Consider the following 72,089-nt stretch of genomic DNA (forward strand, 5'->3'; position numbering starts at 1 on the left):
GAGAATAAGCAGCCACTTTTCAATATTCAACCCAACAGGTCTCAGAGGTCAGTGTGAGTCACGTGGTTCCGAGGGACTGTCGGTCTAGGAATCATTAGGACACCTCACTCACCCACCTGCAGTGCCCCCATCTCCCCCACACTGGCCTTGGCCATCCCGTCTGCGCGCCTGGGATATTTGCACTGGTCTAGCCTACTCCAGGCCAGACTCATTAGGAACTCAAGATTCTCATAAAGTTGTTTCCAAAGATGTCTTCTCTCTGTTCCATTTGGGGGGTGGGGGTGGGGAGATCCTCATGGGGCAGGGTTGGTGAATAAGGGAAAAAGGGAGAATACTGGGGAAACTGGACCCATAAGAGCTTAAAGACACTATAAGAATCTAAAGAAAACATCCGTGGTAAGTAACATCAGTGATTGTGATTTGTGGCCTGACAAGTCCATTCATCAGATAGAAAAGAGAGGGCCAAACGGCTGGGCCTACAGTAGACAGAGCCCAGAAATAGCTCCTGGGAAGGCCCTTTGCAAAGAAGGGGCCCTGGAGGACAGGGCAGAGGTGAGGCCCCGTCTCCTGGAGGCACGGTCGGAGGGGGCCTCCTCTCACAGCCCCTGTGCTCTGGAAGTCAGGGCTGTCTGTGTGCAAGGCACACCTGCTCCTGGAACACGGGTGTGACCCGGGCCCACATCCTGGCAGCAGTATTAAATGGTGGGCCCCTGAGATGAAATGCTGAGCTGGAGGAAAGCCCTCTTGTGCTCCCGTGGGACGGTCCTGCTTCCCAGCGCACCCGGAGCTAGGTGGTGGGGGGCGTCTTATGTCATGCACTCACCTTAGGTATGGACGGAACAGTCCATTTTCTAAAAGGCCTGGATACGACGTTTCCCTCCAGGTGGGACCAGATGCCTGAGGACGGAGAGGACAGAGGTGCTCGAAGCTCTGGTACCTCACGGCACAGTCCTTCACTGTCTGTAAGAACGACTCAGCTTGCCCCGCATTTCACCAGATTGTGAGCGACACCCATGCAGGGTCCTGGCCTTTATTGAATGTCCCCCCAAACATGTTGCTGGCCCTCCTGGCCTCAGTTGTTCCATCTGTAGAGTGGATGAGGAGGGATGTTTCACTGTGACTTGGGAAGCCTCACTGTCAGGTATTTCATGTCCTCTGGTATGGTATTTTTACAAGGTCACGAAGCGTCTTGTAGAAATCCTGCACTAAACTGTCATGTGGGAAGTGGTGCATTCTCTTTGAAATCAAGGTGGAGAAATATTCTGGATGCCATCTATGAAGTAAAAAGCAAATGGCCTGTCTCCTAAGACTGCGGCCAAGCCAGTTCTGGTCCAGTCTGCAACTTGCACCTCCCTGCAGTTAGAACAGCTGGCGGTGGAGGTCTGTAGAAACCACTCAAGGAGAGCTAGAGTTGCATGTGCCACTTGTGATGTTGTCTCAAGGGATGCTTTCCTACTCTGGGCCTTGAAATCTTACACAGCAAGTCTCTGGGGACAAGATATTTGATGGTGGGCTCTGATGGGGATGGTGGGGTGTGGAGCTGGGGAAGTAATTAAAGGTTGTCTGATGTACCCCAACACACCAGACGCACGCTCACCTCCCAGGCAGGCCCTTTGAAATGGCTCCTCTCTGCTTGGCTAAGGGAGACCCTCTCCCCAGGTTCTGTGTCAGGTGCATCTGGTGCTATTTGCCAGAAATCCCAGGACGACGACTCCCTCTGTTCCCACTTTCTTGTCCCCCAAGAAAGCAAGACTTGAGGCTTCCTAACAATTCAGATTCTTCTTCTTCTTTTTTTTTATTTATGAGGAATGTATATTGTTAGCCACTTTTACCAAGGGACACATTAAAGCGGAATCATAAAACTGACTGCAGCCATCGTGGCCCCCAAGTCCACGCTTGGGCTCTTCCCCACTCTGCTCTTGGAGTCACTACTAAGACCCCAGAAACCAGCAAAGTCTCTCCAACGTGAGTAAAGGAAATAGCTTGAAGCAGCGACAGTTTTTACAAGTGATTATTCAAAGAACACACAGTAGCCACAGTTCAGACAAATCAACTACAAAGATCATTTGAAAAAAAAAAAAGCAGGGGAGAAGAAGGTCTTGCTTATTAAAAACAAAGATTGGACAAAAAAGTGAAGAGAACACTCTAGGTGGGAGTTCTGCCTCCTCTGTCCCGTGTGACTTAGAGGGGCGGGGAGTGGGGGCTTGGCCGTGCAGGGCCGGACACAGGCTTGTTTCCAGCAGACACGTGGGTACAGGGAAGGCTTGCTCTCTTCCTACAGCAGAAACTGAATACTGTAAGTTTGCTAGACAAGATCATGGGGCAAGCGGGGGCTCTGACCTTCTGAGAGCGCCCGTGCTCCTGGTTAAAGAAGAGGCAGCCGGGCCTGAGCTCTGCAGGAGATTCTAATGCCCAAGATGGACCGGAGGGGCCGAACATGCCGAGGAATCAGTAGGTGAAACCCTCCAGCCTGAAAAACCAGGGAGAAGAGCCGCCTCCTGGGGCAGGACTAATTTCATGTGCCTTCAGCAGATTCACAGGACTGGGGGTAGGCCTCTTCCACCCCAGAAGATAGGCGCTGCTTCCCTCCTAGTTCCTTGGGACACTTTGCTGTTCCACAAAGATATCCTTAGTGTATTTAAAAGACTTACACTTTCTCACTTTGGTCAAAAGTACAGAGGGAAGAGTAGCCACAAGAATGAATGTGTGGCCTGGATGTAACCGCTGTTGAAGAGGGGGGACAGACGGGGTTAACTACTCAGTAGTTTGCGGGGTGTCGGGGAGGATGGAGAATCGTCTGAGGGCACTGGCTTGGCAGGTAGCGACAGAGGAATCATCCAGAGGAAAGAGGCAGGCTCAGGTCTGGAGGTGGCAGGGCCTCTGTACTTTTCTTGAGCATGTCTGGCTGGCTTAGGCCCAGAGCCAGACTCCACGGAGAGACAAAGGCTCTGACCACAAGAGTCCACATTAGCTTGCGGTGTAGACCAAGGGTCCCACCTCACAGTTAGGACAACCTGTCCTTTCACCTAGAATTACTGTTGAATGTCAACCCTATAAAGATTCCCTAGCAGGCAGGGAGACCTCAGGTCTGTGACCCGCCCATAAACAACCTTCTGAAGCTATTAGGCAAAACAAAAGCACTTGGTTCATCAATGGGAAATGATGTCTGAATTTTAAATCTGTAATTACAGGTTATCTGTAGCTGTCAAGAATCAACATTTATGGCATTCTTTTTAAAACTCCCAGTTTACCATGAATTAGTCCCCTTCCCTTGGTGTCACTGTCATGAGAAGTATGCTGGGTGGAACAGTGACCTGACCCAACATGGTTTTTTGCCCTTTACCTGCTAAGTCCTGATTATCTGAGCAGAGAAGATTTACCCTCTAGGATTTATCCTGGGTTTTTCCCTACCAGTTGGCTGGGGTCTGTGGTGCTCCTCCCCCCATTGGTAGGACAAATTCCTAGGAATGCTTTAGGAGGAGGGACAGCTGGGAGCTTGGCAACATTCCAAGACATGCCTGCCTCCCTGGGAAGTGGTCTGTGTCACCCCCGCAGGGCAGACCTCCTCTGTTGCTTGGGCAATTCCTTTAGCCCCGTCTGGCCGGTCCCAGCCTTCCCCGCTGCCTGGGGAGGGGACGCACTTCCCGAGCAGCAGCCTTCCCTGCCTCTCGGCCCCTCCCAAGCCGGCTAAAGTGCAAGATCCGAAGATCACTGAGCATTATCTGCAGATTCTGGTCAGGCTTGGCACCGGGAACAAGCTTGACTCCAGTTTTACACTCCTGCCCTTATAAATGTTTCACCAGATTCTTTAAGTTCACCCCTTTACCCTCTTGGAGGAAAAGGAAAAACTTAACGATCAAGTGGAAGGAATCTCAGAAGAGGAGGAGGGGAAGCAGAGGGGCCTCAGAATCCACACATGAAAAACCATCAGTCCCTGGCATGATTCACATGGTTGACTGGAGCCTAATCGAGACCACAAGAGGTCAGTGTAGCAAACACAAAGGGTGAGGAACAGGGAAAACCGAGGAAGAACGGAAGAGGAAGTGGGAGGAAAGAAGGAACCACCCCCTCTCTCTGCCCTTAGGTCTCCACCTCTCTGCTTGGGAAAAGAGAAGGGGGATGGCTAGACCTGGCCTAGTAATCCCAAAGAAAGCAGGATAAACAGGAACCCAAAGTTCTCAGGGTCACCAATTGTGGTTCCATAAAACAAAACAAAACAAAACAAAACAAACCCCCAAACCCTTGACCAGTGTGATAAGGAATGCTACGACCTCTCTCTCTCACCCCAGTGTGAAACACCCCGGCCCATCTGTTACCGGATGATACTACACTGGGCAGAGGTAAAAATTCTTCTCCTCCTGGGGCTTGCTTATCCAGTTGCCATAGCCCATGTCCTTCAGACTTTTTTTGAAGTAGTTCTTGGCTATCTCGTATTCACGGGCAGCTTTCTTGGCCTCACCATAGGAGAGTCTAAGTAGATCCCTGCGGTACCGGAAGGAGCAGAGCTTCTTAAACAGAAGGAAAATGTTCTTTTTGGAGACCCGGGACAATTCATTCCGTGGCCTGGAGAAATGAAAGCCCTCATTGTTCACCTGAGAGGAGCAGCTGGGGGCCCCGGGTGGAGACACCACGCGGGGCCGGCGGCTTTGAAGCGCTGGCGTTTGGCCACGTGACGCCCCTTGGGGGTCAGGCCAGGATGCCTGCCTCTGCTTTCGCTGTGCTCCCCCCGCTCCTTACCCATCCACGGTGCCTCTGGTCCCATCCAGGATCTCTAGGTCGTAGCCGTCAGCCAAACACCAGTTGACGCTTGTCTCCTTGGTCTTCCCGGACTGCCTTTTGGAATCGTATACACTGACTCGGCCAACCTAGGAATTTCGGGAGCCACGGGAAAGATGGAAACCTTTCAGGGAGAAGCTTCTGAAGCAGGGACTCAAGACTCACAGGAAAGAGGGAGTGTGGGGTCGTGATCTTTCCCCCTTTTCTAGGATTCTGTTTGCTAAGATGCAGATGTACTGACCCCATCTCAATTCAAATGAATTCCAGACTACAGGAAGGAAGGCCCTTAGCATTCACGAGGACGGAAGGATAAGTTCTGGGAAAACCAACTAAGCTCCCTTTGCCCACACGGTACATTTTTGCTCTGCTGAGAGGATTACTTGAGGAGGAGAAAACATCAAGGGGAAAGGGGATGGGGTTATAGCACCTTGGGGTGGTTGACAATAAAGGGATGTCGCAGTCCATCCTCAAACGCACTCCCATCTCTCGTCACGCGACAGCAAATGGCACGGCTCAGATGCCCTTGGCTGAAAAGGTAACCTGGATACAAAAAACAAACGCACACGCCTCTGTTTGCACCAAATGCTGTGAAGCGACACAGGCGCGTGGGGAGTGTGAGGGCACAGGCAGAGGCGTCAAGACAGAGAATCAGCTCCCTAGTTCGGAAGCACCTTCTGACTGTGGCTGCCCAGGATATACAGGGATCATCAAACATTTAAGCACAATATATAAGGTTCCAGGTAAGACCAAAGGCTGAGGAGAGCAGGAAACTCAGACGACGCAGTGTTAAGCTACTGTGTTTCTTTAACTCATCTTAAAAAGACTTGGCTGGCATGTTGTTACCTAGGCTCACTGCCTGAACCAATCTCCCATCACAGCAGACCGGACACTCAGAATCAATTCCTAAGCACTGAATCGAGCACACTTTGAAAAGGGTAGACATCATGTCAACACCTGGTAACGAAGCATGCAGTTTGCAGGGATCTGGGCACCAAAATGACAGTCTAGTTCCAGCTCCCAAGACGAGTCCTTACCCAGTGTGACGGATTTGAGATACACAGGCTGCAGGAAGTGGGTCAACAGCGCCCCCTGCAGGCCCAGCACATTCCAGCGCAGGATTTTGTCGCTACAGGACATGGTGCGGAGTCTCTCCCCCAGCCGAATACCGTCCCACGTGGGCACAATGTCACTGGACTCCACTGGGATCGTGCCTTCTCCTGGATGAAAGACTTGGGTCAGACCCACAGGGGCCTCTGGACCAAGCCCCTCCTCAGCGTGGTGTTTCTGCGCCTTAGCCTCGGGCCAGAGGCTACTCACTCATTCGTTCTTCATCTATTTCACAGCACCTACTCTGTGCTGGGCACCATGCTTGGTGCTGGGAAACAATGGTGAGAAAAACCAAGTAAGACCCTTGCCTTCCTAGAACGTCTACGGAGGTGAGGGGATAGACAGGGAACAGAACAGACACTAAACAAGTAAGCCAACACACACAAGAATTCTAGATGGTTTTGAGGGAGCTCTGATGGAGGACAGCCGGTGGAACCTCCTGGGATAGGACTGTCAGCGGGGCTGAGACACGAAGGAGGATTAGGACTGATGCGAAAGAGTGTTTCAGACAGAGAAAAGGAAAAGCAAAGGCCCTGAGGCAGCAGAGGGTTTAGCTGTTGAGGGAGCTGACAAAGAACCAGTGTGGCGGGTCTTGCTTTTATGTGACGTGCAGTGGGAAACCGCTGCAGCATGGTGTGCTTTTTGTTTTCAGTGACCTTTACTGAGATTTAATTCACCCATTTAAGGCATATAATTCAATACTTTTTCATATATTCACGTTGTGCAACCATCACCACAATTGATTTTAGAACATTTCATCGCCCTCAGAAGAAACCGCCTGTCCATTAGCAATCACTCCCCATTTCCCCCCAGCCCCTCCCACCACCAGCCCCAGCCGGCCCCTAATTTACTTTCTGTTTCTATGGGTTTGCCTATTCTAGACATTTCATGAAAATGGAATCATATCATATGCAATCTCTCGTGACAGGCTTCTTTCCCTTCTTATCCAGTTTCCCAGGTTCGTCTGTGTTGCAGCATACATCAGTACTTCATTCCTTCTTATGGACAAGTAACAGCCCACTGTATGGACACATCTCATTTTGTGTGTCCATTCATCAGTGGCTGGACACTTTGGGGCTGTGATGAACAACGCTGCTATGAACATTCCTACGTTCGTTTTCGTGTGGGTGTGAGTTTTCACTTCTCTTGGGGATGCTCCTAGGAGTGAACTGCTGGGTCATATGGCAGCTCTGTGTTTACACTTTAGGGTTTTGAGCAGGGAAGTGACATGATCTGTATTTGAGGGTCACTCTGATGACTCCAGAAGGATGGCCTGAAGGGAACAGGAGTGGACGTGAGGAGACAGTAAGGAGACAGTAGAGGACAGTGGAGCAGGGGGAGCTGGCAGACGAGGTGGAGAATCAGCAGCCGACTAGGCAGGAGGGGAACCGGGCACTTGGCGTCCTCTTGTCAGCGCCTCAGGCTTGGTTCTGCATCATCTTCTTTCCATCTTCTCCAACCTTCCCATCCATTTCCATGGCTATAAGGGTCAACCATAGGAGGATGACTCCCAGACTTTTATTTCCAGCCACTTCTCTCCTCTGAGCTCTAGATGGGTACTTCTGCCTCCTATTTGATTTGGAGATCTCCCTAGCTACCTAACTCAGAATGGAGTCTTGATCTTCCTACAGATCTTCCCTGACCTACATCTTCCCTCTTCCTAGAAACAAGACCCTGGTACCCCAGCAACTAATGGCAAAAACCTGGCAGCTGTGCCCTGGCTCTGTGACGGGCCTGGGGCACTGCAGAGCCTTTTTGTGGAAGAGGGAGGACGTGTCACTCACCGTTCTCTACCTTGGTGCGGAGCTTGCCTTGTTTGGGATTCTCAAAGACAGGGTAGTGGCGGGAGTCTGTGCTCTCCACAGCACGGTCGCTGCAGGACTTGTCAAAGAGGGCACCATCCCCACATGGGGCCGTGCTGCAATACAGGGGCATCTGTTAAAACCCACCTGTGCAGATATATCTCCAATCTCCTGGGGCTCAAGAACAGCTCAATGTGGGAGAAACAAGGGTTTTTCTCTGAAGCCTACCACGGGCTAATGGGGTGGGTAGAAGTGTATGTGAGTCACTCCACACTGAGGCGCGGACCTCAAACACAGAGTCGAGTGTGGCCCATCGAACAAGCTCTGATTTGTGACCAGGAGAATATTCAGACACCCAACTCTGGAAGCCTGGCAGGGCCGGCTTTGGTGGCAACGAAGTCTGTACAGACCTGATATAGAGATGGAACGACACGGTCTTTTTTATTTGGAGCTTTTCTCCTCCCTTAGCAGGCTCAAAGATACTATCCTTCGCAGTCTGGGGGTTGTATTTCATTAACTCACTGTAGAGAAACCTACAAGAAGAAAGTCTGGTTAAGAATGATTCTGGGAATAGCAGTTGCTTCTATATCTAATCCCAAGTAAGGAAAAGCCTTGACGGTGCAGACCTTTCATGGTTTCTCAGGTTGAAAGAGTTGGTGGGAAATTCTCCATGGGAGACCTCAGCATTTCTTAAAGCTAAGTTAGCCTTTCAGGTCAGTTCCATTTCTGCCAAGAGCTTCTTGCTCTGGCAGCTACAGGGATTCCAGGGCAGAACAAATTGATTCAAGGACTATACGAGGCTGCTGCTTCTCTCCCTTCATAAATTAAAGGTGAACTGGAGGGGCAAGCTGGCAGGGCAACGGGTTTGTTTATAGGTCCTCAAATGGAGATGGAAGGCTTCCTCATCCCTGTAGCCCCGAAGATCAAGAGGTCATTGTGTGTTTTTTAGAAAGGGCTTGAAGGGAGTTAGCAGAAAAACAGAGAGCTCTTAAACAGCAGGCTGAGTAGGGGGATGCAGCCGGGTCACAGAAGGGACTGTTGATTCCCTCCTGTAAGACAGGTTCAAATGGACGGGTGAGGCAAAGGCTGACACTGCAGGGCTGGGGACCTGCCTGTCAGGTGGGTGTCAGAGCCAACAAGCCCCGCGATCTTGCTCACCTGATGAAGCCTCTCCGAGAGATGATCTCTGCGTGGCAGTCATTGACGGTTTCTCCCTTTAGGCTTAGAGAATCTCCTTTCACACAGCGATTCCCTGGGAAGGCATTTAAAGCAAATGTGACATTCCCCAAGAAAAACGATGAGGAAACAGGTAGAGGCTGTTTGTTCTTAAAGCCTGAAGGCAGAAACAGCCTCGATTTATCAGACCCTGACTGCTGTATTCCTTTCCCTAGGAAATGCGAAGTCATTCCCTGCTCTGAATTCGTTGTAGCTAAAATGAAATATATGAAGAGTCTTCTCTCTGCCTTAAATTCACCCACGCAGGACCCCAGGAGAGAATGAGGAGGTGCTTCCGGCCACTGTGGGGGGTGGGGAGCCCGTGGGGACACATAGCGGAGCCCACTGACCTGTCCCCAAGCTGACCACAACACCTAGGTCTTCAGAGTCTTTCTTCATGATGATGGCGGCCAGGATCTTGCGGCCAAGCAAGGAGGGCTGGAAACTGTTGGTGAGAGCATTGAAGCACCGGTGGCTCAGCATGGCTATCTGGTCATGGAAGGTGCTGCCCGTGAGAGGAAGCTGTGGGGACAGGAGACCGTGTCAGGGCCACAGCGTCTCGTCTGCGTCCACCACGTTTCAGAGTGGGCAGGGAGGTCGCGTTCTTCTCGACGTGTGGATCATCTTTCCCCCTCTCACGTCTCGTGTCCCAGGTCTAGGTTCTGTGGAGGCGAACATTAAAGCCTAGGAATAGTTCGCGCAAGAGCACGTTAAGAGCTGACTCCACCCAGACAGGAGTTAGCAGGACCCCCAAAAAAGATAGCACCAGAAGTAGACGTCTTAACTGTCTTTGGCTGTGCTTCTGGGGACCTGGAGAGGAGGAGCACAGTTCTTCTGAGTCTGGCCCCTGTCACTGGGGTTACCTCTGTGAAACCCATGCGCTCTGCCTTCTCGTCCTCCCCAATCAAGACGCGGAGGGCCGCATCGGCTGCTTCCTGCTTGCCTTGCTTCTTGCTGTGCGCGCAGACGGCTGGGAACCAGCGACCCCCAACTTTCGCTTGGTAGACGAACCTTGAGGACGAGAAGCAGGGAATAAAGACAAGCACCTGACCCCGACAGCTGCCCCGGAAAGGGGCTGGTTTTGCTCAAATGCAGCCAGTCTTGCCATCCCTCTGGACAGCTCCGTTCCTAAGGCAGCATTTCCCAGACTTTAGATATTCGTGAATCACACTGCGATTTCCGATAGACCCAGATATCACCTGGAGTACTACTATTTTCCTCTAAATGGACGCCTTATATCACGACTCTTCATATCACTACTGTAAGTGGAAAATGAGTATCACTTGCCATAAAGTGAAGGTGGCTGTAAAACTCAATGATAAAATCATGTTATTAAATTCTAACAAGGCACTATTGCTTGTAAAGGCTCTAGGCCTGTCTTTATCATAGTTTAGCAAGTATTAGAGAGGGTTTAAAGAAATACCAGCACCACATGTGGACTTTCTTTTTAACGAAAGCAGAAATGAGAAGGGAGTGACTTTCTCCCTTCTTTAATCACTATTTTTTAATGCTCTGTCTGGTTTTTTAAGTACCTGACTCCATTTCCTCATTCATTTTCTAATTAGCTCAAGAGGACTTAATCTGGAAAGGTCAAAGTGTTAAGGTTGGCCTTAGCTCAGGAAGCCACACCCTTAGGAGTTGTTTTTCGATTCCTGGAGGCCTTGAGACGGCTAAGGGGGAGGGGAGTGTACCTCGGGCACAGGTAGAGCAGGGAGGCAGGCAGTGCTGTTGGGGGCCCTGCAGTTCCCCTCCCTTCCTGGCTGGGGATCTCCACAAACACTGAGGGAAGAATATAATGGAGCAAAACAGCCTGGGCAGCTACCAGACAAGGTTTCAAGAATCCCAGCTTTTAACCAGATCGTAATCTGCTTTGGCGAACCCAGCTTTGGATAATTCAACTGCATATAACAAAGGCTGCAGCATCAAGATTTATCAATCAGCTCAGGCAGTGAAAGGAATCAATCTTTACGTTCAACTATATCAAGCTTCTCACTATTTCTTGCTTATCCTAAGCAGCTGAATGCCTTTGCCCCTTTCTTTGATGATGCCAACTGGTTTGTGCAGGCCAGTGGGTTAAGGAAAAGGACAGTGGCATGAAAAGATATTGAAGAGAGGGAATGGGGGAAAATTTCATGAGTGTTCTACATGTTTGAGAAGAACAGGGGGACTACCCTGGTGGCACAGTGGTTAAGAATCCACCCGCCAATGCAGGGGACACAGGTTCGATCCCTGGTCTGGGAAGATCCCACCTGCTGCAGAGCAACTAAGCCCATGTGCCATAACTACTGAGCCTGCACTCTAGAGCCCATGAGCCACAACTACTGAGCCCAGGAGTCACGACTACTGAGCCCATGAGCTGCAACTACTGAAGCCACCGCAATGAGAAGCCCGCGTACCACAACGAAGACCTCAATGCAGACAAAAAAAAAAAAAAAAATATGAATGCTTATGCACAAAGATATACACGTACATCCATCCATACAAATATATGTGTATATGTATCGATAAAGCTTGTTAATTGTGCAACTAGAATTCATTGGAGCTGCACTGTGCAATATGATAGCCGCCGGCCACGTGAGGTTAACTTTAATTAAAATTCAATACAACTAATAATTCAGTTCCTCAGTTACGCAGCCACATTTGAAGTGCTCAGTAACCACACGCGGCTAGTGGTTAGCCTTTTTAGTGGGATGCTGGGGACCAAAGCCCAACTGGAATGAGTTAAGGAAGTAAAGACAATGAAGACACTGAGTATAAGCAATTCTTCTGAGAGGTCTGGCTGTGAGGGGAGCAGAGAGATAAGGTGGTACCTGCAGGGAGATATGGGGTCAAGGGAAGGCTTTTAGAAGATGGGCACGGGCATGTCTGCAGGCTGATGGGAATGATCCAACATAGGGAGCAACTGATGATGAGAGAGGGAGGTAACTGAAGGAGAGGATGAGAGGGAAGGGATCCAGGGCACAGGGATGGGAGGAAGGATGCTTCCTGCATACCTGTACAGAGGTAATGTACAGACGCAGGTAGGAAGGTGGATTTGGTGATGGAAAGGTAAGGTATTTGTCATTTGGCTATTGCTAATTTCTCGATTAAGTGTGAAGTAAGGTCATCAGTTTAAAATGAGAAAGAGGGGTTTTGGTGGAAATTTGAAGACAGAGGCAAAGGTCTGACATGATTTTCTTAGAGTAGGAAAGAAAATGTAGTACAAAAATATAGTAGGAAAAATGCCGGAGACTTCCCTGGCGGTCCAGTGGTTAAGACTCTGTGTTTCCAATGCAGGGGGCACGGGTTCGATCCCTGGCTGGGGAACTAAGATCCCACATGCTGCACAGGTGCGGCCAAAAAAAAAAAAGGTGCTGGGAGGAGGGCAAAAAAAAAAAAAGTGGGGGAGCAAGTGACACTTCCTTACTTAAAACCCTTCAATGGCTCTCCACTGCTTGGGTGGCAGGAGCATAGCATGACTCACAGGGTCGACCTTCCAGTCTCATCTGGTATCAGGCCTCCCCTGCGCTCTCTGTTCCACCCACACTGGCCTTCCTGTAGCCCTTCACCAGCTCTGCAGACTTGGGGGTACTATCTCCTTTGCCTAGAACCACCCTCTTTCTCTCTTGATCATCCTCAAGGTCTCAGCTTAGGCATCACTTCTCAGGGAAGCCCTCTCCCCTCTCCTCACTGAGTCAAGTCAAGCCCTGTAGATTCTCATCGCACCAAGCAACTCGAGCTCTTTATGATACCTATCAGAGACCTTACATTTCTTTACATGATTATTGACTGATTCTAACCCTTGTTCCAAAAAACACAATGTCCTCTATAAATATCTGTTGAATGAAGAAATAAAGTAGGGAGATGAGGAGACTACTGCCTGGTTTCGGTGAGAGAAGACAGTGGCTTAGCCAAGAGTGCTGACTGCTGACACTGGAGGCCGAAAGAGGAAGGGGTTTGGGATAGAAATTTTAGGTACAATAAACAGAACTTAAGGATGGATTGGCTGAAGGGGGTGAAGGGGATAGGGGAGACAGTCCCCAGGTTTTTGGCGTTTTACTTAATGTGGAGCCTACATATTCCCTACTAGGAATATGCCTGGGTCACTCATCTTTTTAGTTGATGTTGCAAACGGTATTCTCTACTACATTTTCTAACTGCTTATTACTGTATACAGACAAGTTCTTGACTCTTATACATCAATTTATAGTTCCCTGCTCTCCTAAATTCTCCTTTGTCTCTAATATTTCTTCAGTTTTCTCATGAATATTCCAGGTATACTATCATACCATCTGCAAATGATAATTTTACCTCCCCTTTCCTCTCTTTACACTTACTTCTTTCTCTAAACTGACTGCATTATCTAGTAATTCCAGAGTGATATTAAATAATGATGACAGTGGCATCCACATCTTCCTCCTGACTTTAATGGGAACAATTCTAGGTTCAATATTAAGTACGCTGCTGGCTTTTGACTTCAGAAAATATGATATCACTTATATGTGGAATCTAAAAATAACATAAATGAACTTATTCACAAAACAGAAACAGAACATAGAGAACAAATTTATGGTTACCAAAGGGGAAAGGGAGGGAAGGGATAATTTAGGAGTATGGAGTTAACAGCTACACATCATTATATATAACAGATGAACAACAGTGATTTACTGTACAGCACGGGGAACTATATTCAATAACTTGTAATAACCTATAATAGAAAAGAACCTGAAAAATAATACATATATCTACATATATCTGAATCACTTTGCTGTATACCTGAAACTAACACAATATTGTAAATCAACCATAGTTCAATTAAAGAAAAAAAAAAAAAGAAGGGCAGGGGAGCAGTTCTTAGCAAAACCTCTTAGACCACTTCCTAGTAGTGGACCCTTCCCCTTCTTAGTCCTCTCAACTTTTGCTTAATAAGTCATTCAAGAATTCTGCCAGGAGCTATCACATCAAATTAATACATATATATTTTTTTTAATGTTTTGGCAAACAATTTTTCTAATGGTTATTTGTCTACATTTAATATATGTGTTTATTTTTTACTTTTTTTTTTCAGATCTTTATTGGAGTATAATTGCTTTACACTGTTGTGCCAGTTTCCGCTGTACAACAGAGTGAATCCGCTGTATTTATACATAGATCCCCATATTGCCTCCCTCCCGCGACTCCCTCCCACCCTCCCTATCCCACAGCTCTAGGTCATCACCAATCACCGAGTAGATCTCCCTGTGTTATGCAGCAGCTTCCCAGTAGCCATCCATCTTACATTTGGTAGTGTATACGTGTCAATGCTACACTCTCATTTTGTCCTGGCTTCCCCTTCCCCCGCCCCATGTCCTCAAGTCTGTTCTCTACATCTGCGTCTTTATTCTTGCCCTGCCACTGGGTCAGACGCTGGGTCAGACATGTACTTTTATCAAGCGAAGGATGCATTCAATAATTTCTATTTTCTTAACAGCTTGGTTTCTTAATCTGAATGGATGCTGAATTTTACTACATGCCTTTTCGGAATCTCTGGAGATAATCATGCGGAGCTTCTCCTTTGACCGATCAATGTGGTAAATAATAATAATAATAAATATCCTGATGTAGACTAGTCCTTGTACTGCACTGAGTGGATTTTAGAGCACATTTTTTGCATTTTAGAATGCTCAGACTGTAGAGGAAGAGACATTCTTTACATATCATTGGTGGAAGCATAAACTGGTATAATTTCATTGGAGGAAAGTTTGGCAAAATTTACCAAAATTTTAAATGCACATATACATGTTATTCACAATACCAAAAGTCTGGAAACAATCCAAGTATTCATTAATAGGGGCTGGTTAAATAAATCATGATAAACCCATATACTGGAACACTATACTTTGCAGTTATATAGAAAGAATATAAAGTTATATGAAAAGTTTTCTAAGATAATACTTTTATGTGTAAAAAGCAAGCTAGAAATCAACGCATATATGTATTTCTGTGTAACAAAAGCAGGGAATTTAATTGCTTGTATTTATGTAAAGATACTCTGGAAGGATGTATGAGGGTGACTCAAAAATTATCTGCCCTCCGATTATTATTAAAACTTCTGTTGGCCGCACTGTCTTATCAGCACTTTCTGTTCAAGGCTACTGTCTCCCCAGTCACTGCTGTGCAGGTGTGAATGTGTTACATCAGTTCATTTGTAACTGTGATGCGAGCAAAAATGGATGTGCCACTTGTGATTTGCACGGAAGAAGAGCAGCGTGCAGTGATTCGTTTTTTGTGGTCTGAGGGTGTGCAAGTCCACACACTTCTGCCCACACTGTCGACACTCTGTAAAAACTTCGTTTTGAGGTGTTAAAACATCCTCCTTGTAGTCCTGATTTTGCTTCATTGGACTTTCACCTGTTTGGTCCCCTGAAAGCAGCCCTATGAGGACAAAGATTCACTTTTGATGAAGAAGTGAAGACAGCGGTGCATTCGTGGCTTGCAGCTCAGCCTACAACATTTTTTAATGAGGGAACACGAAAGCTTGTTGACAGATGGACAAAGTATATTGAAAAGCAAGGAGATTATGTCAAAAAATGATGTTATTTATCTTCTCTAAAAGTTAATTAAATTCTACAGCCAGAGTGTGGATAATTTTTGAGTCACTCTCATGTAATAATGTAAAGTTATTACATGTTGGGGGGAGGGGTGTGTGTGGGGGTAAGAACTGGGTCAAAGTGAGAGTGAGCTTTTACATTTTTATTTTTGAATAATATTTTCTATTTTGCATAATCTATTACCTATTAAAAAAAACCCTTAAAAAACAAGGTACATGACTCATGGCCCAGAAATTCCACTCCTGAGAATTTATACTACAGACAAGTTTGTACATGTCAGCGAAGACATACAGTACAAGCATGTTCACCGGAGTGCTCCTAAGAGTAAGACCAAAACCAGCCTGAATGTCACTGAAGTTGGTTAAATAAATTACACAAGGTGGGGCTTCAAATAGTAATAACAACATTTGCCTTCTTAAACTAGGTGGTAGGTAGTTGGGTGTCCATTTTAAGAAGACCTTTTATATCTCTTGTTTGATAAAGCAATTTAAAAATTGTAAGTATCTATTTAGTGAAGCATTATGTATAGACCTATATCTGCTTATTTGTAATGACCTCTAAGACACACTGGTAAGTAAAGGAGTCAAGGTGTAGAAGAGAAGATTCTGATACATACTTACTTTAAAAAAATAAAGAGAAAGGAAAATGTGCTAGTATGTGCATGGAAATTTCTAGAAGGACTCAAGAAACTGGTAACAGTGTTTGAGTCTGGGGAGGGACACTAGAAGCCTGAGATTGAAATGAGACTTTTCAGTGCACGTTTTTTCAATCAGCTTGATTTTCTATGTACATATACATATTCCTTTAAAAATTACAATCAGCTTAAAAAAATTAAAAAGGCTCATGCTTACTGGGAGACTGGCTGTCTTCTCAAGGTGGCTGAGCTAGTGTGGTCTCAGAGGCCTTGGGGACAGGGCTCCCTCATCGTGCCCCTCCGGTCTTTCCCTGGGTTAGAGGCCGTCCCTGCCCTGTGACACACGGCTGTAGCCAGGACTGGAACACTCACTTGGGCTCGTGAGGGGGTCCGGACTGGTCGACCAGCTTGAACTCAGCAGCAAAGCCGTGGGAGCGGGCGTACTCTAACAGGCCGCCCACAGGGTTGGTGTTCAGGTATCTGACGAGCTCGCTAATCCTCCTGACCTTGTTGGGCACCGCCGATTCCAAGTTATCAAAAGATTCCGTGTTCGTACTTCCGGGCTGAAGGAGAATCAGCCAGACAGAGAGGAACCGTAAGTACTTCACGGCAACTCTGAGGGACTCACGGACAGTCCTAAGCCACTCAGGTGCTAAAAATAACCTGTATCTTTTGAGTAGAAAAGGGCCCCACCTGGTCATCAGAAGACGTGGAGCTGGTCACCTCCCCTTGCAGGGCCTTCATGGCTTCCTCTGCAGCCATCTGCTTTGCTGCCTTCTTGCTGGGGGCACTGGCGGTGGGGAACGTGTGGGTTCCCATTGCAACGCAGTACTGGAACCTGACAGGAGATGAAAGGAGAGGATTAAACTGGTTTTGATGGAAGAGCTTTACCTAGCCTTTGTCACGTTGTCATCCTTTACGACTTGCAATTTCCTCGCACACATCACCTCTGTGCCTTGGCTCACGCAGTCACTTCTGCCTTGAAGAGCCGGAGCCTCTCACCCTCCTCCTGCCCCCAGTCTCTCTCAGCCTGGCTGACCCCTATTCTACACTTTTAAACATCAACCTAATGTCACCTCCTCCAGGAACCCTTCTCTTCAACACGTAAGTCTGCAGAGCCTCAGAGCAGAGAGCTTCTCAGGTACGCCTTTTAGTCCCACCACCTGTAACCTCCAAGCCGTGTATCTCCCTCGCGCTTGGTCCCTGCTTTGCCCTTGGAACTCCTACTCCCAGATTCTCTGCTCCACAAGCAGCAACCATGCTCTCAAGGCCCCCCATTTTCCATACTGAAAACAGGAGTGATTGCTCAGTGACATAACCTGCCATCTCTGAGGAGGCAGGAAGAAAATGTATCTCTCTCTCTTTTGAGAAAACCTCAGCAGAGATACATGATACGAGAGATGTACTTGGGGTCATGGGCAGGGCCTTCTCTGGATAGGAGGCGGAATTCACAGGAGCTCCCCAACTTGTGCACACACTCAAGCAAGGTAGTGACGGGGTTCTTCCCAGAAAGGAAGGATGTTGCTGAAGGGGTGGTAGTCTGGGACTCTGCAGTCTGGAGAGAATGAGAGACAAAAAAACAAAAACAAAAACAAACACAAACACAAACTGAGAAAACACTGGCTATTCCATCACGGCACAGGGAATGGGGATGGGAGAATTGCTTTCGGTCAACTGCATGTTTGGGGCTGGCTTTCTCAAGGAAGAGGGCTGTGGGGATTTTCTGGGCCTTGCAGGAGAGGGTCAGTTATTTAAATGTGCTTCGTCTTATTTCATATCTGCCGAGAGAGAAAGACTGGATTCAATAATCTTTAACGTCTCTTTCAACTCTGAAATTCTGCAATTCCAGTGAGGTCGGGAGGGGGCGCTAGAAGGGGAGCTGGGTATGAGAAGAGGAAAGGGGGGCTGGTGAGGCGGGGTTAGAGGGGCGAGTGGGAAGCTGCCTCTGAGACAGAGAGTGGGCTGGGCAGGTGGAGACGGTTTCAAGAGGGTCCGATGAAGTTCTGATGCCTCACAGACGCGGAGAGAGACCTGCTGTCCTCCCAGAGGGCAGGGCACCTACCTTCTCTGATTCTTTCTCCGAGGGGCAGTCGTACGATTCTTCTGGTCTTCCACTGTCCTTGGCTTTAGCTTCCTCAAGCAGAATTGTCATGGCTTTCATAGCTGCGTCCTGCTTGGCCACTTTCTTGCTGCCAGCTTCCGCTGGGGGAAACTCGCGGCCACTGATGACAACTTGGAATTTAAATCTTGATGGAAAGTGATTAGATGTGTGAACACTAGTCTGGGCCATCCCTTCTGCCCTCTCCAAAGAGGTCTTCACCCTGGAATTTCCTGCTACGCTAAGGGGCTTGCTGACTGCGGAGGAGATGGAGGGTAGGCCAAGGGCTCCTGTCCCTCTGGAGGCTCAGCCTGCTCCTATTTTTTGGAAACAAAGCAGCCAGTGACGCTCTCTCCAAGCTCATTAGAGCAAACACAGCCACGGGTGATAGGAAACTAGCTCAAGGGAGACCCACCATCTTTTAGCAATGAATTAAGATCAAGTGTGTACAAAAAATGATGAACTAAAACCACCACGAGTCTTGTCAGCAACCAAAGAGCCTTTACCCTCAAGCAACGGTGGTACACTTGGCCACCTCAAGGGCAGGTCCTTCTTACAGCGCCGTCTCCTCACTCCCCAGACACCTACAGGGATCCGATACCTGCCACTCTGGGGGGCCTGTTTTCGTCCCCAACCTACCCTCAGAGATACACCACTCTCACGGTTTCTTTTGCGTCATCCTACAGCTCTACTTGACTGACGCCTGAGATGAAAGGAATTTCCCCTTGTCATGCAGAGAACCAAAACACATTTGTTCCAGGCCTCTGGACTTAGCTTAGACCGCCTTTGTTCAATCTTTCAGATTCGTTCAGCTCTTTGCTCAATCTGGGATTTCATTTACAAAAGTAGGTCAGATCTCTTATTTCCTGGGTCTTCTGAAATATCTGAACATGGCATCAACGTTTCTTACAGCTGGAGTCCAAAGAAAGGTTAACCCCCAACCCACTGCTGTCCCGCACCTCTGGGAAGGGGATGGAGGGAGAAGAAAGAGAACGACGGCCATGCACTCTCTACCCCAGACAGAAGCATACCCGTCCTGGCCCTGCCAGCCTTTGGACAGATGCACCCCCTCTTCTCAACAGCTCTCCTGCAATGCCATCTCAGGGTCATGAAGACGGTCAGGATAAGCAGGAAGTGACACTGGCCTACAGTTAACGTAAAGGTTAGTGGGATCCTCTGCCGGCCTCACTGGCAGGCTCTCTAGCTATGGCGTGCGGCCACTCAGCGTCAGCGGTTTCAGCTCTCCGCTAGGCCCTGCAGCAGCTCCTTCTGGGCCCACCTGTCTTCCTCAATCTGTCCGCTGGCTTGGAAGAGCCTACAGTGCAGGGCCGGGCCAGCTGTCTGAGTGAGGTAATTTCTGATTTCACAGCTTAGGAGCCGCAACAAGTGCTAGCCCACCCATCTGTGCAGAGGCGGTGTGTAAAATTAGAACCACCACCTTCAACAGGCAGGCAGCCGTGCACGCTCTACAGCATCCTTTCCCTGCGGGAGCGGCAGCGGAGCAGGAGTGGGGTGGGGAGGTATGGTGTGGACCTGCTGCTACCCAGCAGCACAACCCACCCTTACTCTCCCCGTGCAGCCTGCCCCTATCCACCTGTTCCTGCACCCCCTGGGGATCTCAGTTCGGGGGGAGGGAGGCTGGCAATGGAAGGGGGAGGGAAGGGCGTCAAGTCTCTCTGGCCTTAGGAGGCAGGCATGACACTGATGCATGGACACTAGGCATCTCCAAAGAAGCTTCATTTTAGCCAAGAGGGCCAACCTCCCCCTTGCTCAGCCAAGATTCTGGCTGGGCCGAGGTCTACGTTCCCTGCTCAAGATGTGGAGGGAGGGGCAACAAGGGTGATTCAGCCCACAGGCGGAAAGGAAGAGGGAAAAGACAGGCGCCACCAACCGGCACTGCTCGCGAGTCAGCCGAGACGGCGTCAGGAGCAAGAGTGCCTGACCCCAACCTTAGGCACGATTCCTGGGTGGTCTCTTACCGAGGTTCATGGGGTGGTCCACTCTGCTCTATCAGGTTGAACTCACAGGTCTGACTAGCGAACTGAGCATACTCTAACAGGCCGCTGATGGGGTTCTTCAGCTGGCACTCTGTCAGTTTCTTGTAAGGTGAACACCGTGGCAAGCCATGACTGTAGAAGGAGGGCATCTCCATGATGGCTCGAAACTCACCTGGTGCTGCGTGGATACTATTCAAGTCATCTGGGATGTCATCTGTGGCCCACTGGCCATTTTCAAAGTCAACATACCCTGTTTTGGAGGGGCCGTTGTCATGAACAGGTGGTTTCAGTTTGATTGGTTCCGGTGTGACCTCTTGTTTAGTTTCTAACTTTACGACGGGTTCCTGCCCGTTCTCCACTTTTTCTGTGGTGACGGTGCCGTGTGAGGTGTCTGACGCGAGTAGGCTGCAGGCGGGGAGCTCTGCTGGTTTTCTGGTCTCTGGGACAGCGGCTTGAGTGGTTTCGGGAATGCTGTTCGTGTTTCTCTTCATCTGCAGCCTCTCCCGCTTCTTGTCGGTCAAGTACCATATGGGAGGGGTCGTCCCTTGCCTGTAGACGTCCCCCTGCCTTTCCAAGTCAATCAGCACGGCATTCACATCTCGGGCCTTGCTGAAGCCAATGTTTTTAGCCAAATTCAGGGCAGAGGAGTTGGACACATTAAACAGGTAGTCGCAGATCTTTTCCTTGATCTCAGCCATGTCGAGAGGCTCAGGAGGATCTTCCAGGCCTGACGTGCGGCTTCTGTCTTCAGTTTCCAAACTGGAGTCTGAGCTTGGAGCTGCCTGACGGTGACGGTCTGCTCTTGCTACTCGGCTGGGCTGGCTCCAAGCCTGAACCGGGGCCGCGATTCTCCACAGTGGGGGCGTTCCTGCCTCCCGGTGCAGCTTACCCTGCTCTGCCAGAGAGTATAAAACGCGATTGATTTCCTTCTTTGGGGCTTGGAGCCTCCCGGCCAGATGGTGCGCTGTGGTGGCCTTCCCTTCCCCAAGCTCCTGCAAGAGCTCTAAGATCCTTTGTCCCTGATCCTGGCTGATAGTCAGTTCCTGGAAACGTGAGGAGAGCCTATCAACGCCTCTCCATGGCTGAATCCGGCCACGTGGGGAAGGACGCTGGAACCCTCTCGGGAGCACCTGGCTTCTGAGAGGCACGCACCTGGGGACACCCCGGATCTCTAGGTGCCCGCCTCTGGCAGGTGGTCCTGGAAACCTTGGCCCGAGTCCAGGGAGGAACGGTGGCAGTGATGGTGTCTGCTTTCCAATTAGGGGCACTTCTGGGAGTCGCCCCTTGAGGAACTCTATTTGCTGGAGCTGGAAACTATTAGGGTACGATCCCAGCCCCGGCTGCTGGTGTCTAACCTTGCTGTGCTCATAGCCTTGAACTGGATGGGTTTGGTATCTGTTGAGGGAATACCCCTGCAGAACAAAAAGATGGAAAAGAAAGTGAATTAGGAGTGCATCGGTGAGCCTGTCCCTTCCCGCTGCCTGGGAGTGAGGGCTGCACCTGATTGCTAATAAGCTGAGAAGGCAAGTGAGACGTGGGCTTGTGACGTAGCTAAGGTGGCCTGCCCACGCGTAAGCGCTACCTGTGGACCTGACAGAGGGAAGAGACGCAGGAGCAAGAAGTAACACACAAAGAGCTCCCAGGAGCACGTGGGGTGTTCTGACACCTCAGCACAGCCACTCCAGCAACCTAGTTCATTCATTCTTTTCCCTTCGACAGGATCTTAGGGAGTTGAAACCTATCTTTCTGCTCAAAAAAAAAAAAAAATCTTTTTAAAGTCAGAAAAACAAACAAACACGTTTTATTTTAAAAACAAACAAAAACAGAATAACCTAAAAATGCCAAGGGAGTCACTAGACCAGGAAATGGCCCACCACCCAGCCCCCCCCCACCTTTAAAATCGATCAACTGGGTGACTATAAACAAACAAGCAAGTGGACTGGATGAACCGGAACCTCACCCTCCAAGGCTGTAGCAGAGGAAGCCTCCCCACCTGGGGAAGGGCAGCAGGACCTCACAGGCTTGTCTGCTTGCACTGCCATCCTGGGAGGACCAGAATTTGGTTTTTAGGGGAGCTGGATGGTTTCCTTTGAAAAAAGGTACATCGTTCTCATCCTTCAGTGTGGTGCCCAGGCTCGGAAGGGACATTGGGCACGTGTATCCAAACCGCCAGGCTCCCCTGGATGTGTGGAGCTGGCGGCAGCTATTCCTGGACACCTCGGCCCCAGCCTCCCACACCCCCTCAGCTTCTTCCCAATAGCTGCTTCCACGGCGTGTCTTCAGAAGCTGGTTCTGCAGGCCACAGGCTACGCCATCTTCTCTCAGACTGCCACCCGTTCACCAGAACAGCGAGCACTGTGACTCCTTCCTCCAGCCACAGACCAAGCTGCTCCTCTCCCCCGTGCTACTCACTGGAGGGGCAGAGGCGGAAGGGGCTTATGGGACCCAAGGTGGGGGTGTCAGTACATACCTTGTTGCCTGTCCCTGGGGCTTGCCCCTCTAGGAACAACATTTCCTCGTGCACACATCCCCTTTGCCTGACTCTCCTGAAGGCTTCAGGGACCTGCAGGCAGCTGCGTCCCTTTCTTCAATACTTTCAGCCTTCTACTCCCCCACCCCTGCCCCCGTCACAATTAGGGGATTATAGCACTCTTGCTAGTCACGTTCACGGTATGCTCGCTGCACAGCTCCTTAGCGCCTCTCCAGCGACGGCCACCTCTGCCTTTTAGCCACACAAATGGCTTGTCCAGCTCCTCATTCAATCTCACTGCTACTTGAGTGGGGCCACCATCAAACCTCAAACCCTGAAACTCTTTTCCAGAGTCAGTAAACTTTTTCTGTAAAGGGCTCGATGGGTATTCAATTGTAGCACAAAAGCAGCCACACACATCGCATACAACTTCCTTTACAAAACCAGGGCGAGGGCTGTACTTGACCCATGGGCTGCAGTTTGCTGACTCCTTTTCTGACAGCAACTTCCCTGTGTTTCCACAACATCCACTCCTTCCCCTTGTGGGACCTGCTGCTCATGTGACCTCCCCATCCCCACCACTACCCCCCCCCCCCCCCCCCCCCCCCCCCCCCCCCCCCCCCGCTCAGCCACACGCCTCCTCATTCAGCCTGGATCTCATGGTCAGTTCCCTTCTCCACCCAAGGCAACTATCCCCTTTTCTGTTCCAAAGCTTCCAGATGGTGCTGGAGGAAGACACTGCCTCACGCTAATGGGGCCATACAAATTCCTCCTCTTGAACTTCTGTTAGGTTTCCAGTGCTTTTTTGGTGGTCAATTCAGTACAACAAACATGTGCTGACTCTATATGGATGGAGCTCTCTTCTTTAAAAATTCTCCCACGGCTTGGTGACACAGCACCAACGATCTCCTTTCACCCCTCTTTTTCCTTCTGACTGTCCCTGTCCTTTCTTCCACCCTTTATATATAATCGGCCCCCCCCAAGGTTCTGTCTAAGGGCCTCTTCTTCCTTCCCCAGGTTGATTTCACCCACTCCCCTAACCTGCACCAGCCCTTTTAAGAAACAGTGTTCAAATCTGTTCTCTCAGCCACCACCTGTGCTGAAGCGTAAGACTTGAATTTTCAAATGCCTAGACGATCTGTCCACTTAGATACCCGGCCATTTCCTCAAACACCACACATTCTGAACCAAATTCATCTTTTCCCTCGATCCAGCCCCCACTCCCACTGTTCTTCTTACTGTTAATGGCAGCATTCTCCTCTTTAGTTGTTAAGGCTGGAAACCTGAGTCATCTTTGCTGCCTTCCTCCCTCCCTCGTCTCACAAACTCATCAGGTAGGTGCCAAGTTCTAGCTTGTCTACCACCTCTATCTTTTCTCTTAAACGTGTCTTCTTCCAGTTCTAGCCCCTCATTACCTCTCGCACGGGCTACCACCCGCGCCTCCCATCTCTCCATCCCTCTACATTCCAGGGCAACGTGCCTGCTTCTCCCTCTCCTGCCACCTCTTACCACTCAGACCCTTTCACTACAGATCTCTCTAAATGCCAGCTTCTTCAGGAGACTTCTGACTCCCACACCTCCCAGCCCACAAGAGTGTCCTCTCCTTGAACTCCTCCCACCCAGCACCTGTTACACCCCTTGCTTTACCTTTCATCACAGCTGATTTTTTTTAATGACACATATAGATTGTAGTGTATCTGAAAGGTGATTAACAATATTAGGTGCCCTAGAAATTATTCTCAGCTCTCCACTCTCAATATTCCCCGTGGAGCACTGATGGGGGGCTGCAGTCAACTTGACAGTAAGCCCCCGGGGGACAAATACGCATCAGTTATCTCTGCATCCCTAGCACCTAAGACAGCACCTGGCACAAAGCTGACCCTGAACCAACGTCTGCATGAACAAGACATCACTAGACATGCAATCCCATCTCTCTTCTTGCTCCTCTTGCTGCACACAATCCCCCAACCCCTGCCTGCGGCCGAGGTATATGTGGGTACAGCCAGTGTGTGCCTGGCTCACAGAATTCAACTGTGGGGACTTCAGGGGATTTCTGATTAGCTCTTTGAGTGACCTTGGTGAAAGAACTCTGTTTCAAATTGGCTAAAGTCATTTTCTAGCTGAACGCTTTCTAGATTTAAACTGCTGCTACTTGGCTAACACCTGTAAAATACCTGAATGTCTTATCTACAGAAGAGGAGTTGAACAAATCATGACACATTCATATTATGGAACCGTACTCACAGTTTTTTAAAAATGTGTTATCTATTTAGAAACGATATGATAAATTAACAAAAAAAAAGCAAGCCGCAGAGGCATATGTATGCTATAAACCCCTTCTTTTGTAAACAAAAGGAAAAAATCCCATGAATGTGTGTGCACGCTAGAATGAACAGAGAAAAGAGACAAGGAAAGGATACACGAATTTGTTAACCATAATTATTTTACAAACAGAGGGAGATTATATTTTATAGAGGGAGATGATTAATTTTTTCTTTATACTCCCTAAAATCTCCTAAAAGCCAAACCACACTTGAGAACAGCCACTGAAAGCAACCCCTGTGATCATTCCTAAATCCCTCAGCACCTCCACTTTCCCAGCTTCAGGCCTATGTACTGTACAAAGTATGTAACAAGCCACTTAACATTCATTGCCCTGCAAAATTTCACTTTAATCTATTCTCATATGCTTAGGATCGGGAGATAAGCCCCCACCTTCACCACATGGGCTCCATAGGGTACTATATTGGTTTGCATAAAGAAATGCTTTTCCTGCAAGTCGGATATTCCTAACCCTTTTAAAGAAGGGAAAAAATATATATATATACTCGCACACCTATATGAATCTGAGAGTTGTCCATGTCGCTGCACAGAGCACTAGTTTCTGCCCTTTCTTGCTGAGCAGCTTTCCACTGTATGGATACATCCCAGGTTACCTAATCACCTGTTGCAGGACGCCAGGGTTTTCCGGTTTGTAGAGAGAATGAATAACGCCCCTATAAATGTTCTCCTACAGCTTAAGGAGAGGAGCCGCTAAGGGTGAAGCAAGTTGTCCAACTGGCGCTAAGGGCGGGGTGAGCAGCCATGGGGTCCTAGCAGAAAAGCAGAGGGGACTGTCTTGACCTGGGCTCAGGCCTTGCTTCTCTGAAGAAGGGAGGGGAGTGCGTTTCCCCCCCGAACTCTCTTCCACGCCTTGCACAACAAAGAATTAATCAGCATGACACAAATTCCTAAATCCTCAGAACAGCAATTTTGCTTGGCAAGAAAACACTCACACAACGTGCACACGTCACGCACGCAGACGGGAGCGCAGGGAGGTATGCGGGGAGGCCGGGCGAGCCGGCTGCGGGGGCTCGGCTCTGCGCTCCGACCCCAGCGGCTTACCTGCCTCGGGTCCATGGCGCGCCCGCGGCATGTCCCGGTGCCCGCCCGCCGGCAGCGCGACCCTCCCCGGCGCCGGCCGCCGGCCTCCCAAGCACAAGGGGCCGCCTCTGGAGTCGGGGCAGAGCCCAGGCCGGCCCGGAGCGGGGCTGTGAAATGGCTCCGGTTCAATTTCACTTTCGTTTCTGCGGAAGGACCTCCCCTCCGGAAAGTTTGGCCGAGGGGCGGGGCTTGCGCCACACTAGCCTGCGCTGTCCGCTCTCACCCCGGTTACACGTGGGATCCCTTCCCTGCTTGAGAACCGGGCAAGATTCTCTTTCTTCAGGAAAGCAGCTATAAATACTGAGCTCATAATTCCCCTCACGGCCTTCTCAGGAATACAGGGGATAAAGCAAACGGAGAATAAAGCCACCCGGCGAAGCCCAGCGCTGGAGAAACAGCCCGAGGCTCTGTCCTCGTACTCCCAGGTCCGCACTAACGCGACCTCTAATGGCGGGGGGGGGGCGCTCTTCAAATGACTGACGTCCTCGCTGTGGACTACTATCTACTCATACTCTAGCATATAACTGACGTGACCACGTAACAGCCACTATATGGTAGCAAGATAATACCCGCCACTGAACAATTAAGGATCTGCATCATAAAACCATTCCCACCTTTCAGCATCCACCATCCAGGCAAGGGTTAAGTCCTTTACATGCCTTATCTCCCTTTTTTGTTTTTTGTTTTGAACACGCCAGTGCCCCTGCAGTGGAAGTGTGGAGGCAGCCACTGGACGGCCAGGGAAGTCCCGCCTTATCTCCTTAATCTTCACACCTGCTCTGCCAGGTAGGCATTATTCCCAAATTACAGAAGTGGAAGCGGAGGCTCTCCAGGGGCTGTGCTGCTGTTAAATCCCGGTCTGACTGGAGAGTCACTCTACACTCCCTCAGGCTACACCTTGGCTTTCTAAAAGATAACTTTTGTTATCAACTGATTTCACGATCAGGCTTATATGTCTGCTCTATTTTGTCTAAGATGCCTAGGGAAAGAGTCTATAGATCAATCCTAATGCTCAAGAGCTCCCCTCCCCCCTCCCCTGTGAGAAATGTCTTTTTCTGTATTTAATTTCAATTTTATCCACACTGTGTGCATGCAAAATATTGCCTGCCAGTAAACAAAGGATGTTGCGGCCACGAAGCCCTCACAATACAGCCGCCCCTACAGTGAGCCCTGAGGGAATTCTGGATGGAAACATAATGCCCACCATCAAATCATCGAAGCTGTAGCCCCCCAGCCCCCTACAGTGCCGCCTGAGAAAACTGAGGATGAGAAAGCACAGGATATATCTGGTTTTCTTTAATTAACAGTAACCTTTTGATGTTCTGACTACCTGGTCTCTGTTGCAAAAGCTCCTACATATCTTGGCCCCCTTCCTCGCCTCTCTGGAGCAGTCTCTCAGAGTTATCTGAGATGCTTTGTCCTGGACTTAAGTCCCTCAGTTTTGTCCACCGAATAAAACATAACTCTCAACTTTTAGGTTGTGCATTTTTTTCAGTTGACAACTGCTTATGAGCTTTACAAGGCAGTCCCTTCACAGCGCTGTCTCCGGCTAATGCCCCTTCTCACTGTCCTCTCACTTCATTCACCCCGAGTGTTAGCCAACCCACTCCACCCCCCCCACCCCACATTTCCAGCATAGCATGCTCTTTCCCTCTCCGTGCCTTTGCACATTCTATTCCTTTACCTTGAATGTACTTCCACTGCTTCTGGTGAAAGTCTTTCAAGATCTGCTTCAATTCTAGGGAAGTTTTGCCTCACTCTGGGTTGGGGAGTGGGTGTGATTCGTGGTTCCTTATTTTGTGCTTCTCTCTTACTCAACACTTACTCCTACTAGAGCACTTTAACTATCTTCTGAAAATGCCTCATTCATTCATTTAACAGAGATTTTACTCAGCACCGAGTATGTGCCAGATACTGTGTTGAGCACTGAGGACAGGACACAAGTAAGAGTCCTGTCTCTTCGGCTAACAGTCAGCCTGGTGGGGGAGACTGATGCTTCAAATATCATCACAATGTCATGAACTACTTGTTTATACAATATATCTGCCTTTAGAGCTGTAAAGTCTTCTTGGGGCAGGGAACATCCCCACATCCCCTGCATAGTGACCTTCAGAAGGCTAGTTAGTTGACTGAATAACAGACTGCTCCGTGGAAAAAACAATGGGCAAAACAGTGGCACAGGAATGTCACAAGAGGAAATTAAAAATATCAGTACACATAAGAAACAGTGCTCAATCTCATCACGTCAGGGAAATGCAGCGCAAAGCCTCAGTGAGTGACTGTCCATCCGTCAAACAGGCACATGAACCATCTGATCAGAGCAGGTGGGAGCGAGGGTGCAGAGCACCACAGGACACTTGGGAAAGGTGTGAATATACACACCCTGCAATTCAGCAATTCCACTCCTAGACCAGGATACACACACCAGAAGTTGGCAGTTGCATTATTCATAATAGCTCCCAACCTGAAGCAACCCAAATGTTCATCAAAAGGAAAATGGGTAAATGCTGGCATGTGCCTATGACAGAATACTATACAGCAGCACACATGAAAGAACTGTAACTACATGCAACAGAGTGGCTAATTATCTAAACGCGATACTAAGTGAAAGAAGCCATATACATACTGTATGGTTCCACTTACATAAAGTTCCAAATCAGGCAAAGCAACTATAGCATACACTGCATAGAAGACAGGATGGTGGTTATCTCTAGGGAGGAAGGAGGAGTTCTGACTGGGAAGGAATGTTTGGGTGATGTTCTAGTTCTTGACTTGGGTGGTGGCTACGTATATGTCTTTCCAATAATTCATCAAGTTATACACTGCTGCTTTATGCACCTTTCTGTGTGTATGTACTGTATTTCACAATTGTGAAAGGTTAAAAACAGCAGCAAACTCTCCCTTAGCAATTTCAGCTTATCGCCCCATGTTTTATTTTTCATTTAAGTAAAATGAGTTACGTCTTACCTCTGCTTTCTTGCCTTCAAGCTAAACAATCCCAAAGCCTTTAACCCTTCTACAAGAATGATCCAGAAAAGCATTAATCACAGCTACTGTGCAGGGCAAGCTGCACCGCGGCTGCCTCCATGGCTCTGAATGCAACCTAGGATGCAGTGGTGAAGCAGGAAGGGGAGATTTGTTTCCTAAACAGAGGATCAGTTTATGCCTTGAAAGAACAACAACTGCTCTTGTCATCTAATCTCAGCAGCTCAAGTAACTGCAGACAGTCTTATTCATAACCGTTTCATCTCCTCCCCCTCATTGATTGTTTCAGCTCCCACAGGGTTGTGAGGTGGTGACGTCAGTCTTTGTGCAGTGCTACTATAGGGGCCCAACAAGTTGCATGAAGCTCTTTTAAAAATTAACCAAAAGTAACAGGTCGATTGCAGAAAATACAGAAGCAAACACCGTCAGTTACCCCTAAATCTCCACGGTTAATTCACTGGTGTCCAGCCTTGCTGTTTTCCCTGTGCGTAAAGGCTCCACAGACACACAGGCGCAGCTCTCCTAACACAGGTGCTCACCTCCCCAGAAGCCTATGAGTGTCTGCTGCCCAGCTGTGAAGTAACCCCAAATGCAGGACCTCCGCAGAACATACTACTGATACTTAGGGCTACTTGCTAACAACAGTCTAAATGATTAAGAGTTACCATCTAAAATTAGGTATTACAAAAAAAAAGCTCTCCATTCAGCACTCCGGGACATCTGGCTTCTACATAACACTGCCAAGCTCTGGCTCCACAAGTGCCTTCAGGGGCCTGGACTTCCCCAATTATGGGAAAGGACGCATTATCATCTGGCCTACTGGGTTGGTTTTAGTTTCCAGTCCCTGCTATTCTTGCTTTTAAACTATAAATATAACTGCTCGTCTGGCTTTGTAATGATTAATTTGGCTTGCTGTGGATTTTCTGTTTAACCTTACTGCGTGCAGGGATGCATATTTACAACAACAGTCTTTTTAGTCTGTAATTTCCTATAACCAGACTTTACTGCACATATGGGCTACATCCAATTGGATCATCTATCTCCCTACTGTAAAGCAGATGTCTGCAAACTCCTTCAATATTTGCTCATACAGCAGATACTGCAACAGAAATGTACTGTCTGTGAAAGTGTGCTACTGAACTTGCAACATAGTATCAAAAAAGTAATGAATTACTGAGTCATTTTAAAGTACTAGGGCACTATTTTAGACTAGGATCTGTGCATAAACTCACGGTCTTAACTCCTAGGAAGTACATAATGAGCAGTTCCTAGAGTTGCTGGGCATAAATTTATTGCCTTCTTTTTTTTGTGGTGGTTGTTTCTCTTCAGCAACCTATCATCGGGTTTTTTATTCCACTAAACAGCAACTGCCACAGCAACACAATTTTCACAATTCCCAGGGCCTTCCTATAATAACCCGATGTGCTTTGATAACCTGTAAGGCTTCCTGGGGGCAAAACAGCGAAGCTGCCCAACTGGCTGAGCAGTGCTCCACAGCTGTCCTTCTGCTGGTCTATATTCTATTGAGGTTAATGACTAGACTGGCTTTGGAAGTTACAAGAAAGCAAGAGACGCTTCAGGTACCCCCAGAAGAAACAGAGGTCTCCAGAAATGGATAAGTGCCTCTACCCAATCAAAGTTATCCAGTAAATGAAAGAAAAGTCGCATTCATCAACTATCTATAGGCATTGTGAAAAGTATTATATTTTAAAGATATATTAGTAATAATGTCAAAATGATACTACTAATAATGGCTAACGTGCCTGTGCTGAATATTTTACATGTAAGTTTAAACAGTGAATGTACATTTAGCCTCCTAACCATCCCACAGGATGACTCTACACAGCATGTGGTCTTATGCAGTAAGTCCTGACACCCTGAAACCACCTCTTCCATGGTCTGGCATGGAGCACCTGACTGACATCTAGTTTGGCTCCGCCCAGCAAAGAGGTTCAGCTGCTGGCCCACATTTGGGTTCTTCTGAGTCAGAGCCCAAGGGCGGGGACTTCACTCTCACTCTTGCCTTCTCTTCCTTCTCTCCCCTAGGGCCTAGCCTATGAGTGGCTGGGCTCAGTCCCAGCTTCCCACCAGGGCAATGTCCCCATCTCCATGGTTTGTAGGAAGCGGAGGGCACAAGTGCAGTCCTATTCTAGGCAGGCTTGAGGGCAGCCTCTGCCCCCGAGTTCTGCAGTGTTTCCTGGGAAAGTGGGCCAACTTCAGCAACAGCCAATCGCAGAAAGCTGACTTGCCAAATGGCCAATTCCCTGAATAACTGATTTACTAAACTACCATATGCTGACTTTACCTTTTGCTTTAAGCTATCTGGTCTTAGTTGACCAGTTTTTATTCTGCTTTCACAGAAGTATTAGAGGAAATGTACTCTGCCCGCCTCCCTGTAGCTGAAGAGCTGGAGACTGAGGAGAACGCTGGGGGACAGTGGGAGCGGGCAAGGTTGAGGGGCTTTTGGGGAACTGAATTTCAGTGGATTGATTTTCTGGGAATTGACCTAGAGCTATTTCCAGGTGACCGCGATCTTCTTCCCAAAGGGAATGAATGAAGTTTTGCTCTTCCTAACATATGTCTTTAAAAGCATTTCCTTCAGCATTGACAGGTGCAGAAAAATTTCCACCTACGCACATAGAGAAGGTGTGTGAAGACGTAGCAGAGAGAGATTTGAAGCCTTGAAGAGTGCAGTGATGCGGCCACAAGTCAAGCAATGCAGGTGGCCACCAGAAGCTGGAAGAGGCAAGGACCAATTCTCCCCTAGAGCCTCTGGAGGGAGCACAGCCCTGCAACACCTCAATTTTGGCCCAGTGATACTGACTTCAGATTTCTAGCCTCCAGAACTGTGAGAGAATAAATTTCTAAGGTTTTGAGCCACCAAATCTGTGGTAATTTGTTATTGCAGCTGCAGGAAACTAATACACCATCCTCAACAGGCCATGCAAATCAGGGAGCTAGCACAGACCTTGCTGTGCAGCCAGGGAGTTCTGCATTTGGGGCTATCAAGGAAAAAGGCAGAATCAGACCAGCTGGCAGGGATGACATGTGCACAGCCACAATTTCCACTTTTCAGTTAAACCAAAGAGTGCAGTCTTCTCATTACTGTCTGGCAGAATTAGAGCTTTTTGTTTTATTTGAAGAAAAGGATATTCCTGTAATACAACAAAGACTACCTATCATAAACCAACAGCCAATACCATACTTAAAATGGAATAATTAAGCATTCCCACTAAAATAAGAAATAAAATAAGGAGAGCCACCATTACCACTGCTATCTCCTCAATTCTGAGATGTACTCCAAACACTTCTGATATTGCCATGTGAACTACATGCATGTACATTATATATCAGTATATTTTGAGTACTAGCCCCTAAAAGCTATTATTAAATTGCTAGCATGTTCTTATGCTCAGTGGTCTTAGAATCAAAGAAATACGGTATTTAACATTATTTTGAAAATCCTAGCATATTCTATAACACAAAACAGAAATAAGAGGTAAACTATTAAAAAAGGAAAGAAAAACTTTATTTCCAGATGATGATATCATAACCCTAGTTGATCCAAGAAGATTAACTGAAAACTCTTAGGAGTACCATCAGTTAAGGAATATGGCTGGATATAAGAGAAATATACAAAACACAACACTTCCTTATATAAGAAATACTATATTCTTAACAGCAAATAAAACACTATAAAAGGGGAGGGAACATCTGGGTATAATCCTAAGAAAAGTGAAGAGTCTACATGTGGAAAAGTACAAAACTCTGTTGAGGAATACCTGTCCTAACTAGACGGATATGTGATGGCTGAATGCCAATTAGAGCCAAATTAAATAACTGTTTATTGCAAATTCTAATGAGGTTAGGGGCTGTAAGGAGTGGATACCTGATAAAATGATTAAAGTTCAAGTGCAAGAACAAACAGGCAAGAGTGGCCAAAATGTTTTTTAAAAAGAGGACAGCCATATTGATTAAATCAAAGCGGTACTGGTATAATACAAGAATGGTGCTATAGCCTAATAGAGCAGAATCACACACTTCCCCTGACAGACCCTAGTATGTGTCCTGATCCAATGCATAACAGGAGCCAAAAGCCGCAGCAAGGGGAAGAATTACTAGTCCATAGATGGAGCTTGACTAATTGATAGGCTTTTTGGAAAAAAAAGATCTATTTAGAGCCTTGCCTTATATTAATAAACCAAAAATAAGTTACAAATCAATTAAAGGATTCTTTGTAAAGTATTTTAAATAAAAACACTAAAAACAAAGTCTCTGTGTATGACTTCACCTGTTTCACTGCAATGGAAGACATCACAAAGGAGAAGACTGACATCTGTTCACTGCAGATACATTTTTGTACTTCAAAATAATGACATGACATTTGAAGATGTTCACAGTAAAAAGTTTTTAAAAAGACATTAATAAAAAAATGAAAACGGACAGGGAATCACAGTTACAATACATCACACACAGGACAGAGTTAATATGCACCTATGTATGTATAACGTCCACATACCTAGATAAGATAGCACGTATATATGGAGTGCTCATATGGGCCAGCACTGTAATTTATCTTTTAATTTTCACAACCACCTAATGAGAGAGGTACACTGTTAGTGTCCCCATGTTACCGTAGGGAAAGCTAAGGTGGACCACAGTTGCTCAAGATAACACAGCCAGGAACTGGCAGAGCCAGGATTCAGGCTCAGGCACTTTGGCTCCAAGAGCATGTGCTCTTGGCCATTACACGGTGCTGCCCCCACTTACACTTACACCGCAGTAGATAAAAAGCCAGCTCCCAAAGAAGGAAGTGCAAACACCTGTCAAAGGCTTGGGGAAATACTCAATCACACTTGTAATAGGATTTACGTTTTCATTCATAAAATTGGCAATTAAAAAAAACAACCCAGTGCCAGCTGGAGGGACTCCATGGCTACCTTCACAATTGATCTTAGACTCTAGGAATCCACTCTGGCCCCCTCCAAAAGGTTCTCAAAGATGGTGAGGTCACCATCACCTCCCTGCTTTAACCCTTTATTGGCTACCTGCTACTCTTGGGATAAAGGCCTGAGTCCATAACAAGGTCGGCCGCGCACTCTCTGGCCGAGCCTATCCTTTCATACTTCACAGCAGGCCCCTTCCATCCTGTTTGCCCAATAGCGACTGCAACCTTGAAAAAGCCAAGCTGCAGACTATTTTCTGCTCTAGTCCTGTTCCTATGCCAGAAGGCATATAAAGTATCCACAACCCTAGGAAGCTTCCTTCATAATCTTTATCAGTAGCTGTAGTTACACAATTGCATGATCTTTGTCTGTCTGTCCTGAGCAGTACTAGTCTTGTACCCTCAGGACCCAGAACAGTGCTTTGGCTATAAAAGGTATTCAACAAATATTTGTCAAAGGAATATACATTAATGGTTGAATGAAAGGAAGAGAAGGGCAAAAAGTAAAAACTAGGGAAAGGAGGAGAAACAGGCATTCTACCATATGGTGGTAAGACTAAGACGCTTTTTTTAACAAAGCAATTGGACAATGTATGTTAGAAGGCTTAAATATGGTTAATAACCTCATTTAATAATCAACAATCATTAATATTATAATCACATTGCTATATAATTATTAATAAGTGTAATTAACAATACAATCACAATAATCTACCTTGAGGAAGATAATCCGAAATCTAGTATGGAAATTTATGCTTGCTACAGAATTGTTTACAATAGCAAAAAACTGAAAACAGCTTTAATGCCCCAAACTAGAGACACGGTCAAGTAGATTCTGGTACAGTCATAAATTATATAATACATAAAAGTAACATTTATGAAGAGTTAATACCATGGAATATGTTTAGTTCATAGTAAGCAGAAAGGCATAAAATTTAAATAGAGACAATTTCAGCTTTGAAAAACAATATGCCTTAGTGGCAGACAGTGCTGAGTGCCTACCTAGAACTCTGCCTTCCTTTCTGAGAGAACCCTAGTTCTGTTCCCATTCCTCTGAGAAGGCCAGGCTCCCTCCCCAGACGCAGGGGTGGGGGTGGAGTGGGGCTGTGATTAGTCTAATCTAATTCGGTTTTGGCAATTCTACTCTTCTTGCCAGTGATACATGTGATACAACTCTGGCCAACAAAACACAAAGGCAGTCTATCAGGGGCTTTCTGTGGCAAAGGTTCCTCGCTGTGAATAAGTGATGTGCTGAGGATGGCAGAGTAGAGGGCTGGGACAACACTGAGTCGCTGAATAGATCTACCTTGGAACTGCCATATCTGTGGGCTAACCTGCACAGCATTGCACAAAAGACACCGAAATGTTAATGATGATATCTGAGAGGTAGGGTTAACATGGATTTTATTCATGTTAATAGTTTCTTCAATTTTTAAGTTTTCTATGATAAAGCATCTGTTGGAAGGCTGTTTGGCAGTTTCTTCTAAGGCTAAATATGCAAACACCCTGTGACTCAGCCCCTATACTTCTAGGTACTTACCACAAGGAAAATGAAAAGAAATGGCCACAAAAAGACTTAATACAAGAATGTTTACAGAACCAGGGGTAGGGAGAAGGGGAAAGGGGGAGTTGTTTAATGGGTGCAGAGTTTCAGATTTGCAAAATGAAAAAGTTCTGGAGATCTGTTTTACCATGTGAATATACATAATACTGCTGAACTACACTTAAAAATGGTTAATTTGGTAAAATTTTGTGGTTTTTACCACAATTAAAAAAAGAAGAAAAAAAAAGAATGTTCACAGAGCTTTATTCTTGACAGCTGCAAAATGGAAACAACCCCAAAGTCCACCAACTGATGAATGAATACACAACTAATACAGTGGATACTGACACATGCAACATGGTTGAACCTCACTAAAAGAAGCCACACACAAAGTACATATTGTATAGTTCCATGTATATGACATTTTAGAACAGGCAAAACTGATCTATGGTAATAGATTTCAGAACAGTGGTTGCCTTTGGGAATAGTGACGACTAGAAAGGTACATGAGGGAGCTTTGCGGGGTGATGGAAACCCTTTATTTTCTTGATTTGGATGGTGATTAAATGGGTATATGTGTTTGTGAAAATTCACTGAATGGTATTCAATGAATACCATATCATATTCATAAAATGTGTTTATCGTATATAATTATACCTCAAAAAGAGCCTTAGGGAAATGGTGAGACGATGGAACTGGAAGAGATTAAGTTCATCATCTTGGCCATACATTGAGTTGTTAGCAGAACAAGAGTGCTTCTTTAAACCAGATCAACAACAACAGAGAAATATTTCATGCAGCAATTTATAGAAATGCTTAAGAACACTAAAATGATGAGAATTATACATATATTTAAACTCAGTTTTGTGGAGCAAGCTTTGATATTCTGCTAAATTTAAAAAAGGAAAAATAAGTGATACATACACACTTATGTATCTTTTTCACACTAATGTATCTTTAAAACAAAACATAGTCCTTTAGCTAATTAAAACTGCTTTTATTTAAAACATTGCACAATATTTTCATCAAATATCTTGTTAAAATCTGAAATAAAACTGAACATTGGCTTTTTAAAGTCATATGTCAAAAAGCAAACCTTCAGAACACAGAATGAAAAAAAATATTTTTAAGTTTACAAGCAAAGGAAGAAATCAAAAAGAACAAAATTTGTCTACAGAAGAAAAACAGGTTCTGTATATTTAATGATAAAGCCAAAATTAGATGGCAACCAGCTAGAAGAATATTTACAACAAATGAGTTTTTTGTTTTTTACAATGAGCACATACTCATATTTTTTATAGAATTTGTATAATTTATAAAAAAAAATCACTTAGACACAGTAAGTCAATAGGCAAAATCAGGAATTCACAGAATTTTTGAAATGGCCATAAAAATGGTTAATAAGCCTATGCCAAAAAAAGTTCAAACTTAACCGTAACAAAAAAATGCAAATTAAAATGAGATACTGGTTTTCAATTTAGCTAAGATTTTCCTCTTTCAGTTAAAACACCCAGTCCTGGAGAAGGCAGGGTGAGACAGAGGCACAGCGAATGGTCAGCCATTGCAGTGCAAACTCTCACTTTTTAGGAAGCAAATGAGGACTAAGAACTACAAGAAGGTATTACAGCTGCGTAGAAGTAGGGCCCAGATGTTTGGGGCTGCATGTGGGGTTAAACAACACACCTCAAGCCTCTAAATGTATGAGAACTACTTTTTTGTGTGTTAAAAGAAGAAGCAAAAGGGTACACCCCCTCCACGTTTTTTGTTGGGGGGTGGGTGTGGCATGGGTAGGGCTCCCTGAAGATGAGGCACAGCAATAACCAGGAAGACAGATGTGGGTTTGGGCCCTCCCTGGCACTGGGTGGAAGATCAACACCCAAGCAGCCCCTGTCCTGAAGGACAGACTGCACTCTGGACCACAAGCCCCCCAAGAGGCTCTGCCACTCACCCCAAGGCAGGGTGCTACTGCTGGGGAGCAGCGGTGGGTGCCGCAGAAGCACCTTGAAGACGGCTATGGAAAAGTCAAGGTGCAGATCAGCAGGTAGAACAGGGCTGCATCTGGGTGAAAACCAAACAATAACAAGATGGAGTGTATCGTATTTAATAGCTATGACTATAAAAGCTTAAGAAAAGGCAAGGGAGGAGACACACACCAAGCTATGAGTAGTAGCCGTATCTCTGGAGGGTGAGATGAGCTGGATGGAGAGGCGTCTCACTTCTTTTATAATTTTCTGATTTGGATTTTTGTTTTTAGCCCCTTTTGAGTGTTTCAGTATTTAAAAAGAAAAAAGTTTTTGAAGTTCACAACTCCTGATTCCCAAACTCCACTCAAAGAACGAGCTGTTAAGGGACTTAAAACTATGGCTGGCACATGGTAAGCACTCAAGGAGATGTTTTAAAGATAAATACTCTAAGAAAAAAAAAAGACTCCAACTATGAAAAAAGCCTTAATATACAACCTATCATAGTTCAAAAGGGTTTGAGGGGGATGAAATATCTCACAGGGTGGAATTTCCAGGTGGGTGCTCCTTGGGGCCTGACCCTTCACCTCTGCAGGTTCAGTTGCACATGGGCAGAGAGGTTCTGCCTTCCCGGGACGGCACCCACAGTACTTGTATTTACAGACATTTACAGTGAGAACTGTATCTGTCATGCAGATTGAATCCTCTCAACATGGAGGCAGCGTTTTCTCTCTGTGGGCAGATTTTCATTCATTCATTCAAACATTTATTAAGCACACACTATGTGCCAGGCACCGTGGTAGGCTCTAGAGATACAGCAGTAAATGAAACAAAAATTCCTTTCCTCATTATTTTCATGAAGCTGATGTTTTAGTGAGAAGACAGGTAACAAATAAAATATACAAGGTCAACTGCTTGTAAGTGCTAAGAAGAAAAATAATGCAGCTAAGAAGCAGGTAAGGAATACAAAGCAAAGAGCACCTCTGCCTTCAAGGGGCTCTCAGTCTAGTGGAGAACTGACCAGAAGATAGACAGTAATCAAACAGAAATAAAATCTACAATAGAAGGTTGTGCTCAGGGGTGTACGCGACCTCCTCATTGATGGAGGTCAAGGGAGGCTTCTGGGAAGAGAAACATGACCTCAATCCAAAAGGAAGTCAGTCAAACAAAACAGCGCGTGTGTGTGCACGCATGCGTGAGCGCGAGCACGCGACCTAAACAGCAGATGCAAAGGCGTGCAAGGGATAAAAAGAATGTGATCGATGCCACAACAAAATAACAACACATGACGGACAAAACCAGGTGGATCCATTCCAGTTGGAAGGCTCTGGAAAGGCCTCAAGAAGTGGGATAGGAGCACACGTACGTCAGCACATACGCCTATGCCTACACACACATTTGCAGTAATCATTTGTTGTTTTCACCTGCCTACTACCTCTGTACTTCTCCATCCCATGTGGCTAAGGAGGGAAATTTTACTCCTTCATCTCAAAAGTGAGCTTGTGACACAGACCTGTCTAATCATGGTATCCCTAGATCCTTGTCCACATGATTAGTTTACAATGCTAGAAGAGAGCTATAAGGTTATAGGCTTGGGGCTGCCAGGAGTCACCTTTTTCAGTATGTATGGAGAAAACAGCAGGAAAAAATGAAGGCAATAAACAAAAAGAAGCAGAGAAAGGCAGGGCGAAGAGAGTCTTCATGACATCATTTCAGGCTCATGATCCAGCCATGCCTGAAGCTCACCTTTGGACCTCCTAGTTAAATGATCAACCCTTTTTTGCTTACGTTAGCTTACGTTAGGTTTCTGCCATTTGCAATTAGATTAATATACCCCTTCTGGGGAAAGAACTTCACTCTGTGTGTGGTGGTGGGGTACAAAGGGAAAGGGAGGATAAATTATGTTAAAGGATCTCTCCCATTAAGTTTGATAAACATGATGAAATAGGTGACTTTAAGGCATCTGGGACGGTATAGAAGCAGCAATGAGAGCTCCTTGAGTGGAGGAACTGAGAGTTTACTTTTCACAATCTATGTGGATGGGTTATATAAACCTTCTGAGTTCCTAATAATTCACTATACAGCCCTAAGTCATCTTCAGACTGGGAACCAACACAGAATAGCTGAGCAAAACCACCAAGAATATCATCTGTTCAAAACCCGTTTACTATTCCCACATTAATGCACATCCGTCACAGATCTTTCTCAAATACTTAATTTTGTGACAAATTTAATATTTTGAACTCTTTATCCCTAATACCAAACAATCATCCAGTGTTCTCCAGGAAACTTCATTCAAGCAGCTGTACCTACTATGGTCCAAGTCTAACAGATGTTATAGCGAAATAAACTGCTGTATCTCAAGAGATCACTGCAGAAGCCCCAAAGCGCAGATCCTGTTGTACACATATTTGAAAACTCAAGTCAGTTAATCTTTAAATCCATGAATCAGAAAGATGCTCATATTACACCATGTTACAGTATAAAAACAGCTAGCTTAAAGGAAACTGTGTGTGTTAAGCAATGGGTCTCCTTCTGGAGGAAGTAATAATACCTCAAGATTTTTTCTTCTTTCCACAGACATTTACCAAATACCTACTGTGTGCCCATGAGCCTTTCCTTTTTCTCTGGGTGAAAAGGCCAAATCTTGGTTCACATCTGGACAATGCTGGGTAAAGTGTAAAATAAAAGATAATTTATCACTGGACGATTTGAGATGTTATTCTTACAGCAAACACTGGCCCTCTAAACTCTGCTTATGCCTCCCTTCCCCCACTACACCAGGCTCACACCACCAGGACTCTAGTGACTGAGAAATAATAAGACCCAAACCCCACATAGCCTGAAGACTTCGGTTCAAGTTCCAGCTCTGCCATTAACTAGTGTCAGGAACTTGGATGAGCTCACCTTCTGCATCTGTAAAATGGGGATAATACTTCCTACAGCACTGGGTTGCTGGAGGGATTAAATAAATTAGTGTTTGTAAAGAGCTTGGGACAGTGTCACACATACACTGCATATGTTCAATAAAGAGGAGCTATAATTAAGAGAATAAAGTGAGGCTTTAACCTCTTTCCAATTCAAAATTTTATGGTCTATTGTAGAGAGATTATGGGTTTTGAGTCTCCCCACCCCCACCTCAAGTCTGCTTTATCATATCTGGCAGAATAGGAAATATCCAGAATAGTAAAAAGTTCCCCTGCTTTTCAAGCAGCTGTACCAATGGGAAACCTTCAGCAAGGGAGCAAGTTCAAGTCATGGGTGCTGGGCCCTTACTAATAATAGATTGACACTTCACACTCTGACAACAACCTTGCAAGGTAGGTATAATTATCCTCATTTTGTAGATAAGACCAAGTAGGAGTAGAAAGGTTAAATAACTCACTCACTGTCACACAGCTGGCAAAGGCAGACCTGACTTCCAAAGTTCATGCCCTCTTTCCACTCTATTCCCTGCCTCCCATGGAGAAAGCACACCCAACTGTTTGTGAAAAAATGAAATAATGGAAAAGATATTTCAGGATCTCTGGAACGACAGGAACGGGCCTTCTTTAGTCAAGAAAGAAACTGGCATCATCATTCACATTTGCTCAACAATTTGTTGCTCCTGCTTTCTCGGTTCCCAACGACTCGTGCTAGCAATCCGGCCTTCCCCTCGGATAACAGCCACTGTGTAGGCCTCTGCGTGCAAATATCCTCCCTTAGCAGCTTAGACTCTGTTCCCTCCCTAACCGCAGGCTGGGACACCCCCACACGGCGTTGAAAATCCAATGACAGGTACGTATCCCTTTCTGAAAGGCAAGTTTCCCAAACTCTCACACCAACACAGCACACCTGAGGCAGCCTTACCCTCTAGCGGGGCCCAAGAATCAAGGCAAGGAGATGAAGGAAGGGGAGGTGACGCAACTAGGCCTCCTGCACCAGGACCAGACCGAGGCGGAGCGCAGTGGCCGTGACCCCGCAGTGGGCTCTCCAGGGCGGACGCCTACGCCTTGCCCGTGTAAAGGCACGCCAAGGACGGCGGATATTATCCCAGGGATGAGGCGCGGGCCTGTGCAGTCAGGGCAGAGGGCGCAGGCAGGCGCGGACCTGAACGAGTCCCCGGCGCCTCGCTCTCCAGTCACTCTCCCCCGGGCGAGGGAGTTGGCGAGAAAGAGACAAGGGCCTTTGGTACCCAGCTGTTCGGCTCCGGCGGGCACGAGCGCCAGAGCATCCGTGCGCAGCCTCTGCCGCCCACACCCGCGCACACCCGGGAGCACAAACACACGCGCACAAGCGCTCGGGCCCCCGCGCCTGCCTCCCCGCAAGGCTGCCGAGCCCCGCCGCCGCCCGCGACCCCCGCCTGCCCACCTGGCCCTGCGCCCACCCTCAGAGCCCACCGGGCGCCCTGCGTTCCCCCCCTTGCAGGAGCGCCCGACACTGGAGCGGCGGCGCGAGCCGGGCGTTCAGGCCACAGGAGGGGATGCCGGAGAAGGGAGAAGCCTCTTACCGGGTCCTGTAATTCTCCGGGACACAGCGCGACACCAGAGACTGCCACTGCCGCCGGGACCCTCCCCCCGCCCTCCCCCACCACGTAGCCCTCTCTACCTTCAGTCGGGAATCAATGGCCGGGTCGCGGAGTGGTGACATCATTGGCGCGCCGGGCGTGGGAGGGAGCACCACGTGATTCCTGCCTCTTTTGTTTGCGTCCTAGTTAAGCTAGGATTTGGTTGCTGCCTTCCTGGGGTTTCTCCTGATCTGCTGATGGCGTTGTTGTAGGCACGGTGGGGAGTAGGTACTTGGGTTTGGGATGCAACGTTTTTGCTCATGGCCTTGGTTAAACGCCTCAGTCTTTTATAACGTAGTTGGGCCGGAAGGCCTGGGACGGTATGTGGGTACCGTCTTTTTTTTTTTTTAAGTGGGTGATGAGTACACAAAATTAGTTAATAATAGCCTATAATCAGTAGTCCTTGAATGGCACGTTCAAATTAAATTTTTTTTAAATGTTATAGTGAACATCACCTTTAACTCGCCCATTTTGCCACCCCAACCGAGAACTAAAATATTATCAATAATTTTAATCTACTTATAAGTGGTCCCTATCCTCTACCACTGCCTTCCCCTCAGAAATAACCTCCATCCTGACTTGTGTTTACACAGCTTTTATAGTGCTTTAATTTCTTTTCACATTTATATGCATTATTAAACTATATTAGAGTTTTTATAGTTTTGTGTGTGTGTGTTTGAACTTTCATCTAATGTTCTGGACTTTTAGCAAACATGTTCCTGAGTTACATAGTCCATTCAGGCTGCTATAACAAATACTAGAGATTTATAAACAGAAATTTATCTCTCACAGTTCTAGAGGCTGGAAGTCAGGGTCCCTGCATGTTCCAGGGACAGCCCTTTTCCTATTGGTAGAACTCCTGTAGGGCAGAAGGAGTTAGGGATCTCTGTGTGGTTTCTTTGTTAAGAACTCCAATTCCATTCTTGAGGGCGCCACCCTCATGACTTAAGCCCCTCCCAAAGGCCCCACCTCCTAATGCGTCCTTTGGGCATTAGGATTTCAAGGTATGAATTTGGGGGAGAACACAAATGTTGACCACAGCACTGAGATTCATTCCTCCTGTTGAGTGAAGTTGCATTTCATTCATTTTCACTGCGATATGGCTATTCATTTTGTGAGTGTACCACTATTTATCCATTCTCTAGCTGCTGAATATTTATACAATTTCAAGTTGTTGGTGCTTTTTGGTTTTGCTTTTCCCGACTGTGCTGCCATGAGCATTGCCTTTTGGGGCCTCTATACAAACTTTTCTCTTGGGTATACTTGCCCAGGAGTGGAATTGATGGGTTTTGGGTATGTCAGTGTTCAACTCTATGTGATAGTGCCAAGTCTTTATTCAAAGTAGCTATACCAGTTTACAATCCTAGCAATTACTAGTATCCACATCTTCCACATCTTCTCTAATACTTCAGACTTCTGGATTTTTGCCAGTGAAATGGGAGTTAAATGGTGTCTCATCCTGGCCTTATCAGCATATCCCCAAAGTTAAGCATCTCTTACATGTTTTATTTGTAGTTCTTTTTTCTGTGAAATGTCAGTGTAGGGGGGGTTCAGGGGTTTCAAGGCAGAGCAAAGAAAAACACATGACCGTGAGGTGGCAGTAGCACACACAAGCTTTATTTGGGCAAGTTTTGACAGGTTTGCAGGCAGGGGAAATCTCTCCTAGAACCTGACAACTCAGAGAATATTTAGGGGCAGGGAGGGGGAGGCATCTGGAAGGAGAGGACAAGGAAATTTACATGTTTATATGATGTGCTCAGCTGCCTAGCAGAGAGCCTCTGGGCTCAGAAAGTCCCAAAGGGCAGCAGCAGCTTGGGGTCTATAACCACAGGGTTTATCTTATCTACCACTAGCAGATGTTGGGTGCACTTTGGTGAAGTATGCAAGGCAGGCAGGCAGGCAGCTCTAAATGGCTAAAAATCTGCTTATTTTGGCTATGCTTAAAACAACTAGATATGTAAAAATATAAGTTTGGTACAGGCAGGCTTTTGAGCTAATTGGTCCCAGCCTGCTGTGAAGAAATAAACAACTTGGGGGGCTATATACAAAGGCCAACATTGGCCCTTTTCTTTTTTTATTGGAATATAATTGCTTTACACTCTTGTACCAGTTTTTGAGGTACACCAAAGTCAATCAGCTGTATTTATACACATATCCCCATAGGCTCATTTTTATAATAGTTACTTCATAGTCACTTTTGTCTATTTTCAAAGTGGATCGTCGGTCAAGTTCTTTATATACTCCGATACTAATTCTTTGTCAGTAATATGTGTTGCAAATTACTTCTCTTATTTGTAGCTTGCCTTTTCATTTTTTTTTTGATAAATAGATGTACTTAACTTTAAACTTATATTTATACTGTTTTTTCCTACCCTAATATATATTAACTTATGGTTACTTCTAAAAGTATGTAGTTTTGCTTTTGACATTTTAATCTTTATTCTCTCTGGAATTTGTGTTTGTTTATGGTGTGAGGTAGGGAATCCAATTTTACTTTTTACGTAAACTGAGATTTTTCCCAGCTTTGTTTGTTGATCAGCCCCACCTTTCTCAACTGATATGTCATGCCAACTTTGTCATATATCAACATCCCACTTATGTATATGGGTCTATTTCTGAGCTGTCTATTCTGTTCCATTGGACAATTTATCTTGGTGCCAACACCACTCTACTAGTTTTATAAAAAGTCTTGATTATTTAATAGGGCAAATTTTCCTTATTTTTCTTTTTTATCTGTTGTCTTGGCTATTCTTAGTCCTTCGTTTTTCCATACGTATTTTAGAACAATTTTCTCAAGTTGCACACACACAGACACATACAACTTTTGGGACTTTAATTGGCATTGTGTTGAAGATATAGATCAATTTGGAGAGAATTGACATTTTATGATTTTGAGTCTTCTAATTTATGAGCAAGGAATAGATATCTTTTTATTAGGTCTTCACTAATGTCTTTCACTAGAGGTTTTTATGTGTTCAGATCTTGCACATCTTTTGTTGGTTTATTCCTAGATACATTGTTTTGTTCCTCTTGTAAATAATATCCTATAAAATTATGCTTTGTAATTGCTTTGTTGCTAGCATAGAAGTAAATTGGACTTTTGGATATTGATATTGTATCCAGTCACTTTGCTGGATACAATAATTTGTTTTTGATTCTAATAATTTGTCTATTATTCTTTCTAATCACTTTTTTATTGATTTCTTCCAATAAGTCATTTCTTGATTCTTTTGGATTTTTTCTATGTAAATAATTATTATCTGAAATTAATGCCCATTTTTCCTGCTATCCAGCCCTTATTACCTTTTATTCTTATTGAAGTATTACACTGGTTAGGACCTCCAGTATAATGATAATAGAAATGGTGATCTTTTCTTGACATTCTTACTTGGACACTCTTGACTTGATCCTGATTTTTGAAAAGGAAATTTAGGATTCTTTTTGTAGAATTTTTTTGGTAAATAAGTTTAGAATAATGTTTTGTAGGCTTTTTGTAAATCCCCTTTGTCAGATTAAAGAAGGTTCCTTTTTTTTAACCATTTAAAAAATTGAAGTATAGTTAATTTATAATATTGTGTTAGTTTCATGCATATAGCAGTGATTCAGTTATACATATATATATATCATATATATTGAGATTCTTTTCCATTATAGATTATTATAAGACATTGTATATAGTTCCCTGTGCTATACAGTAGGTCCTTGTTGTTTATCTATTTTATATATAGTAGTATGTATATGTTAATCCCAAACTCCTAATTTATCTGCTCCCCACACTTTTCCCTTTGGTAACCATAAGTTTGTTTTCTATGTCTGTGGGTGTATTTCTGTCTTGTAAATAAGTTCATTTGTATCATTTTTTAAAATTCCACATATAAGTGATATCATATGATATTTGTCTTTCTCTGTCTGACTTACTTCACTTAGTATCTCTAGGTCCATCCACGTTGCTGCAAATGGCATTATTTCACTCTTTTTTTGTGGCTTCTTTATCCATTCATCTGCTGATAGACTGTTCCTCAAATATTTGCTCTTCTTCTTGTAAGAAGAGTACACATTTCCACCTATTGCCGTGTGATTTGAACTGCCCCTTTCGGGGGGAGTATGAATATCCAGCCAACTGACAATGGGTTTGGTCACAATGACTTCATATCTGACTGGAATCTTTAAAAAATATTTTGTGTGTGTTTCCACTAGCTCTCTTGTTCTCATTTCCCTCTTTAGTGAGAATGGCATGTCCTCCACTGGGGATCTGAGAATGCAGAAGACTTGTGGCATACACAGCAAGCAAAAAATAAACATGGAGATTTGGGATTTTGTTAGTTACCACAGCATATTATGGTGAAAACTGAATGATAAATTATTTGTCTATGTCTTTTCTTCTTTTTTTCTTACATAAATCATCGCAGAGATTTGTTTATTTTGTTGGTCTTTTCAAAGAACCAGCTTAGGCCTTGTTGATTCTCTCTATTGTAACTTGGTTTCCTATTTCATTTTTTAATTCCTACTTCTGCTCTTATAATTATCATAATCCTTCCACTTTCTTTGAGTCTATTCTGTTGTTTGTTTTCTACTTCTTAAGTTACGTACTTTGTCAATTAATTTTCAGCCTTTCCCCCTTCTATAAAAAAGCATTTAAGGCAAAGAGTTTCCCTTGAAGCACACGTTTCATATCCCACAAGTTTTAATACATACTGTTTTCATTAAGTTGTAAAATGTATTTAAAATTGTATTATGGTTTCTTCTTTGACTCATGAGTTATTTTAAAAAGCATGTTTTTCAATTTCAAAATCTATGCAGATTTTAAATTAATGTCTAATATACTTACATTGTGATCAGAACATAGCTTTATGATACTTTTCTTTGAAATTTGTTGATATTTACTTTATAGCTTAATTCACGGTGCAATTTTGTAAATGTTCCATATTTGCTTAAGAAGAATTAGTATTCTCTCACTGTTGGGTGCAGAACTGATATATGTCCATTACTACAAGCTTGTTAATTTTGTTGTTCAAATATCCTACATCTTTGCGGATACTTTTTTTTTTGGGGGGGGGGAGGTCTGCTTGAATCATCAGACACAGATAAAGACGTTGAAAAATCTCCTGCAGTGATGGTATATTTGTCCATTTATCCCTGAAGTTTTTTTCAAATTATACTCTGTATATCTTGAGCATACCTTATTAGACGCTCATATTTTTAGAACTCTGTTATTTATGGTGATTAAATCTTAAATCATTACACAGTTACCCCTTTCTACCCCTAGAATGCTCATTATCTTCAAGTCTATTTTGTCTGATATTAATGTGGCCAAACTAGCTTTCTTTTATTTATTTATTTACTTTGGCTGCGTTGGGTCTTCGTTGTTGCATGTGGGCTTTTTCTCTAGTTGCCGCAAGTGGGGGCTACTCTTCCTTACAGTGTGCAGGCTTCTCATTGCGGTGGCTTCTCTTGTTGCAGAGCACGGGCTCTAGGCACATGGGCTTCAGTAGTTGCAGCACGTGGGCTCAGTAGTTGTGGTGCACGTGCTTAGTTGCTCCACGGCATATGGGATCTTCCCTGCCCAGGGACTGAACCCATGTCCCGTATATTGGCAGCCAGATTCTTAACCACTGTGCCACCAGGCAAGTCCGCCAGCTTTCTTAGTATTTGCTTGGAGTATCATTTTCAATCCTTTTAATCTAAGTTCGTTTGCTTTAGATATACTTGTGAATCCAGCTGGATTTTTTAAAAAAGATTCTGATAATCTGTCTTGTAACTGTCAATTTTTGTCCCTATGTATTTTATTGGAACTTTTGATATATTTGGACTTTGATTCCATCTTACTTTATGATTTCTATTTATTCCATGTTTTCTACATTTCTGGCTCAGGAAAGTTTGCCTGGGAGAATATTTTAAAGATGCCTTCAATCATTCAATAAACTGTCTTGGGGAAAGAAGGGAGAAGTTGTTCTACTGACTCCTACTTTCCTTCTGTTGTGAGGGTTAACTCCTCTGCCCCTCTGTGCTGTGCAGTGCATCTCCTGGTGTCTGACTTCTCTGTAACAACTGGGTAGCCCCAGGGCAGGAGGGAAGAGGTGTGTGGTGTTAGTACAGAGTGAGGCCCGTCAGTGTGTGCTTGCATGAAAGTGGGTGGAGTCTGTGCAGAGTTGGCCGCAACAGGGGTGGTTGGAGCTGTGATTAAAGATGAGGCCAAAGGAATCTGAAGGGAAGCATATAATGAGAACTAAAGAGGGAGAATGGTCTCAATAGAAGAGACAGTATTTTAGAGGCACAGTTATGGAAGAAAGCACTCTTCCTTTAGGGAGATGCAAGAATATCAGCTTCTGCGAGCCTTTTCTGTAAGCTCAGATTTCAGGTTGGATATACATGAATTTGAATTTCTAGCATTGGGAGTAATTACAGATAGAGGGAACAGGCTACTGGGAAGAGGAAAAGGATGTTTGTGGGCATAGATGTGTTTGCTGTGATAGTTTGGGAGAGATTAAAAATGAAGGCCAAAAAAAAAGAAAGTCTTTGGAATGGTCCATCTCAGCACCCCTGCCAGGGATGGTGCTGAATATGTCAGGATGTCTAGGAGAGCCAGATCAGAGTGTCTTGCTATGTTCCGGTGGGTTCTTGAAGTTTTTTTTGGCAGAATTTTACATTTGAGAAATACCTCTGGGTGTTATTAAGGACTTCCCTTTTCAGACTCTCTGAGCTAGGTACAATAAATTAAAATCATCCAAAGACACTTCAAACCAGATTGTATCAGATCAAACCTCCCATGAAGAACAGTTAGTGAAGCTGGATAAAATATTTTAAAAATATCTGTTTGAAAGCATTGCAAAACTAGTGAGACAGCAAAAGATTTAGGAGTCAAGAGACTGGAGAAGAGGAAATCCCATAGAAGTGGGACCAACATTTGGCCCCATTTAGGGTACTTGCCAATTCTGAAGTCAAAGCGGTGAGGATGAGAAGCTGGACAGAGCTTTTGGAAGTTTCACAGAGGGACAATAACTGAAGTTTAGAACTCACTGATGAGAAGGGTCCTGGTAAACATCCCAGATTTAGAGCTGGGATCCCTAAAGGGCTATACCCAAGGAATAAGGAGGAACCAAAATAGTGTAGCTCTCACGAAGACTGAAACCAGCTTGAAACAATTCAATCTTAGGTGGTTTGCCACTATCCTAACCTCTCCTGTAAACAAGAATAAATCCTCTCTGGGAGAAGATAACATTGTCTACTATTTCAATTATCTCTACATTTTCATACAGTATGACTAGAATTTAATGAAAAATAGGGATGCAAAAAAGAGAAGACTGCTAAAAATTCAGAGACAAGATTAAGTAATAGAAAGAGACCTACAGGAGATCCAGATATTAGAGTATACCCAGACTTTAAGTTTGCTGTGATGAATGTGTTCCAGAAATTAAATTGACAAATACAGTGTTTTTGGCCAGTGGTTGTATGATAAAAATGTATTTTTATGTCTCCCCAACTCACATCAATTGTTTTTACAAAACGACGTGCAGGAGGATCCTCGTTACGTTCCAAAAACAATTGAATGTCCAGATCATTGGTAGAATATCAGAATCAGATGTTTTGAGAAGTAAGCCCAGTGTCAGCAAAGGAGGTACATGTAGGGGACATTGGTTTTCAAAGAAGCCATGCTACTGCATGCAGAACAACTGTTTGTTAACAATTATATTAATTAGTGGTGGTTTTAGCATTTTATATACTACTGTGATCATTTGTTAAAGGTGTTTTACTGTGTTTAGTTTTAGGAAATTGATTGCAGAGTTTGGTTTGAAATGTGATGCATTATAATTTGTTCCTTTTAAAACAATAGGAATTAGGCCCTGATTAGTATTTTTGTGCAGATTACCTGATTTTCAGGATTGGATTACTGACGTTAACAGGCGATGCCTGTATTGGTGAGCAGATTTCACTGTATCTTTTTTTAATTGCTGCCGTTCTTAATGCTCTCTTTCTAAAAGTCCATTTTCTAACCAGCTATTAATGGTATGTAACAATGGTATGTAACTTTTGTATATTTATTTTATGCTCAGACTTTTAAATTCTACTGATTTGTCTATCCTTTGTGTTTTTCATGTCAATAATCTGTCCTGTGAATAACAGATCTGACTCTTCCTTTCTAGTCTGTATACATTTTCTTTTCTTTTTTTCTTTTTCGTCTTCCTGTTCTGGGTAGAAACTGTCATATAACAAGTAGTGGTTTTAAAACATGTCTGCAAATTCTTTGACACTCTTCCCACAAAGGGAGAATACGGGTTGCCGTAGTGACGTGCTTCTAATGAATAAACTTTGGCAGAAACTAATGCTGCCGTGTGACTTCCAATGCTGTGACATGAGGCAATATTGCTTTGCCTCTCTTTTTCTATCTCTGTCTATCTTAAACTAAATCACTTTGCCTTAAGTTTATGAATTTTCAATCAGCTTTGGCTTGGTTGATCCTCTGTTTTCAATTGCGTTACTTTCTCTGCTTACTGTTATTAATTTCTTCCTGCTACGTTTCTCATGATTTTGCTGTTCTTTTTCTAATTTCTTAAGTTGGACGTTTAGGTCGTTGTCTTTATCCTCTCCGTGTCTCGAATTAATTTCCCACCTTTTAGGTTTTTAAAGTTTCAATTTCACCAATTTTTTATTTCTGTAAGTTCAGTTTGGCACTTTTTTTACAGCAAGGTCCTTTTTCTAATCTTTTGTTCCTTACGCATGTTTCTGAGTCTTAAAAAAAATCTACTATACATTTGTTTCTGTTTCTGTGATCATTTCAGTGCTGCACGTCTTTGTGAGTCGGATTTTGCTGTTGGTTTTTCTTCTGACTCTCTCATATGGTGTTTTGTTTTCTTGCGCATTCTGTAGATTTTATCGTGCTGTTGTGTTTGTTGAAACCATATTGTGAGCAATATATGAAGCCTACATTAAGGGTATATTCCCTTAGAAATGGTTTGCTTTTCCTTCTGCTTACCATGTCAGGGACAGTCCAAAACTTGGGACCACTTTAAACTAAATTCTTGGCCTGGAGTTTTTTGGACAAAGCAGGTAGTGTGAATTTGGGTATACCAAACCTTTGTGAGGGCCGACTTGTTGTTTATGAATTATTTGGGGGAAATTCTACCTACCTCACTCCATTTGGAGCTGTGTCCTTCTCTGCAAGGGCACTAAACTTGGCCTTCTGTTTCATAGCTTGGTTGATAAAGCTACAGTTCTAGGTTACTGGGGACCATGAGATGCCCATAAGAAGGTGGCTGGATTCAGTGCTCATTCACCCTCTGATTTTATGCTTTTGATTTATTTTAGTCTCTGAGGAATTCCCCTACTTTCTTGCCTGCTCAGCTATGCATATAAGGAGATTCTTTAAAAAGATTTTATTTAGTATTTTTAGAAGTTTTTTTTTAAGCAGAAGAGTGTGTTTGTTTTGTTGTGTTTTGAATAATAACTTGTCTTCCATATTGCCAGAATAGGAGTCCCCACAAAGGGGAGGACTCCCATTCTTTTGTTGAAGCCATCAACCATCTCCATGTGGCCATATTTAATAGACCTTTTAGTGTTCTTGCCTTACTTGACCTGTGAGTGATATTCAGCACATTTTATCACATCCACTTTCTTGAAACATCAAAAACTAGATTCCACTAAAATATGACATAGATAAACCTATCCATGAAACAGAAGCAGAATCACAGACATAGAGAACAGACTGGGGTTTTCAAGAGGGAAGGGGTTGGGGGAGGGATTGAATGGGAGGTTGGGGTGAGCAGATGTAAGCTCTTATATATAGAATGGATAAATAACAAGGTCTATTGTACAGCACAGGGAACTATATTCAATATCCTATGATAAACCATAATGGAAAAGCATATAAAAAAGAATATATATATATAAAGAATATAAAGGAATATAAAAGAATATCTATACATATATAAACTGAATCACTTTGCTGTGCAGCAGTAATTAACACATTGTAAATCTACTATAATTCAATAAAAAAGGTAAAAGTAGATTCAAGTGGTATTAAAATTCTCTTCCTAGCTTCAAACTTGTTGCTTGTTCCACTCTCAACACTGAATACATACATATATTAAATATTTATTTAATTGAAAGCATTGTAATCAATATCATTCACTATAAAAGTATTTCCAAAACCTTCACGCTCCTTATGTGACAGCTGACATTTACTACAAAATGAAACCAAACCAATATGATGAGATTAGAATAAGTGTGTAGCCAGCTTTCCATTTTTTATGAGCATATTACCTACTTTGTGAATTATGTAGTATGATGTGATACTTTTCCTTAAAGTCATGATCCCCCCTGAGCCATCAGTTGTGTCATTAATAACATGTCATAACAAGCAGAGAATAAGTTTTTGGGGAGGAGACTGATGAATAGCATAACTAGACATTGCAGAGAAAAAAACTTACAATTCCTTAGTTTGGCATTCACTTCCTAACTTACTCTTCCAGCCTTATTACTCCCTAGAAAAGTTCACTTTTTTTCAGCAATATGATCTACGGTCTAGTCCCTTCCCTGAAAGTGCTTACCCACTTCTCTACCCTGCATCTTCTTTATTTCTGCACTTCCCTTCCATATTTCCCGCCACTTTTCTCTCATTCTGCCCAGTTTCTCACTCTTTCAAGTTGCAGCTTTCAAGTTCCTCCCTCATGAAGCCTTTCAGGCTATTCTAAGGGTCAAAGGAAGCATCTGACCTGGCTTCTAACACTCCCTACCTCTGGCATTCATGCCCTTGTATAATCCCCTCCCCTGAGTGTAGGTTGGACCTAGTGACTTGCTCCTAACATGGAAATAGAATACAGCAAAAGTAATGAGGTGTCAGGTCCATGGCTCCTGTCTTACTAGCATTCTTTCTCTTGCTGGCACTCTCTCTTGCCCCTTTGCTTGGTCACGCTGATGCTAGGAGGTGTTCTACAGGGAGGCTTACATGGCAAGGAACCGAGGGTGGCCTCAGTGCAAAAACTCATGAGGAACTGAATCCTGCCAGCCACCACTTAGTGAACTTGAAAGCAGATCCTTCCCAGTTGAGTCTTCAGATGAGAATGCAGCCCTAGCTGACACTTTGATTGCAGGCTTGTGAAAGACTCTGAAGCAGAGGACCTAGTTAAGCCATGCCTGAATTCCTAGCCCACAGAAACCATGGGATTTATATATGTATAGCCACTAAGTTGTGGGACAGTTTGTCACAGAACAACAGATAACGAACACACCAACTTATATTTATTGTTCTGTCCTATGAACACAAAGTATTATCTACACTGTTTGTAACTTATTGTAAAAGACATACATGTGCATGATGAAAAAACAGTATAAATGTCATAAAATAAAAAATAAAAGGCTGCTTTAACCTGTGCCTGCCTACCCTCTAGGGTAGACACTACCAATCATTCCTTATGTACTTAAGAAGTGTTTTAACATAAAAGGGATCATACTATAGATATTGTCCAACAACTTACCTTTTTTCACTTAACAATCCATCTTACCATTTATCTATAATACTTTTAGAAATATAAATTATATTCATTGCTTTTTTCTGTTTATGAAAATAAGTCTTAGCTGAAAATCTGACATATACATAAAAGCATAAAAAATTAATTTGCCTCTACTCCTATCATCCAGAGACAAACTAAAATATGGAATTGAACGTCTGTTTTGGTCTGTCTCATGTTTCTTCTGGCCCTCTTCTTGTATAGAACCCCTCTTTCTAGCGAGGAATCGATCTGATGTGGTCAGTTTGGGGCCTACCTTCTCTCTCCAGGTGTGGTCCCATGACCTATGTCTGGCCAATCAGAACCCTCCTTCACTCCTCTGCCTTCTAGATTGGTTCACAGTAGGGCATGAAACTCAACCAAGCAGGGGACCAATCAGAGTCTTTCTAAGCTTTTGTAGGGGGAGCTAGTGATGGCTTCTTCTTCTGGGTTTTTAAACTACGATTGTGTGAAACAAGGCCTTCCAAAGGCCATCTCACTGGCATTTGGGGAGTGGATGTCTGGCTTCATAGCCAAGGATGGATAAATAAAAATGAAAGATGAAGAAAGCAGAGCCCTGAAGACATCTCTGATCCATGCCTAGATCCACTGGAATGCAAATACATCCTTGGCCATCTCAGTGTTTGGTGTCAGCAAATTCCCTTTTACTGCTTAAGTTTCCATCATCTGTATCCAAGGGAGACTTACCTAATACAAGTATTATATTGACCTTTGTTTGAATTTAATAGAAACAAAGCAAAATTGAAATGAAAGTGGAGGAAATGCTGACAACAGATGGTTTTTTAAAGGTCCTTTAAAAATAAACAAAACGTTACGAAAACATTTCGAGTTTGAAGTAATTGTGTTTTTTTTTTTTGTCTTTCAAATCCATTTATTTATTTATTTATTATTTTTTTGGGGGGTACACCAAGTTCCATCATCTGTTTTTTTATACACATATATCCCCGTATTCCCTCCCTTCCTTGACTCCCCCCTGAAGTAATTGTGTTTTATAGCTTGACTTGCAGTTTCTTAATGAACAGAAGTTTGTTTCCAAAATAACTTAGTCAATTGTCTCAAAAACTAAAAGTCACCTGTGATGTCTAATCAGTCAACTAACCCACCAAACACATCCCCTTGACTTTTTCAAAAAAGTGAAATATATTTTATAAGATATTTGTTGTAACCTGTGGGCAGAGGGGGAGGGGAGGGGCAAGATACGGGGAGGAGATTAAGAGGTACAAACTATTATATATAAAGTAAATCAGCTACAAGGATATGTTGTACAGCACAGGGAATATAGCCAATATTTTATAACAACTATAAATGGAGTATAACCTTTAAAAATTGGGACTCGCTGCGTTGTACACCTGTAACTTATACAATATTGAGCATCAACTATGCTTCAATTTTAAAAATCAAAAAAACCCCCAATACTGCATAAAATATATGCATTCAAAATCATTCACACATATGTATTACAAATAGAGATAAAATTTAATGTTACTTCTAAAAATTTTTTTAGTAAAAGATAAGTCCTAAGCGTACATTTAGGGTCATTCCTTAAATTACTAGGGGGAAGAAATTAATACGGATGAGACTGATCTATAAACAAAATATTTTTGGGGGGGGTGAAGAAATGTCCACTTTTTAGGAAAAATAAAAACACCAAAAACAGGAGAAATAATGATAACTATTGGCTGTTATAGAGCTGAAGTGAACTCACTTAATCCAGATGGTTCCAATACATCATTCAAATGATTCCCTCATTGCTCTCTTGTACTTAGCCAGTGTAGTTTAAAGCCAGTTGTTATTGTGTTCTTGGTATCCAATATCTTTTAATGACCCAATGGTTAAAAAACACTATTCTTCTTAGAGAATCTTTAAAATATTTTGGAAAAAGATCTTAGCTAATTTGGATGCTGGCACTCAATATTCTCCAGTGTATTTATTTCAGGAAGAACCGTTTAGTCTAAATTCTACTGGAAGTAATGCAGTCATCATGGGAAAGAACCCATCTTGTCTAATGGCATATTTATTAAAAGCAAAACATACTTTATATAACTGTCTTCGCAGCCCAAGAACGAAGGATGCTTTGCAGTGGAAGTATGACCTGTTCAAAGTTCCATCGACTTAGAAATGATCCAAGCCAACCTGGGCAGCTGTCCATGGCCTTAGGGAGGCCAGCTGAGGGTCCCTGCTCAGTGAATGCTATTGATCAGCAATGCCAGGTGAGGACAAATTCGCTCATGCGCATATCTCTTGTGGCAGGTTAGCTATCCCGGGAATCTCTTTTACCATAAGCTTTCCCATGACTTCATAATAAATGGGGTAAAACGCTTCATTATGTTAGCATAAAAATTGTAGTTATGTGTATCTTTGGTTTAGTTCTTGTTCTCTACTCCAACAAATATTTATGTTCAATTTTCAAGCTGGCCAGGGACCTGGAATAGCCAAGGATAGATTTCTATACGACAGGCAAGAGTAAAGGGCCGTGTGGTGGTGGCCTAAGATCAGGCCTTTGAGTCCTGGCTCTGCTGGGTGCCAGCATGACAACCGTCCTTGGGCAAATCCTGAAATCGCCAGTGCCTCAGTTTCCACATCTGTAAACTAGGAGAGTAATATTCTTCTCGGTGACTTCCTAGGGTTGTTGTAAGGGTCAAATGATACAATGGATAGAAAAGGGCTTTGGAAATGAAAAAGGCCTAGATCGAAATGTTGCTTTATCACCCATACAGCATTCGGAACTATTTCTGAGAAATTCCTTCATTTGTTAGAACTCATACGCCTAATTACCAAGATATCATTTGTTTGCTCTTAATCACTTCTATGTAAATTCGTTAGAGTGGCTTCCTTACTTAGTTCCTGAGTAAACAACAATAGCAAAAACCCAATTAGTGAAATGTGAGAATGTGCAGTTTTAGACATTCAAGGGTAATGTGTTTCCTTTATGGATTTGGAGCTCCCTCTAAGCCAGAGGCCTTCCCCCTTGCCTGCTGCTAATGATAAGCTGCATTTCAACCAATGGCACGCTGCTTCCTGGAGAGACTCTTTCAGGGACCTGCTCTTGGCTGCATGTTGGCAGTTCTTCTCACCCACCTTGGAGGTTGTGATCAGGTCTCCCCCTGCAGCTGACTACAGCTCTGGCACCCACTGTGGGGCTAAAGCTGCGGTCCTGCTGTCTTTGAGGAAAGGAGCCAGGGAACCACTCCTTTGTGCTATTTGGCCACTTGGCTGCCAGCATGGTTAGTGCGGTTCTCTCTTTAAATGCTGGCTGGCGTCCGGAAGCGGCTGGGCATTTGGCCGAAGGATAAAACAGGTTATTTTGTTAATAGCTGCCTTTTGGCCCATCAGCTCAAGAAGGAGAATTGAGGTTTTAAAATACCATTTATAATAGCAAAACAATATTAGTTATATATAGGAATAAACAAATGTAATCCCTCTACGAACAAAATTGTAAAACGTGACTGAGTGACCATTTAAAGAATAGGATGAAACATGTTCATGGATAGCATGGCTCACTATCATGTCAGTTGCAATTCCGATAAAATTCTCTTCTCCCTCTTCTTGGCCCTCTCCCGCTACTCAAAACACTAAGTCCTGTTGGCTCTTCTTCCTTCTCTTCCGTCTGCCCACTCCTCTCCCCCTCTCACCGATTCAAATTTATTTCAAGTCCTCCTTATTCCTCTCCTGAATTACTGAAACAGCCTCACAACCGTTGCTCCTTTCCAGTCCATCTTCCCACAACTGCAGCTAAATTGAACTTTCTAAAACGCTCGCCTAAACATGTTGCTTCTGCTTCCCACCCTCCAATGACTTGACATCATCCTTGGAGGAGAGCCCAAACTCCATAGCAAGGCATCCCAGGGCACCTCCCCCGTCCCACACCAGCTCTCCCCTGGCTGAGGTGTTTGTAGTTCACCAGGAGGCCCTGGCTCCTTTGGCTGGGTACACTTCCTCCTACCCTCCTACCCCCCACCTCTTCCCCTTTGTCACCTAATGAGCTCCTGCTAATTATTCAGAACTAAACTTGACTCTAACCTCCTCTGGGAAGCGTTCCTTCATCTGCCAAGGCTCAACAAGCTGCCTTTCCTAATGGCCACAAGCCTCAATTTCCTTATCTGCCAAATGGGGATAATAATTCCTATATTCTATGGGTTTGGTATCTGTCTAGTGGTAAGCAGGGTAACCATATATCCTGGTTTATGCCTGTTCCTAAGTTGTGTCTGGTTCGTGTCCTCTGAGAATGGAAACCAACTGCACATAGTTTAATAGGATTAAGAACCGAGACTGCATTAACATGACTTGAGCTCCAAGAAACTCTAGCCCAGGAAGCTGCAAATAGCATTCTTGTGTATTTCAGGAAATTCTAGAAAAAGCCATTTATTTGAATGGAGACTACTCAGCTAGCCCTCATCAGGGTTATAGCCCCCTTCTCACAGCAGCAGATCACTCAACGGGCTTGTGAAACACATATTTACTCCTTGATGTTCCCTGCAAAACCCTCTCCTCCCTGTATCCATCAATCCCAAACTATTAGATCATGGTTTTGGTCAATCCCAGTCATCCTCCCGGGCCCCTCTATTGAAAGATGCGATTTAAGCCCAACTCTCCACACCTTCTGACTATCCCACCCACAACCTCCTCCCTTGGAGACTCTACTAAGGTAGTGGTCTCCCTTGATACAGTAAGTAATAAACCTAACTTTGCTGATGAACACTTTATTTTGATGATCTCTTTGAGGAATCAGCAGTTGACACCCTTTTGCTCGGAAAAGAATTCCAGTTTAGATGATAAATTAAATGATTCCTATTATAAATTGTTACCTTATTAATTTATCACATTTGTATATATTGTTCTCATTTAATCCCTACAATAACCCCAGAAGGTATATATTATTATACTACCATTGTACAGATATGAAAGTAAAGGCACAGAGAAGTTCAGTAATTTATCCAAGATCCTGTGACTATTATAAGAGACTGCATTACAACCCAAGGACTTAGACTCCAGAACTGATATTCTTAAAAAAAAAAAAAAAAAAGGAATTTTTAATTTTAAAATCACAAATTTACAGAAAAGTTACAAGCATAGTACAAAGAACTGTCTGTTCCCACCACCAAATCACTGGAGAGCAAGTTGTCAACCTAATGCCCTATCACCTCCAACTACTTTAGTTTTTGTATTTAGTATTTGTCCTACAAATAAGGGTATTATCCTCCATAACCACAACACAGCCATCAAAATCAGGAAATTAACACTGATGCGTAACTACCAGATAACCCTCAAAGCCCGCTCGAGTCTTGCCAACTGTCCTTATAGTAACCTTTGTAGCAGAAGAATCCAGTTCAGAACTACATCTTGCATTTAGTTCTGAAGTCTCTTGACTTTCCTTCAGTCTGGAACAGTTCCCCAGGCTCTCCTTGACTTTCACGACCTTGACATTCTTGAAGAGTACAAGAATTTTAGCCTCACTTTGAGTTTGTCTGCTGTTCCCTCATGCTTAGATTCAGGTTATACGTAGCTGTGTTCCCAGTGCATCCTATCGGATGGGACAGGATTCTGACTTGTCCCATTATTAACAATGCATGCACTTCCATCATTTGATTTAGGTGGTGTTTGCCAGGCTCTTTCACTTTTTCCTGCTTGTAATTAATATTTTGTGGGGCAGTATTATTATATTTTATTTTATTTTGGATTATTGTTGTTTTTCTAACTTTCTCCATCTTCCCCACCAGCTTTCTTGAGGTATAATTAACAAATAAAAATTGTACGTACTTAAGGCATACAATGTGATATAATTTGATATAGTTATAAATTTTGATGTAGGTATACATAGTGAAATGGTTACTACAATCAAGCTAATGGATACATCTGTCACCTCACACAGTTACCATTGTGTGTATGTGTGTGGTGAGGACACTTAAGATCTACTCTCTTAGCAAATTTCAAGTACTGTAAATACCACAGTATTATTAACTATAGTCACTATGCTATACTTTAGATCTCCAGAACTTATATATCCTGCATAACAAACTTTGTACCCTTTGACAAATATCTCACTTCCCCTACTCCCCAGCCCCTTACAACCACCAGTCTACTCTCAGCTTCTATGAGTTCTGCTGTTTTAGATTCCACATGTAAGTGAGATCATGCAGTATTTGTCTTCCTGATTTCAAACTCTACTATAAAGCTACAGTACTCTAAACAGTATGATACTAGCACAAAAACAGACACATAGGTCAATGGAACAGAATAGAGAGCCCACAAATGAACCCACACTTAAAAGGACAATTAATCTATTATAATAAAGGAGGCAAGAATATACGGGGGGAAAAGACAGCCTCTTCAATAAATGGTGCCGGGAAAACTGGACGGCTACATGCAAAAGAATCAAACTGGACTACTTTCTCACACTATGCACAAAAATAAATTAAAAATAGGTTAAATATTTAAACAGGGACTTCCCTGGTGGCACAGTGATTAAGAATCTGCCTGCCAGTGCAGGGGCGTGGGTTCGATCCCTAGTCTGGGAAGCTCCCACATGCACCACAACTACTAAGCCTGTGTTGTGCTCTAGAGCCGTGAACCACAACTACTAAAGCCCATATGCCTAGAGCCTGTGCTCCACAACAAGAGAAGCCACCACAGTGAGAAGCCCGAGCACCACAACAAAGAGTAGCCCCCACTTACCACAACTAGAGAAAGCCTGTGTGCAGCAATGAAGACTCAATGCAGCCAAAAATAATTTAAAAAAGATTTAAACATAAGATCTGAAACCATAAAACTTCTAGAAGAAAACAGAGGCAGTAAGCTCTCTGACATTGGGCTTAAAATATTTTGGGGGTATGTCTCCTCAGGCAAGGGAAACAAAAGCAAAAATAAACAAATAGGACCACAGGACCAGATGTCTTCACTGCAGATTTCTACCAAACATATTGGGTTGGCCAAAAAGTTTCTTTCTTTTTAAGTAAAAATAAAAGACACATTTTTCATTTTCACCAAGAAAATGAACAATGTATTCATCATTTTTTCCCCACTACCTTCTGCCATTTTCCAGGCAACTTCATAATTCCATCTTCCCAAAACTTTTTATCTTTTTGAGCAAAGAACTGTTCCAGGTGCCTTTTACAGTCTTCCAGGGAATTGAAATTTTTTCCATTAAGTGAATTTTGTAAATACCGAAATAAATGGAAATCCAAGGGTGAAATGCCTTGGGAATACGGCAGCCAAGCTGTAACAGTTTTTGCCTGGTCATCAAAGAAACATGCGGTCTTGCATTGTCCTGGAAGATTATGCATTTTCTGTTGACTAATTCTGGATGCTTTTCATTGAGTGCTGCTTTCAGTTGGTTTAATTGGGAGCAGTAATTGTTGGAATTAATCGTTTGGTTTTCCAGAAGGAGCTCATAATAGAGGACTCCCTTCTAATCCCACCATATACACATCACCTTCTTTGGATGAAGACCGGCCTTTGGTGTGGTTGGTGGTGGTTCATTTCACTTGCTCCACGATCTCTTCCATTCCACATTATTGTACAGCATCCACTCTTCATTGCCTGTCACAATTTATTTTAAAAATGGGACATTTTCATTACGTTTCAGTAGAGAATCACATGCGGAAAAATGGTCAAGAAGGTTTTTTTTTGCTTAACTTATGTGGAACCCAAACATCAAAGCAATTGACATAACCAAACTGGTGCAAATGATTTTCAATGCTTGATTTGAATATTTTGAGTATGTCGGCTCTTTCCTGCATGGTATAACATTGATTGTTCTCAATTAATGACTTGATTTAATCGCTGTCAACTTCAACTGGTCTACCCTACTGTAGAGCATCATCCTGCGAGAAATCTCCAGCATGAAACTTTGTGAACCACTTTTCACATGTTCGATCAGTCACAGCACCTTCACTATACATTGCACAAATTTTTTTTTTTTTGCGATTCAGTTGCTTTCTTACCTTTCTTGAAATAATAAAGCATAATATGCTGATAATATTGCTTTTTTCCTTTCATCTTCAATATTAAAATGCCTACACAAAAATTCATCAATTTTGGTAAGTTTTTAAAATTTTTTTAAATTTTTAATTTTTTTAAGTTTTTTTTTTAAATGCATGCTGATATAGGTAGCTGTCACAATACAATCTAACAAAATTGTTTCGAATGAAGTTAAGGACAACTAAGCACTACTAGAGCTATCTTAAGGAAAAAAATGAACGAACTCTTTGGCCAACCCAATACAGAGAAGAACTTATGGACGGACCTGGAGACTGTCATACAGAGTGAAGTCAGAAAGAGAAAAACAAATATTGTATATTAATACATATATGTGGGATCTAGAAAAATGGTGTAGATGATCTTATTTGCAAAGCAGAAATAGATACACCGACATAGAGAACAAATGTATGGACACCAAGGGGGGAAAGGTGGGATGTGTTGGGAGATTGGGATTGACATATATACACTATTGATACTATGTATAAAATAGATAACTAATGAGCACCTACTGTATAGCTCGCGGAACTCTACTCAATGCTCTGCGGTGACCTAAATGAGAAGGGAATCCAAAAAAAGAGGGGATCTGTGTATACATATAGCTGATCCACTTTGCTGTGCAGTAGGGACTAACACAACATTGTAAAGTAACTATACTCCAATAAAAATTAATTAATTAAAAACGCTACATTTTTTTCAAACTGTTTTATTTTATTCTGTAAAGAGTAATATCTTGATTCATGGTATCACTTTGAATGACTGTATTTCAAAAGGAACTAGATTATATGGGTTTTGTTGTTAAAAAGAAAAAAAAGAACTTATACTGATCCTTCTCAAACTCTCCCAAAAGACTGAAGAGGAGGGAACACTCCCAAAGTCATTCTATGAAGCCACCATCACTCTGATACCAAAACCAGACAAATACACTATCAACAAATAAAATTATAGGCCAATAGCCTTGATAAGTATAGATGAAAAATCCTCAACAAAATATTAGCAAACCAGATTCAACAACACATAAAAAGGATCATGTACCATGATCAGGTTGGATTCATTCCAGGATCACAAGGATGGTTCTAATGAATTCAGCAAGGTGGTAGGATACCAGATGAATATATACAGAAATCTGTTGTGTTTCTTCTTTACACTAACAATGAAATAGGAGAAAGAGAATGTAAAAAACAATCCCATTTAAAATTGCATCAAAACCATAATGAGATATCACCTCACACCCGTCAGGATGGTTATCAAAAAGACAACAAGCAACAAGTGTTGGTGAGGATGTGGAGACAGGGAACCCTTGTTCATTGCTGATGGGAATGTAAATTGGGCAGCCACTTAGAACTACCATATGATCCAGCAATTCCACTCCTGGGTGTACATCTGAAGAAAGTGAAAACACTAATTTGAAAATATACATGCACCCCAATGTTCATAGTGGCATTAGTTACGATAGCCAAGACATGGAAGCAGCCCAAGTGTCCTTCAACAGATGAATGGATAAATAAGATGTGGTATACATATACAATGGAATACAACTTATAAAAAAGAATGAAATTTTGCCATTTGCTACAACATAGATGAACTTGGAGTGTATTATGCTTAGCGAAATGTCAGACAGAGAAAGACAAATAATGTATCATATCACTTATGTGTGGAACCTAAAAAATAAACTAGTGAATATAAGAGAAATAGAAACAGACTCAGATATAGAGAACAAACTAGCAGTTACTGATGGAGTGGGAAGAGGGGAGGGGCAACTCAGGGGGAGGGGATTAAGAGGTACAAACTACTATGTATAAAACAAGCTACAAGGATACATCGTACAGCACAGAGAATACAGCCAATATTTTTCTAGTACTATAAATGGAATATAGCCTTTAAAGATTGTGTATCAATATGTTGTGCACATAAAACTTACATAATATTGTAAATCAACTATACCTCAATAAAAATGTTGGTCAGCCACTATGGAAAACAGTAAGGAGATTCCTCAAAAAATTAAAAATAGAACTACCATATGATCCAGCAATTCCACTCCTGGATATTTATCTGAAGAAAATGAAAACACTAATTAGAAAAATTTTCTGCACCCCCTATGTTTGTTGCAGCATTATTTTTAGTAACCAAGATACAGAAACAACCTAAATGCCCAACAATATGTGAATAGATAAAGAAGATATGGTATATAGATACAATGGAATATTACTTGGCCATAAAAAAGAATGAAATCTTGCCATTTGTGACAACAAGGATGGACCTAGCAGGTATTATGCCAAGGGAAATAAATCAGACAGAAAATGACAAATACTGTATGATTTTACTTATATGTGGAATCTAAAAAACAAAACAAATGAACAAACATAAAAAAACAGAGAGTCACAGATACAGAGAACAAATAGTTGGTTACCCTAGGGGAGGGGTAGGAATAGGAAAGAAATTGGTGAGGGAAATTCAAAGGTACAAACTTCCAGCTGCAAAATAAATGAGTTTTGGGTATGAAAGATACAGTGTGGGGAATATAATCAATAACTATGTAACATCTTTGTATGGTGATGTATTATAACTAGACTTATGGTGGAGATCATTTTGAAATGCATAGAAATATCGAATCACTATGTTGTGTAACAGGTGTGTACCAGGAACTAACGGTGTTATAGGTCAATGATACTTCAAAAACAAAACAAAGAAACAAACTCAAAGAAAAAGAGATCAGATTTGTTGTTACCAGAGGCAGGGAGTGGGGGGAGAGGGAATTGGATGAAGGTAGTCAAAAGGTACAAACTTCCAGTTATAAGATAAATAAGTACTAGGGATGTAATGTACAATGTGATCAATACAATGAACACGGATGTATGTTATATGTGAAAATTAAGAGAGTAAATCCTGAGTTCTCATCACAAAGAAAAAACAATTCTATTTCTTTAATTTTATGCCTATGTGAGATGACTGATGTTCACTACACTTTTTGGGATAACCATTTCATTTTGTATGTAAGTCAAATCATCATGCTCTACACCTTAAACTTGTACAGTGCTGTGTGCCAATTATATCTCAGTAAAACTGGAAGAAAAACAAAAATTAAATTATACATTGGTAGGATTAAAAAAATCTACTCTTTCAATGAACTTTAAGGACTATAAACATACAGTCACTATGCTGTACTTTAGATCTCCAGAACTTATTTATTGTGCATAACTGAAACTATGTATCCTTTGGCCAATATCTCATTTCTCCTACCCCTTAGCCCCTTACAACCACCAGTTTACTCTGTTTCTATGAGTTCTGCTGTTTTATTTATTTTACTTTATTTTTTATGGCTAATGTTTTTAATTTTTAATTATTTATCTATTTATTTATTTTGGCTGTGTTGGGTCTTCACTGCTGTGCACCAGCCTTCTCTAGTTGAGGCAAGCAGGGGCTGCTCTTCCTTGCAGCGCAGGAACTTCTCATTGCGCAGTGGCTTCTCTTATTGTGGAGCACAGGCTCTAGGCACACGGGTTTTAGTAATTGCAGCTCGTGGGCTCAGTAGCTGTGTTGCACGGGCTTAGTTGCTCTGTGGCATGTGGGATCTTCCCAGACCAGGGATTGATCCCGCGTGCCCTGCATTGGCAGGCGGATTCTCAACCACTGTGCCACCAATAAGTCCTGAGTTCTGCTGTTTTAGATTCCACATATAAGTGAGATTATGCAGTATTTGTCTTTCTGTGTCTGGCTTGTTTTACTTAGCATAATGCCCTTCAGTTTCATCCATGTTGTCACAGATGACAAGATTTCCTTCTTTTGTTTTTTTTAAGGCTGAATAATATTCCATTGTGTGTGTGTGTGTGTATATATATGTATATACACATTTTCTATATCTATTCATCTGTCAACAGATACTTTGGTGGTTTCCATATCTTGGCTACTGTGAATAATGCTGCAATGAGCATGGGAGTACAGATCTCTCTTAAAGGTACTAATTTTGTTTCCTTTGGCTATATACCCAGAAGTGGTATATATCTCGCTGGATGATATGGTAGTTCTATTTTTAATTTTCTGATGAACCTCTATACTTTTTTTCTGTACTGTGTACCAATTTACATTCTGTGGGGTGGTGTAAAACTATGTAAATATCCTATTCTTCATCAAAATGTCTATTTATTTGTTTAATTTATTTATATCAATACAGGGTCATGTTTCATATTTTATTCAATAGGGTGTAATTTGTTACTCATTACTTATTTTGATGCCCTAATTTTTCTAGATTTGTCCATTGGGAGTGCTTTCAAGCTGCCTTCCAAATCTTTTTGACATCCTCCACCATTCTTTTAAGCAATTTCTTATTTTGATAGAAAGTATTTTTTGCTTATCTGAAAGACTGAATTAGGTATATATAGAATTTAAGCTAATTGCATTTGCCCAAAAGATGGTAGTTTGTGTTAAAATGAAATATCCTCCCAGAGTTTTAAATCATGCAGCGTGAACAGATACAAATGAGAGTACCAGTTTATCAATGGGAGCTCTCACTGAGCGTCTGTTATATCAGGAGAAATGAATCCCTTCCATGTTTTCTCCATTAGGAGACTATAATTAGAAACTGAGCCTTTGAATAGCATTTTTTTTTAGTCACTCTTAATTTTTAGCTTCTCATTAAAAAATCTGTATATTTGTTGTTCTGTGAAAATTTATTAATAGTTCTGCAAATTCTCTGCTGCCCTTAGGGAACAGATTGTGTATTTAAATAGTCTTTTCAGGCATTTAGGCGTGAGCACCTCCCTCCCCTGGGTTCCTGCACCAGCTACCTACGTCTCTGTCTACAGGCTGGTCTTATTCACGAGTCTGTTGCAAGCTCCTCAGGGGAGGGGCTTCAATGTCTACACCTTTGTACCCACCTGGACCCAGTTTGGGGCCTGGAGTGTTATAGATGCCCGGCCAGTGCTGGTGGGATGGCCAGGTGGTCATGCACTGTGTCTCGCTTCTGCCCACAGGATGGCAGCATTTAGTTAAGGCTCCAGCCCCACCCGTGGCCTGGCTGTATGGGAATTTGAAAGTACCTGGTTCCTTCCTGAAATGAAAACAGTACTTCGGGGCCCCTCCTATGAAGGAAGCTTCCACAGAATAATGTACTGCCCACCCTCTTTCCAGTGTGCTTCCTGGAAGATGACCTCTTTGAGGTGAATTACATGATGTTTTTGGACTGTGGGCATCCATCCCCAAAGGATTATTTAGGTCTAGAGTTTGTGTTACTGAAACTGAGCAGGTAGACCAAAATCACTACTCATTTCTCATACAAGTCATTAGATGCAACGAACAGTTGCTATTTAAAGAGAAAGAAGGAAAAGGGAACTCCTGAAGCCTGCTGTATGCTTTGTGCTTTACACCAGGGGCTCTCATTCGTAAGTGGGCATCAGAATCACCTGGAGGAAACACAGATTGCTGAACCTCACCCCCAGAGTTTCTGGTTCAGTCGGTCTGGGACGGGGCCTGAGAATCTGCATTTTAACAAATTCCCAGGTGATGCTGATGCTTCTGGTCCAGGAAATCACTGCTTTAAACAATCACATATAATCCTCAGCAGCCCTTTCACATACTCTCTTCATTTTGCAGAGGAGAAAACTGAGGTCCAGAAGTTGAAAGAACTTGCCTACTGACACATCCTAGTAAGCAGAGGGCTGGAATATGAGCCCTGGTCATTCTGACTCCAAACCCTTGCTCTGTCCACTGAACCACCTGTAAGAAAAAGGGAATGAATCTGCACTTTGGGGGTTTCTCTGAATCACGTGCCTCCCCCAAAATATGAAACGATGCCCATTACCAGTGTAATGCTTTTAATTTTTAAGACTTTAGCAATAATAGTTAATCTTTGCAATTCCTCTGGTACAAAAGTAATGAAGAAAACTGCCAAATTGGAATAAACGGGTGCACTTGTATATGACGGTACCCAAAGCTTTGCACTATTCATTTAAAATTCAGATGTCTTTGGAAATGAAATATTGATGTTATAGGTATTTTAATCACCAAACACCATCTTGAAACTAGAATAGGATGTGAAAATAAGGCAGAAGTAAGCAATTATCAAATCCATTAGCTCGCCCATGGAGACAGAAGACACAGTTTGTCTATGGAAATTAATGAGGAAATCAAAGCTGGTGGGCTTTCTCCAGAAGTGAATCAGCAAATTAATGACTCGGCTACAGGTTCCAGTCATTGTTTAGTCCTTGCTGTGTCAGCCTATGATGTATTGAGAATCTATTCTATATTTATTACTCAGGCACAACTTGCCTCCAACACTCTCCTCCTAATTTTATAAAAAAAAAAAAAATTAAACCCGATCTCTCAGAGGCAGGGATAGATTTTATTCTAAATGTTTGTGGAGAAGGGGTGGGACATGGAGGAGGAGGATGGAAAGAGAGAGATGACCCAGCTCAAGCTGAGGCTTCCAGTCTGGCTAAACGAAATGGTCTTCCTTTTTTGGCCAGGCTCCTGCTTGGCTCCTGTTAACTGCTCAGCAGTCAGGTCTCACCTGTCTGGTCCAAACTGAACAGAATTGCTCAACCTAACCTTTAAAATGCTGCCAAAGAAGCCTTATGAAGAGTTCTTGGAGGGGCAGAGGCGGGTAAGCTGGGGTCCTTTACATGTAGGATCCTGCCATACTGCCCCCCTCCAGTCCCAGGTGAGTCTCACCTGCTGCCTGGAGTTGCTGTCTCTAAGGAGAAGCTTGGTCACTATAACCTGTGTGATCTGAACTCCCAGAGTCTGCTCCAGACCTGAGGAGCAGAGTCCTGAATGTCTCCTTCTCCTTGCCTTCCCCCAAAGGGGTTGTAACCCAGCAGTTGGAACCCAGAAGTGCCTCTGTCTGGGGCACTCGGTAATTCCCTGAGTTCCCTCGATCACCTGGCAGGGCACTGGGAACAGGGAGGATGGAGACAGCCTGTGTGTCCCGAGGAGCATCACCTGTCCTCCCAGCCTGCCCCCTGCAGCCACAGCCCACCAGGAGGGTCCCAGGTCCCGGGGTGAGCTTCAGCCCCTTCACACTGACACACTGCACTTCCCAGGGAATGTGAACTCACAAGGGGAAAATAGAGGCTTTTGAGGAACAGAATGCTACAAAAGAAAGACTAAACCGAACCGCTTACCCCAGACAAAGCAAAAATAACACTTGAAAATATTACTTGGTGGGCTGGAGGTTGGGAACCACGGCTTTCATGGGTGCTGATGGTGGGGTGTGATCTTGACTCCTGGTCCTTCATTCTTTGCTACCAACTGAGTTCCAACACAGGTCCCTGGGGCACATCGCCACGCTCTGGCTCTGCCTGTTGGGTTGGGTATCCTGGGGGCTGTTTCCAGATCCAGGTGGAGGCTACTGGCAGGAGCTGAAGTCAACATGACTTCCACTCACTAGAGAAGGATTCCCGCTGCTCCCTTGACCAACTATTCCTCCAGGACCCCCTGGGTGAGTGAAGTACAACTCACCCAGGTGCCTCTCCATTTGACATGTATGCTTAAAAAAGCCCAAACAAACACATGTTCTTCAAGCCTTCCCAAAGATAGACCCCATGATGAATGCACCACAATTGTTTCCATTTCCGTTAATTACAGAACATCAGCAAATAGGAATTTCAGACTTCTACCCCTCCTCCCAAGGAGGTAAATTTGGGTAAAAGCAATATGAATAGCAAACCTTTGTTAATCAATTTTTATACTATCTGTTCTTATAGATGATTTGAAAGTGACTTACTACATTAAAATACCCAGAGAATAGACTATATAAAAGACAAGAAAAGAAATCAAGGGATTCATGAACCATTACCACTCATTGCCTCCATTTGCTTATCTTTAAAATAGGGAGCATACTCTCCTTCCCACGGGATTTCTTGTGAAGGAGGTAATGTTTGTGAAGACATTCTCGAGACAAAGGTTGGCGCGTGGCACAATTCCAGCCTCAGGAGCTGCTCAGGGACTCGGACCCCTGTCCCTTGACCGAATCACTCCCTCCTTCCTTTCCTTCTTTTCTTTTGAATTCACATTTTGGCCAACATTTATTGAGGTCCTTTATTGTGCTAGGTGTTGGGGATACAAAGATGCTCAAGGCATATAGCCAACCCACAAGCAACTTGACATCCAATGTCAATTGGCCCATTCAAATGGTAAGGCCATGTCAGTGTGACTTGCCCGCCACAAACATAAAGTGCCGTGTGGTTTACTGGCAACAACATAGGCTCTGAGGGCAGGCAGGTCTGGGTGTGAATCCCAGTTTGCTTTATCTCTCTGAGCTGCAGATCCCTCATCATAGACTATGATTGGTCATAACTACCCTTCAGGGCTATTGTGAAGATTACTTGAAGTGTGTGCCAGAGACACACGATAATAATTAACACTTATTAAACGCTGACTCTGTGCCAGGCACTTTTCCCATATTAGCTCACTTAAAACTCACAACAGCTCTAGGAGGTAGACACTATTATCATCAACACACCCATTTTATGGAGATACAGAGAAGCTGAGTGACTTGCCCAAGGTCAGGCAGCCAGTTAGCTGCAGAGCCGGCTTCAAATCTAGAGTATTTGGTTCCAGAGCCTATGATCTCAGTTGCTACGCAGCGCAGCTTCTTAGCCATGGTCGTGCGTTAGAATCACCCGTGAGGCTTTGGAGTGCTTTGTTCCCACCAGGGCAAGGTCCAGGAATATATACTTCTAGAGAGCTCTCCAGGTGACCTTGATCTGCAGGTTGAGAGCTGATAGGTGTTTAGACAAATGAGAGCTGTTATCCTCAGAGTGAGGGAGATGGAGAGGCCTTTAGAGAAGTAGGTCTTGAAGGATGGGGTAGAGTTTTCTCAGCAAAATGGAGGTAAGGGCTCTCCAGGCAGGAGGAAGAGCATGTGTAAACCCTTAGGGAACACAAGTATGTGAAACTCAGGTTTATGAGACCCAGCTGTGTGTGCGTGAGTGTGAGACAGGATAACGGAAGAGGGAGGGAGGGATGAGGAAAGCAGGATGGGAGGTAGAAAGAGGGAAGGAGGCTGGAAGGTGGGTTGGGGGCCACAGTGGGACAGGATTAGAAATCGTGCTAAGGGATGTAGACTTGATCCCACAGGCAGGGAGAGCACCCGAAGAATTTCTTTGCAGGGCAGAACAGAATTTGCTCTCTCCATGGTCTTTAAAAGCTTGCATTTTTGATTGCAAGAATTTTGACATACTGAAGGAAAATAAACATAAGCAGGAAAAGGAAGATCACAATTTATAATTAATTTAGCCAGAAGCATCATAGCGCTTTCAGTGAGAGAAGAGAGTAGATCATTGAAAATTGAATGCACTGTGAAGTGGCTATTATTTCACTGACTTACCTCATTTTAGAAGAAAAAGGAGGAAGAGAGAGTATTTTCACAGCAGAGGATATGGAGGCTCGATTAGGGGAAATCACTCGCTGTCTTACCTGGTGGGAGGTGGCAAAGGGGAGGCAGGAGGGCCCACAGCTGCAGGGAGGAGCCCAGCCCCCACCGGCTTGGGGACGCCAGTGTTTAGCGGCTCCACGGGGATGAGGGGAATGAGATACAGCAGGAAGAGGTTCCCGGGCATCCTCTCCGCAGGAACCAGGAGCTGCTGCCTCCCGGGCCCCCTGGGTTTCCTGAATGAGCCATGCCTCCCTCTGAATACCCTTAAGAATTGCTGACTTCTGTAAAATGAGATTGGGAGGAGATATTTGCCAGTCCTTATGATTTCCTGATGATTGGGAGGATTGACAAGATTGTACTTTTGAGGCAGTAAAGCCTCTTTTTAATCACAGTGCAAGATGTGCTTTAGACTCCCGGGTGTAATAAGAGTTGTGTGAGCTGCATTCTTGATTTGTGGCCCCTGGGACACTGTGTTGGGATTTCTAGCCCTCTTTATTTTATGCTGATAGCTAGGCATGGCAGAGACTAGAAAGCACCATCATTCGATGAAAAGAAACAAAGGTTGAGTAAGTCAGCTTCCTCTGGGTAAAACACAAAGCTTGGAAATAAGTGACTCTACACAAGCAGCAGGAGTCTGGGCTAGCCCGTGCACATGGGGGGTGACCTCACGTATGTTACCGCATGTAATCTTCATAGCAACCCTCCAGTAGGAGCACTATTAGTATTCCCATTTTACAGATGGGGAAACTGAGGCTTGGAGCTCTTCTTTCTCGCAGAAGGTCACCAGCTAGTGAGTACCAAAGTCAGCATAAGAACCCTGGTCTAGCTGACTCTAAATCCAGGTGTTGGGTATTTAAGTTGTTCTTATTTATGTATTTGGCTGCGCCGGGTCTTAGTTGAGGCATGCGGGATCTTCACTGCTGCATGTGGGACCTTCGTTGCAGCATGTGGGATCTTTACTTGCGGCATGTAGGATCTAATTCCCTAACCTGGAATCGAACCTGGGATTCCTGGGGTTCGCGGACCTGGGACCTGAGCTGGGAGCCTGGAGTCTTAGCCACTGGACTACCAGGGAAGGCCCGTGGTAAGTTGTTCTTGATTAAATAAGACATCCTCGGCAGGGCTCCTTTTCCTTTATGGAAACCTGTAAGGACGGCTTTCTCCTTC

The 72,089-nt window shown here is 43.8% G+C and overlaps 1 protein-coding gene and 1 long non-coding RNA gene across 9 annotated transcripts; both read right to left on the reverse strand.

Moving 5' to 3' along the window:
* Positions 1 to 1,064: 1,064 nt before the first annotated feature.
* On the reverse strand, positions 1,065 to 42,158 carry ADAR (adenosine deaminase RNA specific). Of its 8 annotated transcripts, XM_057725387.1 has the most exons (16): positions 42,113 to 42,158; positions 20,448 to 21,610; positions 20,181 to 20,330; positions 18,166 to 18,349; positions 17,510 to 17,658; positions 16,797 to 16,941; positions 16,476 to 16,666; positions 9,686 to 9,911; positions 9,251 to 9,422; positions 8,844 to 8,937; positions 8,096 to 8,218; positions 7,668 to 7,801; positions 5,811 to 5,993; positions 5,204 to 5,316; positions 4,738 to 4,865; positions 1,066 to 4,563 (listed from the first exon to the last, which is right to left on the reverse strand). In XM_057725387.1, the coding sequence occupies exons 1-16, from the start codon at positions 42,155 to 42,157 to the stop codon at positions 4,326 to 4,328; spliced, it is 3,438 nt and encodes a 1,145-aa protein (XP_057581370.1). In that variant the 5' UTR covers position 42,158; the 3' UTR covers positions 1,066 to 4,325. The 8 variants fall into 8 exon arrangements, with proteins under 8 accessions (XP_057581363.1, XP_057581364.1, XP_057581368.1 ...); XM_057725380.1 differs by having other exon boundaries at positions 1,065 to 4,563; positions 20,181 to 21,610; XM_057725381.1 differs by lacking the exon at positions 42,113 to 42,158 and adding an exon at positions 26,057 to 26,218 and having other exon boundaries at positions 1,065 to 4,563; positions 20,181 to 21,610.
* LOC130847383 (uncharacterized) lies at positions 39,314 to 41,208 on the reverse strand. Its single transcript, XR_009052152.1, has 3 exons — positions 41,110 to 41,208; positions 40,915 to 41,006; positions 39,314 to 40,193 (listed from the first exon to the last, which is right to left on the reverse strand). It is a non-coding gene; the product is annotated as an uncharacterized LOC130847383 (long non-coding RNA).
* Positions 42,159 to 72,089: the final 29,931 nt, after the last annotated feature.

The sequence above is a fragment of the Hippopotamus amphibius genome, chromosome 1 (assembly GCF_030028045.1).
Source record: "Hippopotamus amphibius kiboko isolate mHipAmp2 chromosome 1, mHipAmp2.hap2, whole genome shotgun sequence".
In the NCBI taxonomy this organism is placed as follows: domain Eukaryota; kingdom Metazoa; phylum Chordata; class Mammalia; order Artiodactyla; family Hippopotamidae; genus Hippopotamus; species Hippopotamus amphibius.

Excerpts from the sequence above, each read along its gene's own strand:
- ADAR (XM_057725380.1), bottom strand. The coding sequence starts at position 42,157 with ATGATGTCACCACTCCGCGACCCGGCCATTGATTCCCGACTGAAG. Across the intron at positions 5,994-7,667 it reads CCGCACCAAGGTAGAGAACG|GAGAAGGCACGATCCCAGTG; the intron begins GTGAGTGACACG and ends TCTTTCATCCAG. Across the intron at positions 4,564-4,737 it reads ACCAGAGGCACCGTGGATGG|GCCACGGAATGAATTGTCCC; the intron begins GTAAGGAGCGGG and ends TCATTTCTCCAG.